At 38.9% G+C, this 60,948-nt stretch overlaps 2 protein-coding genes and 1 long non-coding RNA gene across 4 annotated transcripts; all 3 read right to left on the reverse strand.

Moving 5' to 3' along the window:
* Positions 1 to 11,251: 11,251 nt before the first annotated feature.
* LOC122642721 lies at positions 11,252 to 19,616 on the reverse strand. Of its 2 annotated transcripts, none has more exons than XM_043836289.1 (5): positions 19,290 to 19,616; positions 11,868 to 11,978; positions 11,690 to 11,779; positions 11,474 to 11,581; positions 11,252 to 11,434 (listed from the first exon to the last, which is right to left on the reverse strand). In XM_043836289.1, exons 1-4 carry the CDS (start codon positions 19,563 to 19,565, stop codon positions 11,507 to 11,509), a joined length of 552 nt encoding a protein of 183 aa, XP_043692224.1. In that variant the 5' UTR covers positions 19,566 to 19,616; the 3' UTR covers positions 11,252 to 11,434; positions 11,474 to 11,506. The 2 variants fall into 2 exon arrangements, with proteins under 2 accessions (XP_043692224.1, XP_043692225.1); XM_043836290.1 differs by having other exon boundaries at positions 11,699 to 11,779; positions 19,290 to 19,611.
* A 1,553-nt stretch (positions 19,617 to 21,169) lies between these two features.
* LOC122641519 lies at positions 21,170 to 46,775 on the reverse strand. The gene is made up of 3 exons (XM_043834779.1): positions 46,645 to 46,775; positions 44,059 to 44,172; positions 21,170 to 21,340 (listed from the first exon to the last, which is right to left on the reverse strand). Exons 1-3 carry the CDS (start codon positions 46,660 to 46,662, stop codon positions 21,212 to 21,214), a joined length of 261 nt encoding a protein of 86 aa, XP_043690714.1. The 5' UTR covers positions 46,663 to 46,775; the 3' UTR covers positions 21,170 to 21,211.
* LOC122641520 lies at positions 21,455 to 35,416 on the reverse strand. Its single transcript, XR_006329922.1, has 3 exons — positions 35,286 to 35,416; positions 32,715 to 32,723; positions 21,455 to 21,465 (listed from the first exon to the last, which is right to left on the reverse strand). It is a non-coding gene; the product is annotated as an uncharacterized LOC122641520 (long non-coding RNA).
* Positions 46,776 to 60,948: the final 14,173 nt, after the last annotated feature.

Below are 60,948 nucleotides of genomic sequence, written 5' to 3' on the forward strand. Positions count from 1 at the left end.
AGCGCTCATTGGAGGAAGAACCATTGTCTATTGGAGGAGCAACACTTGAGGCTCACTAGGTTAGCAATTCTTTATTGATTCCTCTTGTTATTAATTATTAAATATTCATGGGATGCGAAAGAGACCCGAATCGATTTATTTCCGCTGCACATTCGGGTATGGGATGGATCCCTCTTGTCATGTGATGGATTAGAGATGATTTTCTCCGTCCCTTTTGCGTTCCATAATTGCATGGGACACATGAGGGAAGGGAAAACCCTAACAGGGATGCACTAGGGTTCCATGGGCAACCATACGAAACCCTAAAATTAAAATGGGGTGCCCATGGGACACCATGGGTTAACCCAAGGCGTGCAATATCCTAATTGGTTTATAATTGGTTTCCCAAGGGAACCATGGTTTTATCACTGGACTGTAGTTTGACCTACACTCATCAATTATCAAAAGAATATATTTTTTGGTAGGTAAAAAAAAAATATTTAACTATGGTAAAGCGACACACATCATAGATTTCTCTATCTAGGATTACAAAATATGATCAATGCTGCTATACAGATATATTAAAGGAACCCACAATCTTCAAATCTATCTCAAAAATTAAACCAACCTTACAATTCAAGTTTTATAGTTAATTACACACTTGTGACACCAACTAATTAATATATATATATATGGGGTCCCTCCTTGTTTGAAGAACTCATTCATTCATCTTGTTGATCAAGAAGGCATTGTTCACAGCTTATATAAGAAATTAAAGAATAAATATATGGAGGGGAACCGTAAGCACAAAGGTTTCATGAGAGGTAAGCTTGTCACATTTTTCTATAGATCACCCAAGCCTGCTTTAAGTAACAAGGTCAAGCCTACCCCCCCCCCAATCTTCTGCATCGTCGCTGGGTTTCCAGAGGGTTGATCATCAAGATCTTTCCATTCCACCTGCACCGAACTAGAAGGTTTCATTCACGAAACCGAACATCACTACTATTCGAGACTCCATTAATGGCCGCATTAGCAGTCTCTACAGTGGTGATGGAGGTGATGAAAATGTTGATATCAAGGCTGCAACCTACATTTCAAGTGTTCAAGAATGTTTTAAGAAAGAACATGATATGGATTAATGGAGGATTAATTATCAAGGCAATCACTCCTGATTACTACTATTTTTCCCATGTTAGTTTTAGCGATCACCTCTATGATCTTCTTTCTCTTCGTTTTTTGTTCTGCTTTGTAAAGAAAGAACTACTGCAAGCGTAGGTTGTATGGAGGCATTCCAATATTTAATCAATAAGAGTATTATCTCATTACATTATATATATATTATAGGTGTTAGGGAAACATACATCCAACTCCATATACACAAAGGTTTAAGGATTACCTGAACCGAATGGAATCGCAGCGGAAGGGACGATCGAAGGTGACTTGCAATTACGAGCACAATGCGATCTTTACAAGCTTCTCCACAGAGAATTCCACACCACAAAATCCTAGGCAGTTGAATGAAAACCCTAGGAAAACACAGAACTTGAAAGAGGGAGAGATCTAATCAATTAATGCACACCTAGGGTTTATGCCTTATATCTATATATAGGTTAAACCCTAGGATAAGCCAATCAGGGGAGGGATCGGTTACTTAAGTGATCGTCCCTCTCTCTCTCTCTCATTTTTGGCTCGACCGGCCTGCCCCATGTGGGCTGACCAGCTGGGCCTCAGGCCCATCACTGATTTACATCTCCCATTCGACCACACAGGGCGCATTTATTATGCATTCAAGTTTCTCTTATTCCGCGTTATCCTCCATACAGGTAATGGAGCGTGCGACCTGTCGAGATGATACAAGGTAGGAGTACTATATCAAACTTCCATCTAGCCAACATAGTACATCACTCTCAAAAGTCTCAAAATACCCCAAACGATCTACTTACACCCGATCTAACACTCTCAACCCCTCATGATGAGCAATGTTAATCCTTGGTATGTAATGTACTCATGACTGCATCGACCACAAATACGACACATCGCCCAGGCAATGAGTCACATAACAAAGGTGTAACATCCAATGGTTTTCTCTAAGCCCCTCATGTCAATCTAAATATCCCCAACAGCTTTCCCAATCGCTTCCCGTTGGACCGCATCATCCATGGTCTTAAGGAGAAGGTCAAAGTAGCGTCATTGGGTGTCTTTTTCACGATATTATCTCAGGTAATAAGGGTACTGTGGGAATAATATAATCCACGTGGCTCACACAGTGACAAAGCAGGGATCCATTCAGTCACTCTCACAATCAGTCATCATGAGCACATGCAGTATGATGTGCATGCTATGGCATAACTCCCACTAGGGTGGGCATGTCACTCGCAATAAATAAACGTCATATAGATCTTAGTCTAGTCGCTTCTCTAAGCGTCTAACCTGAGTTTCTAGCACAGTCACCCTCATGGTTTCTGCCTAGAACCTCACATCTGGCTTCCAACAGACTACTTAGAAGTGTGGTATCTTCCAAGTTGGACCAAGTAAAGGTCTTATCTTAGCTCTAACTAAGGTGCCATAGAGCACACATGCTCATGGGATCATCTCGCTCACTACACCCCAGCGCCAAGGTGAATCACCCGTGTGAGTGGGTCGATTCTATGCCTGGTGACCTCTTTACAAACAATGAATGTATACACACAAGATTACTCAAACAAATATATGCTCATGAATAAATGTAAGAGAAATATAGATAAATGTCCATCACAAACAAAGTGTTCTCAAAGCAAATACATATCAGATCCGCCTGAGTCCCAAGTTCCTAACGTGAACTAGGAAAACATCTCTGGCATTGGGCGTAGTCAATGGATAAGCCAATAGATTTCCAGTGAAGATATACTGCAGAACCACTTCAACTCATGCTACCATGTCTTAAATGTAGTGATACCGTATGTCAATGTGTTTGGCTTTACCATGGAACTTGGGGTCCTTCGCAAATGCAAGCGCTGTCGTTCTATCATAGTGTATAAGCACAGCGTCGTCTAAGTGAGCAAAAATGCTAAGTCTCTGTAAGAACCTCCTGAGCCAAACGGCCTCTTGTACTACTATCGAACATGCGACGTACTCCGACTCCATCGTGGACAGTGCGATGCAGGTCTGGTTCTTGCTACTCCAAGTGACAACCCCGGCTCCCAAGACAAACGTATACCCCAAAGTGGACTTGCACTCATCTCTATCACTAGCCCAATCAGCATCACTGTACCCTCTCAGTCTCAAGTCTGAACCACCAAAGGTGAGCGAGAGGTCTGCAATGCCACATAGGTATCGAAGTATCCTCTTTATTGCCTGCCAATGAACTAGCCCTAGTATACTCTGGTAACGGCTCACCATGCCAACGGCAAAGCAAATATCTGGACACGTGCCCATCATCGCATATATCAGACTGCCTATTGCCACTGCATAGGGTATTTTAGACATTTGGTTTCTCTCTTCATCACTCTTAGGGCATTGGTCTAGGCTCAAAGTGCATGCCTTGTCCATTGGAGTGTCAATGGGTTTCGAGTTACTCATATGGAACCACTCCAGGACTTTCTTTATGTAACTCTCTTGAAACAAACTAAGAAGTCTCCTAGTGCAATCCCTTACAGTCTTCATGCCCAACACAAAGTTGGCTTCACCCATGTCCTTCATCTCAAAAGTGGAGGATAGCCACTCTTTAGTGGCGACAATCATTTCAATGTCATTCCCAACCAACAAGATGTCGTCAACATACAATGATAGGATGAGAAACCCTGCCTTGGACCATTTAACATACACACAGTAGTTCTCTTCAATCATGTCAAAACCCGCAGTGGTAATGGCATGGTGAAATCCAATGTACCACTGCCTGGACGATTGCTTAAGGCCATAGATGGAACGTTTGAGATGGCATACTTTGCGCTCATGTCCCTTCTTTTCAAAGCCCATAGGCTAAGCCATAAAGATCTCCTCGTCCAGTTCTCAATTGAGAAAAGCAGTTTTAACGTTCATTTGGTAGAGTTCCAAATCCAACTTTGCGACAATGGCTAGAATGAGGCGTATTGAGGCCATTCTCACCACAGGGGAGAACGTCTCATTATAGTCTATACCCTCCTTTTGGGTATATCCCTTCGCCACAAGACGTGTCTTATACTTGTCAATTGATCCATCTGTCTTTCGCTTGACCTTCAGAACCCACTTGTTCTCGATGGCCTTGCGCCCAAGTGGAAGATCAACTAACTCCCAGACTTGGTTCTTACTCATAGAACTTAACTCATCTTCCATAGCAGCTTGCCACATTTCCTTAGCTGGAGAAGAGAGTGCCTCACTCATTGAGGCTGGCTCATCCTCATCCCTCGGGGCACAAACGAGGGCAGCGTTCCCTAAATCTCAAAACAACGTCGGAGAACGTGTCCACATGCGCTTTTACGCGCAGAGGAGAAGGATATGGAAATGGTTTGATGAGAAGGCTATACATGATGAGAAGATCAAATATATATATATATATATATGTAAATAATATTATATAGAACATGGAAACCATTGAAGATATGCCTAAAGTGAAGGAAAAGAGACAAGGCAAATGCACATATGAGATCCCTAGTGTTTGTATGTGAAGAATGAGATCAATATAAACAATATATGTGCTTTTGACTATTTTACTTCCCAATCAATACCAAACAAGTAAGAAATTGAGAGAACTACCCCAACAAGAGCCAAGAATTATTATTGAAAGAAAAAGGGGATAAAGGCCAAGGATTGTGCAAATAACCCTATAAATAAGAAATGCGTGTGAGGATACATCAAAGGAAAGATTTATTTGAGGAAAAGAGGATAGATTCTAAGGATTTTATCAACAACCATATAAGCAAGAGAATATGCTTGAGGATATGACAATGGAATAATTTTCTATGAGATTTTATGGCATACAAAGAATTAAACTTGAACTTGAAGAGTTTTCCCAAAGCATAGAAGAATTGAAGAAATTACCCAACCAAAACCTAGAAATAATCCAAGCAAATCAACTAGGCATGGCAAATGAGACAAACAAACTCTAAAATGCTTGTAAAGACTTTTAAAATTTATAAAAGATGCAATAGTCACACAAAGGTATCCCTAACTTAGTGCCATTGATCAAATAGGGTTTGATTTACCCCAAAAACCCTAGTCCCAATCGGTTTTGGCATGGTCTTGGTGTACATGGCCATGGAAACACAATTAAAAATTAAAGCATGATCATAAACTTAGGATGTTCATCCCAAATCCAAGAAAAAGGGAAAGGAAGATGAAGAGACACCATTCCAAACCCTACAAATGGAAAGAAAAGATAATGGAAGGGAGAAATAGGGAGAGAACCATACCTTGAACAAGTGAGAGATGAACTTTAAGGCTTGAAATCACCAAAAACCACCAAAGGAGTGCAAGGGAGGCTTGAACGGAAGTCCCTGTAGAGCCTTTCTCTCCTACGATTATGTTCCTCTTTGGAGCCAAAAGTGAGTTTTAAAACTCGCGGCTCTATTTTGTCCAGATTCTGGGAATAGACAAACGAACGAATCCACTTATCATGACTCCGCTCGTGAATCCGTCCCGCTTAAAACTTGAAATCTTCATTCTTAAAACTATGCGGATCAATGAACGGATTCATTTCCATGAGTCCGCTCGAAGACCCGATCGCCTCGATATTTTTATAAATTTAAATCTTCTAAGAAAGGATGAACGAATGGATTCACGTTCTGCATCCTCCCATTAGTCCGCTCTGCCTATTTTGCGGAGGAGCCACAAACGGACCCAGAGTACTGATACCGCCTGTGAGTCCGCACGATTTATTTTAGGATTTTGAGCCCAGATTTTTTAGACCTTTTGACCACACCTATATGTGATGATTGTGTGCCTTTACACTAGATTGGATGCCCATGTTGCTTGGCCCATGCACAATTATTGCTTGCTTTGAATGTAAACTATGGTGTCTACATTCTTGGGCCTACATCAGCCAGGTCAGCAATAAGAAATGATAGGCATTAGTACCCGCTGTGACTCCCCTCTTACATAAAAGGAGAAGAGTTATCCTTGAGGATGAAAATCCTTAACTTCCGTGAATTTAGTGATGTAAGACCTTAGGGATAGGGAAACCTAAGCCTAGACCTATATGGGTAGAAACCCTTAATGGGGTGTATAGAATCTAAACTTGTGGTTAGATAATAAGAAAGAGGAATTAATAGGCTGGTTTCAAATGATTTAGTTTGAATGATCAATAGAGACTTTGAGTAGAGGTCATTCATGACACCTCACGGACTAACGACAACTCTATTTGAACTTTACTTGGTGTATCCAAACCTTGTGTAGACTCATAGAGAGAGTCCTAAGTCGTGATTTGGCTTTCAAAAAGACCTAGTATACCATATCTAAGAACTCTTTATTCTTATAGATTGACCTAAGTTACAGATATGTCCATAGGGATATGAATGTAATTATTAAATTATACCTATGTATATGTGTGGATTGAAAACAAAATTAGGTAAATATATCCTTTAAACCCTAATGTGTGACTAAACTAATTTCTCTAGCACTACAAATGTGACCTTACCTTGACCTTACTATGTTAAGCTAGGTTGAGCCCCAACCTTGATCAAGTTGATTGTGGGTCAATGGGCAATGAATTTAACAATGACTGGATAGGTTAGTTGTTGGAACCTACTTAAGGAAATTGACTTAAACCTAGACTAGTAGAGGTTGTTTGGTTCTCGAAAGAGGACTAATATGGACTTTCCCATGTGGAATGACCGAGAAGTAGGTTTATAAGATTGTGAAAGCTGAAGCTGAAGGATGTAACAAGACCTTCTCCAACAACAGATATGAATGGAGTAATGGGTCACCAAATGCGTTCCCTCCGTACCGAGAGTGAACAATAGGAGATTCCATCAATATTCCAAATCATTCTAAAGTTGGATTAGGTAATGAGATGACCCAAAGTAAAAGCATTCAGAATTTAAACCCTGTGTTGGGGACTATAAAGGTTAAGTCTTGTAACCCAAGAATGACTAGAGTAGTGAAGGCACAAAATGGTATCACCTGATCTGAAAGATCTAGGGAACCTTCTGTTCCTTGTGGCTTAGTTAAGCGTGTGAGGCCTTATGTTACCTCTAAAGTGCCGTAACCACCGACCCTTAACCCAATGGAACCTAGGGTTATTGTGAACCACACCCCCTGTGGTAATGTGACCCTATAAGGAAAAAAATTGGTGAAACCTTACTTGTCGTGCTATGTAAGCACTGCCCCACCTTGATTGAACCCTTGACTTAGTCTAAGTTGTGGGTGACCAAAGGTGTTGTTATTCAACAGTCCTCACCCGTTGAGACCCTAGTTGCCTCAAATTTCTGGGACAAAATTTTAAATAAGGTTGGGGGGATGTTACACCTGCACCCGAAATATACCCAATTGCCCTGGGGTAATTCAAACCTTTACCAAAGGGTAATGCCATGGTGGCAATGGTCAACATTAATGACCTTGAACCCCATATATTATTATAAGTGTCCCCTTGAAGTCCTGAAAGTACGGGTCAAAGCCCCACAACTTTTCTTGAAGTTTGGGCCCTGACAGTAGCATCGGAGCCATGAACGGACTCACTCGAACTGAATCCACTCGAAGATCCGCCCATGCTATTACCTGCCCTTTTGCATTATTTTCCTATGGGACCCACATCCCCGTGTCTCGGACACCATAATTAGACCCTTGGACCATGTGGACCTCCACCCTTACCATTAATTGGTTGAATGGGCCACGAAAGTGGGCCCACAAGACTGGACTTAAATAAAATAATGAGTTTTACTATTTAACTTAAACCAAACAAGGCCTAAGGGCTAATAGGTTTAATGAGACTTGGACCCAACCCAAACATGACCTAACTAACTAAATGGACCTAATGGTTATGACATAGACCAAACATGCCCTAAGACCCCAACTAAAACCCATTTAAGACCTAAGGGGTTAATTGTGTTTGGGGGATACCTAACCAAACATGACCTAAGGCCCTTTTACCCCTTAAAAGACTAACCTAAACCCTTATTCCCTTATCTCTCCCCCTCCCAAGCAAACCATGAAGGAGAAGAGACAAGAGAAGAAGGAGGAGGAAGGAAGGAAGAAGAAGTAGAAGTAGGAGAGGAATGAGAGGGGAAGTGAAGATGGAGGCCATGCCAAGATGGTTGGCTGCCCCACATCTCCTCCTCTTGCTGTCCGGACAAAGGGAGAAGAAAAAGGTGAAGGAGAAGAGATGGAGAGGATGGTTGGGAGGAAGAGGAGGTGGTTCTTCAAGGCTGGCTAGGGCTGGAATTGGAGCTCCTCCCACCAAGGTAAGACCTCAAGCTTGGTACTTCTCCATTCTCATTTCCATTTTTTGTTGATCCCTTGAGCTTGAGCTAACCTAGGGTTTCATTTGGGACTCAAGGTGATGCTTGGCCCTAATTTGGAGCTCTAATGGTGCTGACCTAGCTCTATAAATGATTCCTAAGTGCTGCATTACAACCATTGTTGGTGAACCTTTGGTTTTGAACCTTGAAACCCAACCCTTGGACCAATTGAGACCAAACCCTTATGTGATCTTGAATCCATGGGGTAAGCCTAGGTCCTAGTGACCCTAGGAAGACTTAGACACCCCTCCCATGTCTCTGAGAGCTGGGTGCACTCCAAGCTTCAAGTTGGAGAAGAAGCCCTTTGAAATCTCAGAAAAAATTACTAGCGGACACACGACCGGATCCACTAATCATGGTACTTTCCGTCAGTCCACCCAGAGTATTCCCTGTGATTTGACCTGAACGGATGATGGAACGGACTCAAGTCTGTTGCATCCACCCGTGGGTTAGTTCACTCTCGAGTATGTCTCAGGGATCGAATGGATGCAGGGGCGAATGAAGATGGCGCAACCGCCTGTGGGTCTGCTCGCTCTCAGGTGTGTCTCAAAAATTGAACGGATGCATGAACGGATCCAAGTAAGATGTTTCGTCTGTGGATTCGCTCCTTGTGTTTTCACCTTTTAGCCTAAACGGAGTCAAGGACGGACTCACCCTGCTGCTTCCGTCCATGAGTCCGCTCATGCTGTCTTGGTTGCAACTTGATTTGAACCTTGGGGGCCATGCATGGGACCCTTCTATACATGCTTTCATGATTGCTTTTGTATGTTTAGGCTATCCAACTTGATGGATAGCTGATGCACCAGTGAGAGATTCATGTCAACCACGCCGGGTGACACCCATGTTCAGTGAGTGGGTTCTGGGTGACTTTATTGGGTTTGAATATATATTATACAACCTTAAGCATGCTATTATATAAATATAAGCATTGTGCGCAAAGCATTATTTATCTCAAATGTGAACTGTTATGAATGTGATAATATTCTCATCATTGTATCGGACTACTGTGTCGGGTGTGCCGGTATCAGAATCCCAATTTATTTAATTATGAAATCTGTTATATGCCATCCTGATCTGTATGTGTCATGTCATGCTGGTACCCGGGTACTAGATGAAATGGGACGTTGATGCACCCGGAATACCTCTCGAGATGATAGGACTTGCATATAGTATATCTGTGGCTAGGATGCTTGCTCTCTTATGCTACGACCTTTGCCAACAGGGGTTTATGTGTTGGATAGTCTGAGCACCTATGGTCTGTGGAGGTGGGAGAGACCAGGACAAGGATAGTGATGGCTATCGGGGTCTGTCACTAGGTGACCGGATGGTTTCTATCAGCGTAGGCTCCCATGTGATAATTGAGGTTTCACTGAGGCGATAAGTTAAGTGACCCTAAGTGTCTCCCGAGTTATCACAGTAGCATACACTTGACCGATAGAATTTGTGTGCTAGGTGAAAAATGAATCTAACATTAGCATGCTTCATTCTGCTTGAAATTATTTGTATGTATGCTTGTGCATTCCCCTTTGCTTCCTCACTAGCTGGTGTAGCTAACCCCGTTGCGCAACCCCTTTTTAGCTGATATGCAAGTAACCTCTTGACGAACACCGTTGGATGCGAATCAGGTGGAGCCAATGGTTGTGGCTTGGATGTAGATGTACACCCAAGAATGGTGCCCTAGTGGCAATTATTTATTATTTAATTTCTGTATTCATCCACAATCATGTATAAATTATATATTTAATTATAGGAGAGATTGAATGGTTACATTTATGGAAATTGTACTATGTGTTATCATTAGAGAACCGATGCTCTATCATGTCACATGTTTGATTTAATTTTGCTTCCGCTAACTTTGTAATTTGGAACGACTTATTCCATTTGGGTACGTTCCTTGTTGTTATCACGATTGATGACAGGGTGGACTGTGGCTCGGGACACTCTATCTGTGATCCTAGTAGGTATTGGGATGATGTGTGTTGTCCCAATCACCCCCTATGTGGCAAAACATCTTACATCGGGATGGGGGCATAACAAAAATGCACTAGATCCAAATTTCGATCTGACCATCCACAGACAATCTCTATCTTGATGTTCCCCAATAGGGCAGTGGTGACCATGTTGAGTAACTCTCTCACTCACAAAATATTTGCGCGTTCCCAGAACACCGGATTTGACTCTCTTGAATCTCAGTCATTGATGATCCAAAGAATGCGATCACATTTCGCAGTGACAATGTCCTTTCAGGTACAGGGTCTTAGTGACACATGTCTATCCCATCCTACAACTGGCAGTAATACATGAGGGAATCGACAAAGTAGATTCTTCGCCAATGCACATCATAATGTGCACTCACATTCCTATCCTAACATCAACATGTCTAGGCATACCTAATGCGACGACCATATGATAAGGGTGCCCAGCCCAAACCCTAGTCGTGACTACCGTTTTAAGTAAAACTTATAGACACATAATGCTCAAAAAGTTTATATCGCATGTGATAATATTAAACTAAAATGTATAAACTATTCAATACAAAGTAAACCAGACCAAACTGGAACAAACCGGGTTTGATGGACACATAAATCCAACACCTCTATATATAACCAAAACCTTAAGCCCCTCCCCCCTCTTATTAGACTCACACGAGGAATCAAACACAAGAGGGGGGGAGGAGAGAGTTAACCCCTTGTGGGCGCGCATGGACCAGGCCCAAGGCCCAAGTCCATTTTACAAGATCAAACCACAAAGTTAAGTGGCATCAATCTGACTAAAGATGCAACCACAGAAACTTAATTAAGACAATTAGAGCATTTGCTCCAGTTCACAAATTAACTCAATGATGCAAATTTTGAATGAAATGAGACTATATAACATCTTATTCTGCAATTAATTACAAGAATAATGAAAAGCAGATTAAATGTTCTTAATTAGTTACAAACCTCTTTAGGGGGTGTTTCTTTCCTAAATGAGTAGAACCCCTCATCAAAAACAAATGGTACATAGAAAGAGAAACATTACAATACATCAAATCAAATTAGAAAACCCATATAAAGAGTGGTAAGGTCATCCAAAATACAGCATGCAAGCCTCTAATTCAGAATAAAGATGATCATTTCTCATTGCAAGGTATCAATATTTTTGCTCAGCTCCTCAAGCTTCTTCATCCTCAGTCTCTCACTTTCACTTACCATCTAGTCACAGGATCATACAAGGAAAATAGAAGAAAAACAAGATGGTTTCAGATACATGTGTGTAGAAATTGTCGAAGAATAATATTATTTATTTATTAGGACAGCTACTATATTCACCTCCATTAGCTTTGTAGTTAGTTGAGCTTTCTCCGCGTTCTTTTCATTGAAAGCCTCAAGTGCCTCTTTGTATTCTTTCTCCTGTAACCAATCAAAAATCACACTTTAATAAATTGAATTATTTTTCAGGCACACACTAAAAAAATGTTGTTGCAAGAATGAAAGTCACCTTCTTTTGGCAGCTCTGTCCCAAGGGTTTCAACTCTCGATTTATTGCATCAATCTTTTTACGTATTGAAGCAACTTCTTTCCTCGTTGGATCCGCCAATGCTTCAAGCTCCTATTGATATTGTTTTTGTTTTGAGCAAAGAAATCCAATGTATTGAATTATCCCAACTTCTAAGTTGATTTGATACAATTTAATTGCAATTAAGTAGGAGTTAGGTATTGGAACTACTCTTATTGTTATGCAATTATTGCAGCAGTGGATACAAAGCAACTATGTAATATGGGCACCTTATTGCACCTTCTTCTGGCTGCATTTGCATGTGTGTCGACCCATATGCTAGTGGCGCTTCTGCTAAGATATATATATATATAGATGGTCGGTACAATAATCTGCCAAGTGGATATCAGATGGGGCTCAAATTGTGGGCCACTATGTACCCTGCTCATATGTCAAGTTTCAGCCAAAAGGACTTGTCAAGTGGAGCAATGGAGCTAGGAAAATCCAGGTCTATGGAGAATGCACAATGTTGGTCAGAATACTGTAGACATGCGTGGACATACATGGGGGATGCATAACACTACTCAAGAGAGTATATGGTTGAATTTGAGTCTGAAATTTGACAAGTGACTTATCCAACTATAGGAATTGCGATAACATTTTTCCATGTAACCAAATTTTATGGACAATCCAAAAAACTTATATATGAGGAAAGGGTTCACTGGACCTACAACATTTTCTATACCTTCTCACAAAATGTCTTTTATTCAATTATTAAGTTAGAAAAATAATACAAAATCCATATGTGAGAGGGCATAGGAAACTTCATAGGCTCAGAGTCACTTTTCCACATATCTATATCTATATCTATAAATAAAACTGTGAGGGGGACAAAATAGAAAGGAGGAAAAGAGTTGCTTACAGAAAAGAGGGAATGGAAAGAAAGAGAAAAATAGGGGCTCCAGTATGAGTATAATTATCTTTTATTTGGTAATCATGTTTTCTTTTTCTCTTTCTCATGGTGATAGAGCTGAAGATAGCCTACGGAGGTACATCAACTACAAGGTTGAGGGCCATGACCTTGAAGTTTGAGATGTTTCGTAAGGACCCCAAGCACCCCATGACTGAACACCTTAGGGTTGTGAAAGACATGATTAGAAAATTGGAAGATACTGGGTGTAAACGTATTGGTGAACAACAGGTTCAAACCGTTATAAGAACACTACCTGATTCATGGGGCCTAATAGAGCTCAATTTTACATATAACAATGGTATCAAAATTTTGTTGATATCTCTCAACATGTGGAGCTGGAAGGGGAACACCAAGAGGTGAACCAAGTAACCGTCGTTGTCACCCAAATGGGACAGTGCAAGACATCTGGGTCTAAATGCAAGAGACAGGGACAAGTCAAGAAATCAGGGTGGGGCTAAGAACCAGGCACCAACTGAAGGCAAAACCGCCAAGCACAAACATGACAAGAATGGCAGAAAGAAACATATATCCAAAGTAAAGTGCTACAACTGCCAGAAGCTTGGACTGCACTGAACTGAAGAAGGTACCATCTCTATCCCATTCTCGTTGTGCCTTAGTGTGTACTCATATTTTGATTGCCCACAAACAGTCTGATTGGATTGTGGATATAGGAGCAACAAAACACATAGCTCGAGATCGAGGGGGATTTGTAGATTATCGAAAAGTCCCAGATGGTGCCCTGAATATCTATGTGGGAAATGGCATGAGTGAAGCAATATGAGGAGTTTGTACCTATCAGCTCTCCTTGTACATGGGGCACACCTTACCTCTTCATGATGTACTATATGCATTAGAAGTTCAACATAATCTACTTTTAGTTTCAACACTTTAGTTTTAGGATATACATTTTATTTTGACAGTAGTTTGATGAAAATACGTTCCAATGGTAGTTTATTTGGACAATGTTTGCTTGAGAATGGTTTTATTAAATTAGATTTAGTAAATCATGATGTTTCTTCTTTATCTCTTGTGATTAATACTGATAATGATTGTGAATCAATCACTTAGCATGCTAGACTATGACACATAGGTCTTGATAGGATGGTCAAGTTAGCTAGAGAAGGCCTTCTTAGCCTACTCGCTAAAGTCAACCTACCTACATGTGAGCCTTGTTTAGTTGGGAAGGCCCATCGGAAGCCTTTTGGAAAGGTAGTCCGAGCAACTCAAATCCTACAATTTGTCCATTTGGACATCTGCAAACCAATGAATGTAAACTCACACCATGGTGTTTTTTATTTCCTTACTTTCAATGACGATTATTCACGAAACGGTATGTCTACTTGATCGTTCATTGCTGTGAAGTACTAGATTGATTCAAGCATTTTGTAGTAGAGGTTGAGAATCAACAAGGCAAGAATTTAAAACTCTGCGAACTAATTGGGGACGCAAATATCTGTTTGATCAGTTTAAATAACTGTGTGAGGAAAAGGGAATCACCAGGCAACTAACCATCCCTTACACTCCGCGACAAAATGGTGTAGGGTAGTGAAGGAATAGAACACTTTTATATATGGTTAGGTCGATGATGAAGCAAGCCAACCTCTTAATTAATATCCTTTTATGGGGACACTCTTCTGACTGCTGCCTACATCCTTAATAGATTTCCATCATAATCAATTCCTTCCACTCTCTATGAATTGTGGAAAGGAGTGATACCTATCTTAGGATGTATGCGACCATGGGGATGTGTTGGTTATGTTCACAGTACATCCCATAAGTTTGGAAAACTTGGCGCTAGAGCTAGAAAACATATCTTTATTAGATACTTTGATAGCTCAAAAGACTACTTTATGTAAAGTAAACACCTTGATGGAGGAATGATAGAGACAAAGTCATGCCATGTGGACTTTCTTAAGACCAATTTCCCTAGCATTAGCAACACTAACAGGAATCTTAACCTCTTTGAGATGGAAGCTGATGAAAGCATTCTCACCTACTCTTGGTGAGGGTGGGGAATTAATAACTCATCCTATAATCGTCAGAGATGGAGAGAGTGATCATCAGCCCAGTGGGACTACACCATTTAGTGACGGTGCACAACCACTCTCAAGACACTCAAGATTCATTTGTGCGAAGAAGCACACGTTGACACGTTCCCCGTCATCATTTTGAGATTGAGGGGAATGCTCTTATATGTGTTCCAAGGGTTGAGAATGAGCTTGCTTTTATGAAAGAAGCACTTTCCTCTCTAGCTAAGGAAATGTGACAAGCTAATATAAAAGACGAATTAAGTTCTATGAGTAAGAAACAAGTCTGGGAGTCAGTTAACCTTCCACTTAGGTGCACAAAGCCATTGGAAACAAGTGAGTCCTAAAAGTCAAACGTAGGGCAGACAGTTCAATTGACAAGTACACTACACGACTTGTGACGAAGGGATATACCAAAAGAAAGGGAGTAGACAATGAAGAGATATTCTCCCCTATGGTGAGGATGTCCTCAATTTGCCTCGTCCTAGCTATTATTGAAAATTAAGATATGGAACTTTGCCAAATAGATGTTAAAACTACTTTTCTTAATAGAGAATTGGACAAGGAGATCTTTATGGCTCAACCAATGGTTTTTTAGGTCAAGGGACAAGGGTGCAAAGTTTCTATTCAAACATTCCATCTATGGCCTTAAACAATCATCTAAGCAATGGTACATTAGATTCCATCATGTCATTACCTATGTTGGTTTTGGCATGATATAAGAAAACCATTGTGTGTATGTGAAACGGTCCAAGGCAGGTTTCTTTATCCTATCATTATATGTTGATGACTACCTATTGGGTGGGAATGACATTAAGATGACTGTCCCACTAAGAAGTGGTTGTTCTCTACTTTTTAGATGAAGGACATGAGTGAGGCCAACTTCTTGTTGAGCGTGAAGATTGTAAGGGATCACAAGGAAATTCATTGGTTTGTCTTAAGAGGCTTAGATAAAGAAACTCCTTGAGTGATTCCATATGAAATACTTGAAAACCCATAGACACTCCAATTGACAAGGTGTGCACATTAAGCCTAGACCAAGGCCCTAAAATTGATGAAGAAAGAAACTAAATGTCCAAAGTACCTTATGCAGCCGCAGTAGGTAGTCTGATGTACGTGATGTTGTATACACGTCTAGACATAAGCTTCATAGTTGCCATGGTTAGACGTTATCAGAGTAACCCATGACTGGGTCATTGGCAAGCTATAAAACGAATCATTCAATACCTATATGGTACTACAAACCTCATGCTCACTTTTAGTGGTTCAGTTTTGAGACTAAGAGGATATAGTCGTAGTAGGCAATCTAATATACACGATGTTATATACCCGTCCAGACATAAGCTTTGTAGTTGCCATGGTCAGCTGTTATCAGAGGAACCTATGGCTGGGTCATTGGCAAGCTATGAAACGGATCCTTCGATACCTACATGGTACTATAGACCTCATGCTCACCTTCAATGATTTCAGATTAGAGACTAAGAGGATATAGTGATGCTGATTGGGCTAGTGACAGAGACGAGCGCAAATTTACCTCAGGGTATGCATTAGTCCTAGGAGGCAGGGTTGTTTCTTGGTTCAGCAAGAAGCAGACTTGTATCGCCCTATCTACAATGGAGTCAGAGTACGTCGCATACTTGACAGCCTTTCAAGAGGTCGTTTAGCTTAGTAGATTCTTGCAATACCTCAACGTTTCCGCTCATTTATGTGATGTTGTATTCATATACTGTGACAACACAACTGCCGTGGCGTTTATAAAGGACCTCAAGTTTCATGGGAAGGCCAAACACATAGACATACATTATCACTACATTCGGGACATGGTAGCACAAGATGAAGTGGTCTTGAAACATATCTCCACTAGAAATATGGTTGCTGATCCTTTGACAAAGCCCATTGCTAGAGATGTTTTCCTAGTTCGTGTAAGGAACTTAGGACTGAGGTGAGTTTGATATGTATTTTCTTACTTTGGACACTTTAGTTGGACATTTATATGTATCTCTCTTCTTTCACATATATATGAGATATATTTGCTTGAGCGATATTGTGTGTACACAGTTGTTAGTTTCCATAAATGTGTCACTGAACATTAATACAATGATTCGCCTTGGCGCTTGGATGTAGCGAGCAAGATGAGCCTATAAACATTTGTGCTTAGTTGCGCCTTAGTTAGAATTGAGATGAGACCTTATTTGGTCGAAAATGGAAGATACCACACTTCTGTGTAGCCTGTGCCGGATGTGAGATTTTAGATAGAAACCATGAGGGTGACTATGTTAGAAACTCAAGTTAGGTGATTGCCTCAGCAACTAGACTTAGATTCGTATGACGTTTATTTTATGAGTGACATGCCCATTCGAGTGAGAGTTGCGCTATAGCACACATATCATATTGTATGTGCTTGTACTGACCGAAAGTTGGAGTGACTGAATGAATCCCTGCTACGTCATTGTATGAGCCACCTAGTTGGTCCTATAATACTCTTATTACTTGAGACCATGTCATGAAGATGACGCTTAATGTCGCTATTTTAGCAGACTCCTTAGGATCATGGATGATGCGGTTTGGAGGGACTTATCTGGGAAGCGGTTGAGAATAATTGGATTGACATGTGAGGGTTAGGAAAAACCATTCAATAATACACTTTTGTTTTGTGACTCATTGCCCAGGCAATTTGTTGCATTTGTGATCGACATAGTCATGAGTACATTACAGCAAGGGGTTATCAGTACTTTTCATGAGTGATCAAGAGTGTTGAATCCGTTGTAATTGGATCGTTTGGGGTATTTCGAGATTATTTGAGTTATATGCTATGTTGGTTAGATGGAAGCTTGATATAGCACTCCTACCTTGTTCTATTTCATTAGGTCGCACGCCACATTTCATATATGAAGAATTACACGTATGAGAGATGATTATATGAATGATTGAGTTAATACGCCCTGTGTGGACAAGTAGGAGCTGTAAATCCAACCTTGATCTAAACCCGGTTTGGGCTGCCCACCAATGGGGTAACCGCATAGGGCGCAACCTACCTGGGGAGGTCAGTCACTTTGAGTGGCTGATTATATTCACCCTTCAATTCTCAAACCTAATTCCATATGTGATGAGATTTATCTCTGCCTCTCACTCTCAATCTTGTCCTCCAAGCTATTGGTGTATTCTCTTGGGATTCCATCAATTCTCAAGGTTTTGTGGTGTGGACTTCTCCATGGAGAAACCTTTCAAGATATCAAGAAGAATACCTACAAATTATGATTCTTGTAACCAAGAAACTAGTTCTAGATCTCTTCCACTGCGTTCCCATCTCCGTTCAAGTAACACTTGAACTGTATCCATGGGATTCATATTTTGTTTACACTAATTATGTCTATTTTTAGGAGTTTGGACCAGTCCCCACTTGGGGACAGGTGGGGACAGATTTCACCCCTCCATGAGGGGTGGGTCCTACATAGTTCAGACTTCGGACCGTAACAACTTAACACAGTTTCTTTTGTGACCTCTAGGGTTTATAGGTAGCAAAGGTTTAGATTTCAAATCTTGACAACTTATGGTACAAAATATCAGTGAATATGTTCCGCGTTCAAAATTGTACATTTAGACCATGCTTTAATTGGATTTCTAATTATGTCTATTTTTCAGGAGTTTGGACCGGGAACATGGGGACGGTGGAGACATGTTTCACCCTTCCATGAGTTGGGGAAAAATTTTTCTGCTACCCAGGTTGTAGGAATGTTTCTGCTACCCAGGCTTGCAGCTAAGAAATAGAATATCTCATTTCCCCTTTGGGTTCACAAATATCCTCCTAAGTTTTAGTATTTTTCAAAAAAATACCCTTTTAGATTATGTTTCTTTGGCTATGAACCGGGTAACAGCCAAAGAAAATAAACCCATCAAATGAGAAATAGGTTAGGTGTTATCCTAGCCGTTGGATTCTAAATGTACAGGTGTCGCATGTTGGGTGCTCATTGGAAGATCCCTAATTTTTTTCGGTAAAAGAAGATCCCTAATTGGAAAGGAGCCGAATCCAAGCAAAAAAGACCGCAAGAAATATTTTTTGGTAAAAGAAAAAAAATATTCTTCGGTGTTTGAGAGGAACTAGTTTAATAATTATTTCTTGAAATAGAATTGTAACATTAAAATGCATGCTAGTAGCTAGTGATCAGATCTTGTTGCTAAAATTCCCATATCATGAGATCCTACGGTTCTTTATCGCCCCCAATATTGGGACGCTGCTGTGCGCATCGTGCGGCGCAGCAGCAGTCATGTGCGCATGATGAGGCCTGCAGTGCACACATGGCCACTGTTGCACCGCACGATGCGCACAGCAGCGCCCTCAATACTGGGGGCGATAAGTTTCCAAGATCCTACATAGTGTATAGCCTTTCATGGTGATGTTATAAGGATGAATTATTTTCAACTTACTTCGTTAATCTCTGCTAATCGTTTGGTCTCTTCTTCCACACGACCCAATTGTGCCTGAACCTTCTCCTTCACCTCCATCTTCTTCCTCTCAATCTCTTCTTCTTTTGTTCTGAACGTTGTGATAGCAGCAGATCTTGACATATCTTCTTCATCATACTTATTGTCTTCCTTTGGTGGACTTTCACTGCCGATGTTTCCTGAGTTCTTCTTAACCTGCGGTTGCATCTGTGCTGCTGCCTGTTGCTGCTCCCAAGTCTGCAGCCTCTGTGTTTGCATCTCCGATTCTAGGGAAACACGCTTTCTCTTTGGAATTCTTTTCTTGGCTTTTGCTTTAGAATGATTAATTGTTCTCTTTCTCCTGTTGCTGCTGGTCCTTATAAACAAAGGATAGCTTCAAAGGGAGGAAAGAGGCTGCTGATTCAATTAGCATTCTTTATGTCAACATATGGTAGAATGACGAAAATGCCCATTACTTTATGTAAACATATATATAAATTCTATATATATTATACGGGAAGCAATTTTTTGTACAGGAATGTGGTCTACGCCAGCACTCCCATCTGTCTAACTCTCTCCTCCTTAAAACAAGGGGACAGAGATGTCTTTTTATATAGGGAGGAAAGAGATAGACTCATGGGAGTGCTAGCATAGGGCATACTCCCGGACAGAGATCTTTCTCCCATATTATATATAGGGAAGTAGTTTTCTGTCTGGGAGTGTGGCCTACGCCAGCATTCCCATGTGTCTATCTCTCTTCTCAAAACAAGTGGGCAGAGGTGTCTTTTCAAATGGGGAGGAGAGAGATAAACTCATGGGAATGCTGACATAGGCCACACTCCCGGGCAGAGAACTTTCTCCCATATATTAGCAAAAATAGCAAATTTTTCACTTTTTTTTTTTTTTTTTTTGTTTTTCATATGTGAACATGGGTTTTTGTTTTTCATTGTGGTGAGACAAAATGTTACACACTCAGAATGAATCCTAGTACATTATCCCCCCAAATAGCATATTTTTCATCAAAATATTATAAAGTGTAGTGTGTTGTGACTAAACCACACATTCAAATTATTTGTTGATAGTATAGCCAACGTGTGAAGTTGTGTTTGGTTATGCCCCTTTAAATTTTTATCCAACAAACATTTCGAAGTGATTGAATAAATTTGTTACTAAGTGTTACATGACAAAAAAAAAAAGGTAAATAAATGCAAAACAATGCAAAACATTGGTACTTTTATAGATTTAAGCAAACATTCCATACAACTTGATACAGGGTATATAATAATGAATGGAGTATATATAATACTTGGTGGTATGTATCTATTATTAAAAAAGTACAAAGAATACATGGATGACGGGAGAAGTAATATTGGTTGAAAGGTCCCCATAAGTGTATTAGTAAATTTTCATTTTCTTGGGAGAGAGGTGCTTAGCGGAGACGTCCAGCTATGGAGTTGATAGTAAGGGCTTACCAAACCGTACACACGTAGGAGAATGAGAGCCGTAGGGGACAAGTCAGTGCGGCGGCTAGCAACGTTTAACAAATATTATTGCCTTTCCAATTTTCCATTTTTTCTTGGAGAGGAGAGAGATAGACTCATGGGAGTACTAGTATAGGCCACACTCCCAGACACGGATCTTTTTCCTAAAATAAAATAATTGTTAGAAATGTAAGGGACTGACTGGGCTACCAAACCAGGCAAGAGGCAAACTGGAAGTTAGATCACTCCCACAGTCCCAATCAAATCTTCAAGTAATTATATTGATGAGGATGTCTAAAGATGAGACTATATATTTGCATATGTTGAATATATTTAAAAAAATAAAAAAAAATAAAAACATAAGAATCTGGCTTAACCATCAAATGTGAGTGAGTGTCTCAGAAAGTGAAAACATAAATTCAGTAGATGATCCCACACAACAAATTATAGTGCGTGCGAGCCGTCTGCCCTATCCCCTCTGGTACCAGAGCTTGATGGCTCACTCATTGCATTCGGTGAAGAAGTTGTTTGTGATGTCTCTCTCTTCAAAGATGTTGGCATGCCTGAAATCTCCTAAGAAAAATTAAAAAGGAAATGAAACAACTTCAGAATCTATTAACCAGCAATCATACAAGAGAGAAAGAGAAGAAGAAGAATAGACTGCAAAGAAGACTAGTAATCGATAGCTAGAGTTCCCCCTTTATTTCTATTTATAACTATGCTGATTACAAGAAGGCTTTCCTACTAGGAATAGAAAAGTACAAAACATAATTAAACTCTCACACTAAGAAATCAGCAAGACATCCACTCAAATTAGGAATACAAGGAAACAATATAAGTAACTAGATAACATCCTAGGAACCATAGGATTCAGGTAGAGTCCACGATAGAGGACTCCTTCTATCGTGGAACATACCTAACCTATCCCATGGTTTAACAGGAAACATTGTCACATCAGTTAAATTAAGCCAAAATTATCCTCTTTCTATTCCTCCTTTTGTGTGTACTTAGGAAATAATGGATATTCAGGTCAGACTGAACTGCCATTCAAAGGAAAAGGTCCTCTTCTTCTCTGTAAAGGAATGACGAGATTTTCTAAAACTCTATCTTAGCTTCCTAAGTGAACCGCTTAGGCTATGTTTAGAAAGAAAGAACATAATAAGACAAATCGTGATGAGGTAATAATTGATTTATCTGTCTATTTTTTTGAATTTTTTTCTCTCTTTTCTTGTCTTTTCTTTTCTTCCAAACATAGCCTTAGGGAACCTTTACCCAAAACAATTAAGAATGGGTTCAGCCTAAGAAGCAAGGCACACCCAGACAGAAGAATCTGATTATAGGACAATGCAATCTTCAATCAAATCAGGCTGGTAAAAAACATGATCCAGCAGCATAAATCCATTTTTGAAATTTCAGACTCAAGATTAAGAAATCTACATCTCAAATGATAGAAACACCCCCCTCCCCCCAAAAAAATAAATAAATAAATAAAAATTTGTGGAACAATGAAAAGAAGATCCAAATAGTTGCCACAGCAAAAATAATTATGTTGATTGATTGCAGATCATAGCCGTCAAGGCGGTGGAGGGTTGCTTAAGCGCTTAGGTGACCAAGGCACCCAAGTGCTATTTTTTATTTTCCCTATTTTCTAACATTATTTAGTATGCTACAATATATACCTTATATCATAAAAAATCAACATTAAGCCACATCAAGTCATCACAAATCAACATTAAGTCACATCAAGTCATCCAAAAATCAATACTAAGCCACATCAAATCATAAAAAATCAACATAAAACTAGAAGACAGCAGAATTGAAGCAAGCTATTGGAAGTCTGAAACAATAAAAACATACATTTGGGTACCATTTGATAATGTTATGTTTCTGGTGTTTCTGTGCTATTTGTGTTCCCAACACACAAATGGCACAGAAAAACCGTTTAATAAACCTGTTTTGTTTCATGTGTTTCTGTTACCATAAATCATAATTTATAACAATTTATGCCAACAAAAACGTTATTGTAGAAACAAGTAAAAGTTGCTTTTATCGTCTTTTACAACCTTGAATGAAACTGTTGCCTGATAAAATCTCTTTATCCCAAGGCTCAAAGGAAGAGAAGAGGACAGAAAGGAGAAGCGTTACCTTCAACTCTCCATCGCCTTCTGCTATCGGCGAGCTACTGCCTGCTACCGCTTGTTCGAACAAAGGGAAAAGAGAAGTGTTACCTTCTTCAACTCTCCATCGTCTTCTATCGCAAGGCTCGGCTGCAAGCAATGCCCTCTACTACCATCTGCATCTCGTTCAACACAGCAGGTCTCTCCATCACCTTCTACTTCGATCCATTTTTTAGAATCCATTCCTTCTAATCCTGTTATGATTCTAAACCTTTTTTTTAGAACCCTTTCCTTCTACTACCATTTGTTTATAGATTTAGGTTTTCTGTGCCCGATTTTGTTTAGGACTCCAACATCTGCGAGCTCTGATTTGTTTAGGGGTAACAAATATTTGTATCTCTTTTAGGGCTTATGCTATTGATGTGTTTATCTTTTGGTTATGTGTTTCTGCATTTCAAAAACCAGATACAAAAAAGAGAAAATGTCCTAAATCTTGCTTCTGTGTGTGAGTGGTTGTTGCAAAAAAGATTTTGTTTTGGGGTGGGAGAAGAAGAGGAGAGGGGGAAAAAAATCTCTTAGTGCGCTTTTTGTAATAACAGCTGGAACCAAATAAATACACATCTTCTTTTGTCTCTCCCTCGGAGCTCAAAACCATCTCACCCAGGGTTCAAATTTGCAAATTCGCATTCAAAATATCAGAATCGTTGTCTGGTTTTTACTGCTTTCTCTGATAGCTTCCTCAATATCTCTGAAATTAATTAGTGCAGATTAAAAACCATGAGGCCCCAAATTTCACGACTTTTCGCGACTGCCATTCTCCTAATCTTTCAAGCAAACTTCAGTTTTGCCCTGAATGTGATTGATCGCTGCTGGCGTAGGGACCCTAATTGGGGAAATAACAGGCAAAAACAGGCTAAATGCTCAGTAGGATTTGCAGGGAAGATGACTAACAACATTGGTGTAGGGGTAACGCATCACAAAGTGACAGACCCAACTGATGATCCCTTGAATCCAAGGGTTGGGACATTGAGGCATAGAGTGACAAAAATTAGATCAGGTATGGTGTGGATTACCTTCCAAAGGGATATGTTAATCAAGTTCCAAAAGCCACTTATTGTTGGTAGTTATACCATCATCGATGGCCGTGGTGTCAATGTTCAAATAGCTCATGGAGCTTGCTTCTTGCTCAATGGGGTAAGCTAGAAATCACCCTTCACTAGTTGTGTACCAATTTGAGTCACTTTGGCCTTTCATATCTCTTTATAACATAATAATCAATCATTCATTCGGGTGAGCAATGTGCGCAGGCTAATCCTAGTACTACTAAGAAAACAGGGCTGCAGATCTAGTACTATTATTCTGGAAATTATCACAGCAAACTAGCCGGAAAACTTGATAGAACAGGGGAGCCGCAGTTGTTTAAATGCTAGAATAAACTGGGTCAAGGTGGTCAGTGATTGAAAAGGTCCTGAAGAGTAAGTATTATTAATGGTTGGTTCACTGGTTCATTGGTTCACCGGTCAAGGTTTCTTGAAGAGTACAAATTAAGCAGATTTGATTTTGATCTAGCTTTGTGGTTGGTTCACTGGTCAAGGTAGTCAGTGATTGAAAAGGTCCTTCTGGTTTGAACTGTTTGGACCTGATGAAATCTGAAATTAGGGAGAATGACTTGTGTCAATGTGACACAGGCCAGCCCTATTTATAATAGATAGAAGAACATTCCAGAATGGAGTACAAGACCAAAATACCCTTATGACAGTTCTACCCTTGTACCCATATTACAACACTCCCCCTCAAGTTGGTGCATATATATCTATCATGCTCAACTTGCTAACAATAGAAACAAATAACCTAGGACTCAATCCTTTGGTAAGAACATCAGCAAGCTGATCATCTGAAGGAACGAATGTAATGCACATCTGACCACTATCAAGTTTCTCCTTGATAAAGTGACAATCTATCTCCACAGGCTTTGTTCGACCATGATGAACAAGATTATGAGCTATGCTGATTGCGGATTTACAATCAGAGTACAACCGCATAGGCTTCTCAACCTCAATTCCAAGATCTTGCAATAAACCTTGGAGCCAAAGGGCCTCACATATACCTTGGGCCATAGCCCTAAACTCGGCCTCAGCACAAGAACGAGCTACAACAGTTTGCTTCTTGCTTCTCCAGGTGACAAGATTCCCCCCAACATAAGTGCAGTAGCCAGAAGTAGAACGCCTGTCATCAGTTGATCCTACCCAATCTGCATCGGTATATGTCTCAATTTTCATGTGACCATAGGGAGAAGTAGCAATTCCTTTTCTTAGAGCAGCTTTCAAATACCTCAAAATTCTGCAGACAACATCCAAGTATGTAGAATAAGGATCATGCATGTACTGGCTAACCAGACTTACAGCACATGCAATGTCTGGACCAGTGTGGGACAGGCAAATCAAACGTCCTACCAGTCGCTGGTACTGCTCCTTATTCACAGGTTCTCCTTCCTTTAACCGAAGGTGACAATTAGGTTCAATAGGGGTGTTTGCTAGCTTGCATCCCAACATACCTGTCTCAGTCAATAGATCCAATGTATACTTTCTTTGAGATAATGAGATTCCTTTGTTAGAGTAGGCAACCTCAATACCCAAGAAGTACCGAAGAATCCCCAGGTCTTTGATTTCAAACTCAGTGCCCAAAAAATTTTTCACAGAATCAATCTCCTCCTGGCTGCTCCCAGTGATGACCATATCATCAACATATACAATCAACATAGTCACATGTTTGGTGGTCCTAATAAATAGCGTGTGATTTGCATTGCTTTGCTTGAACCTAATGGAGACCATTGCTTTATGAAATCTACCAAACCATGCCTGGGGAGACTGCTTCAACCCATAAAGAGCTCAATTGAGCTTACACACCTTTCCTTGAGTCTTTGAAGAATCAAATCCTGGTGGAATATCCATGTAGACCTCCTCAGTCAACTCACCATGTAAGAATGCATTTTTTACATCAAGTTGGAATAAGTTCCATCCTTGATTTACTGCATAAAACAGGAGAACCCTCACAGTATTCATCTTGGCCACTGGAGCAAACGTCTCCTAATAGTCTATCCCATACGTCTAGGTGAAGCCCCTAGTAACCAACCTAACTTTATATCTTTCAATGCTCCCATCAGCCCTATGTTTTACTGCAAACACCCATTTACACCCTACAACTCTCTTTTCCGGTGGAAGCTAAACCAAATCCCACGTGTTATTTTTATCAAGGGCTCTCCTCTTCCTTCATTGCTTCTTTCCGATCTGAGTGTGCCACTGCCTCTTGCCAAGAGTTAGGAAGAGACACAGAAGACAGGGAAGCAAGAAAGGTCTGAAAAATGGGAGATAATGAGTCATAAGAAACAAAATTTGAGATCGGGTGTTGAGTACAACTACATTTACCTTTCCTAGTAGCAATAGGAAGGTCAAGAGTAGGATAATAATTAGGAGGAACAAAAGGAAGCTTACCAAAGGGTTCAAAGATGGTAGAACTTGGAACCTCTGCAGTCAATTTTAGTGGAAAGATGGTAATAGGCTTGTTCTGGTCGAGATTTTCCTTCCTGCCATATGCCAATAGTAACTTATCTCCCTGAACCCTTTTTCCATTACCTGGCTGATTACTTGGCTGAACAATGGATTCAGTGGGCACAGTAGGGGACACAGGAGTCTCCCCCTGAACAGAAATCGCACCTTGCTGTTCCTGACTAGTAACCCCATCCTCAAGAAAATCCTCTTCTTCCTAAGGCAGATCTATGGGAATTTGAAGGACCACTTCCTGGTAAACAGACTCCCCCTGAAGAGGGACAGGGTAAAAGGGAACATTGCCCTAAAAAATAACATCCATGGAAACAAAAATACACCGAAGACTCCTGGGGTCTAATTTCCCATGCACATGATGATTCCGAACAAAAGCAACACAGCCAAAAACCTTAGGGGCAACAGGGAAAGTGACACTACCTAGAAGAGTTTCAATGGGGCTCTTATTATTTAGGACAAGAGATGGCATCCTATTAATAAGAAAGGCTGCCGTGGTGACAACATTCCCCCAAAACTAAACAGGAACATTCATAGCAAAGATCAAAGACCTAGCAACCTCTAGAAGATGACGGTTTTTTCTCTCTGCCACTCCATTTTGAGGTGGGGTATCTACACAGGAAGTTTGGTGAAAAATCCCATGGGCAGAAAAATAAGACTGAAATGCCCCAACCGAATATTCAGTGCCATTATCAGACCTTAGTATTCTGATTTAGCATCAAACTGTGTTGAAACTATGTTATGAAAATGCTGAATTTTGAAAAAACATCACTCTTCTAGAGCATTAAATAAACCCAAGTTGTTCTACTAAAACAATCAATAAAAGTCACACACCAACGAAAACCTGAAGAAGAAACCACATGGGTAGGATCCCACACATCAGAATGAATTAAGCTAAAAGGAATTAAACTTCTATTATCCGACACTGGGTATGTAGATCTGGTTTGCTTTGCAAAAATGCAAGCATCACAATGAAAATTGTTCAAATTGCAATCTTTAGAAAAACTGGGAAATAAGCTAGTAAGAGTTCTTAGCAGTGGGTGTCCTAATCAACGATGCCACGTATGTAAATCAGCCAGTGCTTTAGATCCTGATCCTAGGAGAGAAGCCACGGTAGATAATGCAGTAGGAGGCTGCTCTAACAGGTACAGGCCACCTTCCATCTTACCACATGCAATTGTACTGCCTGTTTCCAAGTCCTGAAATACACAATTAGAAGAAAAGCAAGTCACTTTACAATTGAGCTCAAGTGTAATACTACTAATGGATAACAGGTTAGTAGAAAAATGTGGGACATGAAGAACAAAAGATAAAGAAATGGAAAGTGAACAATATATAACCTCCTTGTCAAAAATAGGAGAAAAAGAGCCATTAGCAACTCGAACCTTACTATTACCAGCTAATGGATAATATTGGGAAAAGTATTTGGGAGAACTGGTCATGTGATCAGTAGCACCAGAGTCAATAATCCAAAAAGGGGGATTTGACAGTGGAGCTATGACCACAAAACCGAATACCTATAGAAGAACTGGCAAAGGAAGCAGTAGTGGCAAAGGCAACACTAGCATGGGCCGAAGGCACTGAAGTAGTAGATTCCAACCATGACATTAAACTCCACAAGTGGGTCATCTCATCGGTAGAGAGAGGTATACTGGTGGAACTGGAAGAATCATCCTCAGAGATGGACTGATGAGCAACACTTCCACCAGATTTGGGCAGGTCACACCCCCGGGAATCAAGTGGACGGCCATGAAGTCTCCAACAACGATCCTTGGTGTGACACTCTTTCCCACAGTAGTCGCACTTAACAGGAGATCGCCCAAATGGGGCAGCAAAACCACGATTCTGAACAGGAGAAGCCGCAGAGGAAGTCAAAGCCCCTATAGAGGGAGCCGTATAAAGGGCAGCACGCTCCACAGGAGGAGGGTGTACCATAGCCTCACGTCGGCATTCTTCAGAAGCAATAATGGCATATGCCTGGGCAAGGGTGGAAGGGGATCCCTATTTAAGACATGTGCACGAATGGGATCATACTCCATGTTCAGTCCGGCCAAAAAATCATACACCCGAAGCTTTTCTTCCCATTGGCAACATGCAATAGTGTCAGCCTGATATGTAGCAGTAAACTTCCCATAGAAATCCAAAGTTTGCCAGATACCTCTCATGGCATTGTAGTACTGGTTAAGAGTAAGATCCTTTTGTTCCACTTTATGTATCTTCCGACGGAGTTCATAGCACTGGGCATCATTACCAACCTTAGAGTAGGTTTCCTTGGCAACACTCTAGACATCGGCAGCAGTCTCTAACAACAAATAACTCTGAGAAATCGCAAGATCAATGAAACTGAGGAGAAAAGACATTACCAGGCATTCATCAAGATCCCATTTATCCTGGATCTTCCTTGCAGCATTGGGACGAACAATGGTACCCATCAAATGACCTTTCAAACCATGGGAACCAACGGCAAGCGAAACAGACCTCGACCACATGAGGTAATTATTGCCATCCAGTTTGACAAAGTCAGTCTGGAAACTAGGGAAATCCTTCTCACGAGGCATAGAGGTCCCCCCTTGCCCAGAAGAGATGGCAGAATTTTCGTCGTTAGACATGGTCACAGAGAAGGGGAAAAAATATCACAAATCTTCACTTAACAGCACATAAAAAAATCTCCAAAATAAGTGGGAGATTTAGGACATAGTGGATGAGAAAAAAAGGGCCCTTGGTGGGATACACTCACCACCAAGGGAGACCGAAAGAGAGAGGCAGGAGAAAAAACCTGCAGTTGTGGCTGTAGAAGCGGAAAAAGGAGAAAAAAAGTGGAGAGGAGGGGGGCTGTAGTCTCGCGAGAGGAGAGAGAGACACGAGAAAGGAGAGAGAAGGGGGAAGGGTTGGTGGTGACGGAAAGGAGGAGGCGGAAGAGGTGGTGGTGCTGCTGCTGTTATGGTGGTGGTGTGGAGGTTGGAAGGAAGGCGGCAGCTGCTGTTTTTTTACTCTCAAACATAACCGAAATCCCTAGATTGATTTCCCTTAGCTTTGGATACCATGATGAAATATGAAATTAGGGAGAATAACTTATGCCAATGTGACATAGGCCAACTTTATTTATATTAGATAGAGGAACATTCCAGAATAGAGTACAAGACCAAAATACCCTTTTGACAGTTCTACCCTTGTACCCATATTACAACAGGACCTGAATGTGTCTTGGGTTCCTAAAGGGAATGACAATTAACTGATTAAAGAATAGGGAACTCTGTCTTTTGTATGGTTCTCCCACAAATCCACAATGCTTCAATTCATGTGGGGCAAAGTATCCTCTGGTCAGTCTGGCTTTTCTATGGCAGAAGAGCTGCACTCCCATCGGGGTTTTTCCCTCCCCACCTCCCTATGTTTTTATTTTGTTCTTTTAGTCCCAGGTATAGTCATCATTTGTTTGGGAAGAAATTTCCCATTCTTTCTCAGGTCGGTTCAGTCCCGATGGAATATATTGGTTTAGGAACCCCATGGATCTCTTTTCAGGCCAAAGCAGGGAGGGTTTCAGGTATACAGTGTATATAATTTTCCTTTTAATCAGCCATACTAGTCAAGTTGCATCAGAACTGGTTAAATTTTTTATGGGAGTGCAGCTCTTCTGCCATAGAAATTTCCCATCCTCTTAATTTCTTTGTTCGTAAATTTCAGGTTTGGGTTTTTTGCAGGGCCTCTCATGTGTGTAGGTCTCTGCTGATGTAAAACAGCAAATTTATTCTTTATATCATCTACACTCATATATTACAAACTCTATAATGTCCAACCTTCCCTTGAATCTTCTATACTGTTTCTCTGAGACTGCTTTTAATCTTTGAGTCCCAAAATTTTCAGTTGGTTATATATTCTTGCCATTATGTGGTGCTTGGCTTCCCAGTTTCCAAGAGTAGAGACTCCTTGGAAACTGTGGAGAGTTTTCTCAATTGGGGATCACATTGACCACTGCAAATACTGAGTTGACTTGGTAGAGTTTGGGCAAGAAAGAAGGTTAAATGTTTACTCCTGTATCATCTTAGAACTTGGTTTCAGACCAACCAGTTCTGATGCAACTTGACTAGTATGGCTGATCTCTTCTTGGAATATATATATTTATGATTTTATTCATGCTGGTGTTGTTCTGGTGTTTTCTATCAGAAAAATCATGTTTCATCACTCATTTTTAGATCCATAAAGGGTCTTGGATAAGTTTCTCTGATTTAGGGCTCTGTGGTATTATTGACCACCTGCACTTGTCTGAAATAATAACTTCCATTAAAACAAAACCCATAAAAGAACAAAAACAAGTTCTACACATAGATATGTTTCTTTTCATCATCAAGAAGACCATGAGATCTTCTCATCATGTACTTAAAAACCTTTCTTCTACCTTTTCTTCCTTTCTCCCATGTTATTATGATACAAAGGTGTGGGGCCTGGATGTGCTACCTTGTGAATGTATGGGTAAATGACTACTCATATATGTGTATAAATGGAACAGACAGCTTGGAGGCATTCTGGATCAAACTTGCAGTGTGGTGCTGTCCATACTCCGCACCATCCCCATAACCCACCATTGGAATATCCCTATAAGCAGCATCACAATAAGGGTTCCTCTGTGAGAAAATTATGAGGTGCTCTCTGCAGCTGCCCTTGTGAATTTGGGAAAACGATGGAGACACCTGAGTGCCTCCTAAGACAAACATATCATATAGCAATACTGGATGAATTTGACAGACACCCCCTCCCCCCCCCCCCCCCCAAAAAAAAAAAGGAAAGCTAGGAACAAGTTCAGAGTAGACAATGTAGTTTTAGCAGAATTTGTATTACATCCAAATGTAAATACATTGAAACTACACAGTGAGACCACGGAGTAAAGACTCTTAGACCCATCCAAAGCCAAAGCTGGTTCCTGAGCTGCAGTACATGTGACATACAGCAGCTGACGATGGTGTCTATCTCACCCTCACTCTCATTGTAACAACTACTAGTTTGATTTCCTCAATACAATATACAAAACCTTTCTCTTTCATAATTCTGATCCTTTTCATTTTCCAAGATTGTTCAAGTTTCAGAAAATGTGGCTGCTGGACGAGTCTTTTCTTGACTGTGTTCGCTCTTCTTGGGCTGCTCCTATGCAAGGCTCTCTTACTGACTTTTTCTGTCGTAAGTGTTGAAGGTTGAAGTGGCACCTTAAAGATTGGAAAAATAATTATTTCGGGAATATTTTCAACAAGGTAAAAGCTGCCGAGGATAATGTGAATAGTGCCGAGTTGTTGTTGCAGTTGGCTTCAACTATTCCTTTCCTTTTCTTGGTCAAATGGAAGAGATTTTTCTTTAAGGCTGTGTTTGGAACGACAGAAAAGAAAAGAAAATTTTGTATTCTGCGTGTTTGGTTGGGCATAGAATAGAAAAGAAAATATGAAACATATAGATAGCGAGAGATAACAGCATCCTTCGCATGCTGATGGTCGTGAGCTTTGTGAACTTCCCTGTATCAACAACAACAACAACAAACCCAGCCTTATCCCAATTTAATGGGGTCGGCTACATGGATCCAATCAAAAATAAATAAATATAGGGAAAACTGAGGTCTAACAAAAAGGGAATGAAGAGATGGGAAAGGAGGGGTGGGGAGTATGATGAGAGAAGGAAAATGGGAAAAGACATAAGGAAATGAGAGGTGAAAGATGAAGGTAAGAGGAAAGAGCAACAGCCCAGCAAGTCAGGAAAATATCAGCTAAATGGGGTCTGCTACATGGATCCTTGCCCTCCAATAAGATCTATCTGAGGTCATACTTGGAACAAGACCTAGACTATGCATGTCCTTCCTCACAACTTCTCTTATGGTCATTTTAGGCCTGCCCCTAGCTCTTTTAGTTCCTTCTATCGGGATCATACCACTCCTTACCAGAGCGTCCCTAGGCCTCCGTTGAACATGACCAAACCACCTCAAATGACTCTCTCGAAGCTTGTCATTGATCAGGGCAAACCCCTCACAACTCAGAACTGCAAAACCAAGCTTATGATGAAAAGGGTCATTCGCTTCGAACCCAAAAGAAATCTATCGCCATGGAAGAGCAGCTTCAGACCCTCTGGGATTGTGAACTGCACTATAATCATAAGCGAAGGTCTATAGGTTATTGTGATTGTAGGCTCGTAGGAAAAGAAAACCTTGTAGGTAAGTTAATGCCTTCCTTCAATCACCTATGGGAAGAGAGAAAAGAAAGAGGTTTCATAGATATAAAAATAAATAAATGCCACCCAAACCCAATCCACCTGCACCACAAGATGACAAAAAAAGGGATGTTCGCTACACATGGAGGCTTCTATGACCCAGACATATCGAAATCTCGACTGGTCTTGATCGAGATAAGGCCCTTTATACCTGATAATGCAGATCTGAGGTTCGAAAACCCAAATCGGATTGCTTAAGGCCCACCCAAGCATTAGTTAACTCAATTCATACTTCATAGGCACAAGTGGCAAAACAGTAAATATTTGGAAGTATATAAGACCAGTGGCAGAATTGTAAATAAACAGAAGTTTATAATAGGATGGCAATATCGTAAATTAATGGAATTCAAGTGAATGGGATGCAACGTATTTGTGAAAAGGGTAAACTAAGAATGGGTAAAATCTTAATGGCAGGATATAATTAATGAGAGGGAGAGGTGGTTATATGGAAAGCAAAAGCAAGAAGAATCGTGGAAGATGGTTTGGGGGTAGTTGTCTTCAACCTCTAGAATAAACCACAGACGGAAAAACCAAACACGATGGGAGTTGGATCTTCCTCCACAACACTCTAAGGCTCTGTATGGTAACGTTCTTTTTTAGTGTTTTTGGTGCTTTTTCACTTTTTTGGAACAGAAACACACTTAAAACTGAATGGTATGTCCGGTTTGGTTTTTTGTTTTTTTGAAACGAACAGGTGATTAGGCACACTTTAGAGCCCCATTTGAGAAACACCAAATTGCTGTTTCCCACTTGATAAAAATACTTCTTTCAAAATTCGGAGAAAAAACACCCGTCTTTAGTTACAAGGGGTATTTGTGGTATTTTCCTTACAAAACATATAACCCATCAAAAATACCCTAAAATTATCGTCTTCTTCTTGGAAGGTACTCTGCGATCGAAGGCAGCGAGGGATTGAAACCACGATCGAACCTTCAAGCTTCTGGTTGCAGCGTCTTCTTCAAGGCAGCGAGGGATTGAAACCACGATTGAACCTTCAAGCTTCTGGTTGTAGCATCTTCTTCAAGGCAGTGAGGGATTGAAACCACGATCGAACCTTCAAGATTCTGGTTGCAGCGTCTTCTTCAGCACTAAAAAACGCTTAAAAAGACAGCTTCTTTTTCCTGAACATCGTCTTCTTCAAGGCAGTGAGGGATTGAAACCACGATCGAACGTTCAAGATTCTGGTTTAAGATTCTGCTGAACATCGTCTTCTCCAACTCAGGTAAGCCCTGTTCTTCTTCTTCCTCTTCTTTTCCTTCATTTTCTTCTTCTTCTGCTGCTGTTTTCCATCATTTCTTCTTCTTCTTCTAACCAGTGTTATAACCTAGATCTACATTCCTTTTGCAGAAACGAATTTCTAGAGTTCCAGAGATTTCTCTAATCTCATAAATCCATCCTACTTCTCTTTTGTAGACATACGAAGGTAAGATTATTCTTCATATCTTTTTATGTTTTCATTTTTTAATTTCCTAATTATAAGTACAGGAAAGATGATGTGTCTAAGGATTAGTTTAGATTCTTTGGTTTCAGTTGTTGGAGAAATTTCGGTTAAATCCTTGTAGTAGTTCTTTGGTTCTAAATACTTTTACTAATTTCTATTGTTCTGTTTCTTTGTATTATTGTGGTTCAATCTTGAACTCCAAGTTTGTGGTTGTTGGTTTATAACTTTAGTTATCTGAATGGGATGCATTGATTCCCCAAACTATGGAATTTCTGCGTTTTTGAGAAGTCTAGATTTGTACTCCCCTAACCCTTCCTTTACATTTCTCTCGTCTCCTTTCATAACAATCATCTGTGAAGAACATTCCAATATTGTTCTTCTCAGAATCCTCTTTTGAGATGGGGGAAGGCAATTCACTAGCTAGCTTTTAATAAGAGGTAAGGAACATGGCCTCTCTCTAACATTCCAATATTGTTCTTCTCAGAATCGTCTTTTGAGATGGGGGAAGGCAATTCACTAGCTAGCTTTTAATCAAAGGTAAGGAACATGACCTCTCTCTCTCTCTCTCTCTCTCTAGTTTCATATAGTTTGATCTTTTCTATGATTTCAACTCTCAGTTCATCTCAATATATGCAAAATCAAACCTCTATTTGTTTTTGCTAGTAATGAGATGATTTGTTTTGTTTGATGGGATTCTTTTGACAATCATTTTCATTGTCTTGTCATCCCTAATAATGCAAAAGGCCATGCTCTCCAATATTTTCAGGCATACATAAATAAAAGATTGATGGTGTTTAGCTTCTCTACCCTTTTGCCTTGGTTTATATCTAAATCAGAATTTCTACTTGTTATGATGAGAGAAAAATGAGTTTAAGAGGACAATGTCCTCTTGAAGAATGGAAGAAATGTACCATATGCCCACATGGGTATGCACTAGGTGTGGTTAGGAAAGGACAAAAATTGAGTTTAAGAGGACAATTAGGTCATTTGGTTTTGCTGGGTGTGTTTAGGTATTTGGGTTCAAGGTGGATAGTAAATTAGGTTCGATCCTTTATAAATCATGCATCTTAGGGACTATTGAAACCTTGAGCTCAAGGAATATATCAATACCTTACTTGTATGCTTGAGTTGGATTAAATCTGGGGAAGAACTCGATAATATACAGAACGAATTTCCTACTGATCATCATGTCATTGGTAGTTCAGCTAATGCTCGAAAGGAAATGCATACGGATCCACCTGTCATTGGGCTTGCTGCTAACTTGAGGCAAGAATTGAACAATGCACCACCTGGTTTTTGTCTCACTTCTGATGTTCAGAAAGGAATGCCTACTGTTCAACCTGTTATTGGTCTTGCAGCTGTAAGTTTATTTCAAATCTATGTTCCTAGCATATCTGCTAATCTTCACGGAGAACATCTCAGAAACAGAGCCTGTGTAGGTTGGTCTGATGCAAGATAATATGGTTTGTTTCTGAGCTAATTGTTGGAAATGGACTCCTATGCAAACTGGTCTTGGGTTATGGTTTTTTGTTTCTACTTGTATGCACACGTATGTCTTGGGGTGTAAACATTATATTAATGCCTATTTAAATTTGTGGTATATGCTAGTATCTCCATGTGGTTGTCAGTGGAAGCCTGCTACATGCATCTATTTAAGTGCATAAACTGTTATTTACCTGTGGTCTTTTATCAAATAATTCATAGTTTCGCATAGTTCATTTTTTATCATGCAGGGCTCCCCTAATGGAGTGGCATCTTTAGATAATTGAATAATTCAGTAACCACATTAGTTGATCAGATATGTGAAGAGAGCATACAATTATTTTTTAGGTAACCAAATACAGTTCTTTCTCTTTTTGGCAATCATAGAGTTAGTTGCAAACCATTTTCAAATCATTATGGGAAGGTGAAAATAATTCTAATTATTCTATGGAGAAAATTCTCATTGATGTCATTTCTGGTTTTGGTTTCTTTTTTGAATAGTTATTGATATCTTCTCAGTGTGGGTGTCTGTTAACTTGTTACCTAATGAAGAAACAATTGATTTTGATCTGCCTCTTCAATTTTTTTTTCTTGTTTTGTTACATGATCTCTTGTTTTGTTCAATACATGTGAGAACATTAGGAAGGGTTGTGGCAAGGTCCCCATTGGGTATTATCATTAGAGTATGGTTTGTGGCATGCTCTGATGGTTACTTGTAAATTTCAAACTTTACTTGTTGGGTCTTTAGCTCAAATTGGTAGAACACTTGGAAGTTGGAACATGAGCATGTCTCAAGCATGTTCCAGGGGATGGTGGTTCGAATCCACCAAGACCTTTTTTATTCAAGTGTTCATAGCATAGTCAGTTAAGAAATCATGAGTATCATACAATGTCTGCTTAGGTGAGCAAAATACTGATCGATTGGGTGAGGCTTGGGATTTGGAGGCCAATGAATCCAAGTGTTCATTTTGTGTTCTTCATTGTGGTAAGCTGAGCAGAATACTGATCTCATGTTTGCATTGCAGGGGGTCAATTAACTCAGGGAGGGGCGATTGTCAATGGAGATATGAGGCAATCATATTCGCTAGCTGCGAGAAAGAAGCCTGTTTTTTTTTTTTTTTTTCCTTAAAAACCCACAATTATAAAAGCCATGGTGTAGGTGGCAATTACATAATTTTTGGTAAACAATAGAAACGATTCTGTTAAGTGCGACCCATACAGATTTCTGTTTCTTCTAAACTTCATAAACGTTTTTTTTTTTTTTTTTTTTCAGGGTTACCATACAGCATTTCAAGACCCAGAAACGCTCAAAAAACACAGAAACACATAAAAGTGTGTCAAATCCAAAAACACTAAAAAAAAAACAGAAGCATTACCATACAAAGCCTTAATGGGCCCAGATTTTGGGAGAATGTCACTCTACTTCAGTCCTTTGAAACCCAAGTAACAATCTGGTGAAACAGTACTCGATGCATCAGATTAGCACACCTGAAGTTGTTCCTTGTGGTAAAGGTGAAAACCAGACCTGCAACTGGTTTACTTGCTCAAGACAGTTGAGGGCTTGGGGAAAGAAACTCCAGGGTTCTGATCGACTATGAAAGACCTACCTTCGATCAAGATATCAGGCCAAACTGAGTTCTGCCGAAGGAGTTCTGACAAACCCTCTGTTAATCACTCTTCTGCTAAAACAGAACCTGAGATCGGAAGATGATAAGAAGAATGGAAGGAGAAAAAATCGCACAGAAAGTGGGGAGGGGGGGGAAAGGCTACATGGCCTCCATTGGCTCCACAAACGTGAAACTCCAACTCAAATACCTAATTCATCAAATCTGAAAACAAATGATTGCAAGAGTATTTAAAGATAAAATAAAGACTCCTGAAACTGAAATTAACCTTAACTCTAAGGGACTCATAACTTACAAAAAAAAAAATCCTAGATAGACACTATCACTAAATAAACTATTAAAACTAAAACAGAAAATTACATATAAACTTAGTAATAAAAACCTTATTAAATAAATAAATTAAATACCCTATAGAACCCAAAGACCCAGTTGGACCCAATTCATCTTCACATGGATACTCAAATGGGTTTGAGTCGGTCCAAGGCAGTGCTCTGCATCACCTGGGTTTGGTCTTGTTTCAGTCAAACTGAGATCCCGTCGAATCGATGCATTTTTTTTATTTCGTATAAGGTCTCGTCTCGGACCTTCAAAAAACCGAAATAAGGTGAGATCACCGAGATCAAGGTGAGATCTCGGTGAGATCTCAGTGAGACCTTGTTCCATGATGCAGCCTTATGCCAGCTTTGCAGAGAGGCGGTTTCCTGACTCGAACCCACAACCATTAGGTCGCAATGGGGCAACCTTACCAAAGCACCAAGGCCCACCCTCAACTCTGAAAAGAGCGTACCCAGTGCACAAGGCTGGGTAAAACCTGCTTACTGTTTTTGACTTCAATTCTCTTTTGTACATGCTGTGGCATATCCTGTTCTGTTATCAAAAATCTGAAAGCAGAGCTCAAATCTGGTCCGATCAGATTCCCTAGGAAGCATGAGAAAATTATCCCGACATAACTGGACAGTACATCAACCCATAAGGTCTATCTGTTCCAAGTTTGGTGCCTACCTGAATTGTGGTTTGAAAGTTATTAAATTTCTCTTGAAAATCCTATATTCCAGGTGGTAGAGTGGTGCTTCTTAGACATGTTATTTCCTCGATGCCTGTTCATGTACTCTCCACTCTGGATATCCCCAAAACGGTTATGGAAAAATTCTATGGTATATGTGCGGATTTTCTTTGGGGTCATTCTGAATGGGGAAAGAGGCATCATTGGGTCAGGTGGGAAAAGGTTTGTCAACCTTTGGAGGAGGATGGTCTGGGAATTCGGCTGCTTGAGGAGCTGGGTATCTCGCTAAGGTTAAAGGAGCTGTGGCGTATCATCTCTGAAGAGTCTCTCTGATCGTCATTTTTTAGAGCCAAGTTTTTTAAAAATGAACATGTTGTGCTGGCAGGGAGGAGGTCTATCAGTTCTATCTCCTGGCGAAAGGCTATGAACCTCAAGGATTTTGTTCTTGAAAAATCCAGGTGGTTGATGTGTGGATGATATTAGCTTCTGGCTCAATAATTGGCTTGGGAGAGGCCCCCTTATCGATTTTGTTGATGGGGCGCATCTGGTGGATCTATCCACCCGGGTGAGGGATGCTCTAAATAATGATGGGGTATGGGCCCAGGAGGTGGTGGATCAGATTGATTTCCCTGGGGTGCAGGAAGAGATTCTTCAATGCAATTTTCATCTCACTAGCAACATGGATAAAGTGGTGTGGATGCCGGCCAGTAATGGGCGGTTCTCGGCTATGTCAGCATGGGGTGTTGTTAGAAGTCATATTCCAACGGTGCCGTATGGGCGCCGGATTTGGAATCAGTCTCTTCCTCCGAAAATTGGCTTTTTTTCTAGGCAGCTATTAAATGGGAAAGTTGCAATGAAGGACTTGCTAATGTCCATTGGAATCCCCCTGGCATCCAAATGTGTGTTGTGGCAGCCCCAAAAGAGACTCGACTTCCCATTGCCTATTGTCGGGTGGAACGGCGGCGAAGGTTTGGGCCTTTTTCTTGAGGATGTTTGATGTGGAGTTGGTTCCCACTCAAGATGTTAGAAGCAGAATGCTGTTTTGGCATGAGCATGCCAGCTCCAAGGGGTTGTGTCAGTATGTAGTGGGCTTGATCCCTTCTATTATTGTGTGGGAACTTTGACGGGAGTGGAATAACAGAAGGCATGGGGATAAGCGCCGTACGGCGGCTTCGATTGTGGATAAGGTGAAATTTTGGGTGAGTGAGCTTCAATTCCCTGTGAAGTTTAAACATACCCCCCCCCCATTAGGGAGCAACTGATTCTTAATGTCTTTGAGCTGGTTGCTCCTGAAATTAGGCGGAAGCAACCCACTCCGATTTATTGGTGCCCACCGTTTAATTCTGTTAAGTTCAATGTTGATGGTACCTGTAAAGGAAACCCGGGCTTGGGGGGAGGGGGTTGAATTATTAGAGCCAGCGATGGGAGTGTGTCAGCAGCTTTTGCTAGCTCTTATGGTGTTTGCACTAATGCGGTGGCAGAGCTAAGAGCCCTTAGGGATGGCTTGAAGTTGTATGCAGAGTTGGGTTTTTCTGAGTTCCATATCAACTCTGATTCCACTACAACTGTCAGTTTCATGACCAGAAAAACTTGTGATATTTGGTCCTGCTGGTATTGGTTTCAGCTTTTCAGGAGGTGCTCAGCCTATGTGGTGCCCTTTGCCCTCTCATCTCTTTCACCTATAGGGAAAGCAACATGGCAGCAGATTGGTTAGCTAATTTTGCTTGTGAGATGACCTCAAACTCTGTATTTCGGGCTGGAGAGGACCTTCTGGTAGCTCTCCGACGTATCATTTGGGAGGATCGAGTTGGGCTGCCAGTGCTGCGTTTTTAGGTTCTTAAGTTTCTGGTTTGTTTGTAATTATGGGTTGGTTGGTGGGTTGGTTTTAGGCTCCTGGCTGTGAGTTAGAGAGCTTTTGATCTTTTGGGTTGGGATAAGGCGGGTATGTCCCCCCCTTGCATTCTTTATTATTCAACTTTTCATTCATAAAAATTTAGGGGCTGCCCCGGGTCCCAGATAATATTCAGGTTAAAACTTTTTTTTTTTTAATTTAAAAATAAAATAAAATAAACCCTATATTCCAGTTTCTAATTTTCCCACAACTTTTCCTGCAATTTTCTGTTGTCAGATTAATACAACCCCACCAGCTTCAATTCTTCCATGTCTTGCACAACAGTTCAGCCCTATTTCTGCTCAATTTCAGCAGATCCTTACAACTTATTTCCTAAGCTATATGAATTGGTGGTTTGCATCAGGTTGTTAGGAAACCAACAACCTGTTGAAAGTTTGACTTCTAAAGCTGCGGTAAAAGGAGGGTAAAATGTTCAACTAAAGGGAAGTTTTCAAATTAAACATTAGTCTATCATGTGGAAGCATAATCACAGTAGAAGGAATTGCAGTTACAGAAATGCTTCAAGTAAACAATAAAATCTTCCTTTCCCTTTTTGGGAAGTCAGTTGTTAGGAATCAGTATCCATCATTTGCTAGATCCAATAAGTTAAGTCATTTATTTAAGAGGGGGAAAAAAAGGAGAAACTGCCACATTGCACACAAATCCATACATGAAAGAAGGAAAAAGGAGAAGAAGCACCTGGATGATACTTAATGTTTGATCTATTGCATGGTGTTCAGTTGTAGATGAGGACCATCCTCAAAAGGTGATCCCATACATGCCTCCACATAAGCGGGCGTTGGTCATTCGCCATACACAGACCCTTGGGGTCTATCCAGCGAAGAAGGGAGAAAGTTTATCAATCTAAGTGTCGCCATTAACTATTAGATCCTATTTTGTTTTAACTTATATCATTAGTATTAAGATATATTGGGATGATCTTATGTTATTGGATCTGTCTAGTAACTGGCTTGATGTAGGTCATTTCTTTGGTGGTCTGGTCTTTAGGCAATACATAGGGGAGGTTTGGGAGTAAGTTCCAATAGTCCTAAGTAGATTAGGAGTTGTTAGTTATGTCTATACAGATCAAGTTGGCTAGGAGAGTATTACTTTGTTAATTATTATTATTAAAGAATCTTCGGATTGTAAAGACAGATTTGGTTTTGATATTGAAGTGTCCATCAAATTGGAGAATTTTGGTTAATCTTCTTCAGAATGCAGCCGGTCTCTTTGCTACTCTGGTAAAACTATTCAGGTGATATTACTGCGATTGTGGCTATAACTGAACATATCCACAAACTCTTTTTTTTTATTGTAGTTTTCTATTACATATGAATGGAGAACATAAAGGATAAGAAGAAAGGAGAACAAGATAAAGAAGAGAAGGGGGCTAAGGGAATGGCTCTCTCAGGTTGGGTCGCTCACCCACAGCTATCCTAGTTGTTGAAACATGGAATATCTCCCATTACCGATGGCAAGCTTGGCCACAAACTCTATTCTCCAATTCTGATCCTTCTTTACAATAAGGGGCATATTAATAGCTTAGGCAAGCTTACTGTTGAAATTATTTTATCCATCCATGTCCCCCTTTGGATAGTCCGCCGTGTTAGAACTCCTGTATAATATACATATTGTTTCCTCACTTTCCTACAAGGTCGGCCTTTTAGAGGAAGCGGTTCAAACATGGTATCAGAGCAGGAAGGGGTCACGATATCAAGTCCCTCTGGGAGCAGGCAGGTGTTGAAATTATTTTATCCACCAGTGTGCCCCTTTGGATAGTCTGTTATGTTAGAGCTCCTGTATGATATACATATTGTTTCCTCACTTTCCTACAAAGTTGACCTTTTAGAGGAAGCAATTCAAACATGTTAAAAAATTATTTATCCACCCGTGTCCCCCTTTGGATAGTCCGCCGTGTTAGAGCTCCTGTATGATATACATATTGTTTTCTCCCTTTCCTACAAGGTCGGCCTTTTAGAGGAAGCGGTTCCAACATAGTATTAGAGCAAGCACGGGCACGGTATCGAGTCCCTCTAGGAGCGGGCAAGTGTTAAAAAAATTATTTATCCACCCAGGTCACCCTTTAGATTGTCCGCCGTGTTAGAGCTCCTATATGATATACATATTGTTTCCTCCCTTTCCTACAAGGTCGGCCTTTTAGAGGATGCGGTTCCAACACTTACAAAATAGAAAGTGGAAAATAGAAACTTCCTACAATAAAAACTAACTGAAAATAGAAAGAAATAGAAACTACTAAACCAAACAACTAGTGACAATGGCACCTTATTGAAAATAGAAACTAAATAGAATTAGAAACTACTAAGGCTTTATATTTCAGCCTTCTAAAACAAAAGGAAGCACACTAAAATAGAAACTAAATAAATTAGAAAGTCTTCCAGAAGTCTTCAAAGTTGCATTCAATCTCCACCAACTTGTCCATATCTGCCCCCAAATCACTGTTCACTTGAACAGTGTCGCATGAATAGTACCTCGTGGTACTGTTCACGTGAACAATATTTTCTGCGCTTTTCTTCATGCTTTGATCTACATCAACTCGTTTTGAAGCAAACGCTCGTCTCTCTAGTAAAACTGGTGATCCAGTGGACAAAGGACAATATCAGCGATTGGTTGGAAAGTTGATCTACCTCTCTCACAATCGATCAGATATGGCCTTTGTTGTTAGCATAGTTAGCCAATACATGCATGACCCATATACTTCCCATTGGGATGCTGTGATCCGTATATTACGGTACTTGAAGGATGCCCCAGGCAAAGGTATTCTTTTCTCCCTTCATGATCACCTGATGATCGACGGTCCACTTCGGGTTACTACACTTTTGTTGGAGGAAACTTGATCACATGGCAAAGCAAGAAACAAACGGTTGTTGCTAGGTCCAATGCTGAAACCGAGTTTCGTGCCATATCCCATGGGATTTGTGAATTAATGTGGCTGCAGGGACTGTTGAAAGACTTGAGTCTTCCTACATCATTATCCATGATGCTTTACTACGACAAGTCTACTATCAACATTGCCCATAATCCGGTCCAACATGACGGAACCAAGCATGTGGAGATTGACCGTCCTTTTATCAAAGAGAAGTTGGAACAAGGACTGATTTGTATTCAATTTTTCAAGTCTAGAGAACGATAAGCTAATGTTTTTATCAATGGTTTGAGTAGTAAATTTTTTGTACCTCTTGTATGCAAGTTGGCATGTATGATATCCATGCACCAACTTGAGGGGGAGTGTTCTAATATGGGTTATAAGGGTAAAATTGTCCTTAGGATTTATGTAATGTTGCCCTAGAGGCTTTATTGTCTTTGTACCTCATATCTCATTATTATAAATAAAATGGACTGGTGTCATGTTGACACAAGTCATAATTCCCCTAACCATCAGTTTGTCTCTTTTTGTAGGCCTGTTGTATCTCAGATCTTATTTTATATTTTGATATAACTTTACTAGTAAAAAAAACCGGCTCCTATTATGGTCTATGATGACCAGCCATAATCAAAAATAAATAAATATATAAAATCTAAAGCTATTAGTGTAAAGAGTAAGGGCATAAAAGTTAAACTGCATGAAATAAAAAAATAAGACAAAAAGAATACTGTGGGAAGCACACTCTTCTAAAATAATAAAAACTTCCTCACTGTTGAGATCGATTATCGAATAAATATGCCAAGGTGTGCATCTATGGTGCAAGAATGATAGTAACATCAGAACAATTATAACTAACAAATATAGTTTTCATTTCCACCAAAAAGAACTATATAATTAACAAATGTACAACAACAATAAATAAATAATTCAGATGTATGCATACAGTATTAAATTACCAGCTAAAATCCGGAAAGAGGAAACTAAGAAACCAAAGATTTTACTATCTTCCTAAAATTGACATGGTTACTAGTTGAACACAATGATTCAGTACCTTCATCAAATGCAGCCTCAAGTCACTGGGACGAACTCCCTCCCCAATACACACCATAACAAATTTCGAATATTGAAACAGAACATCTGCTGCAGCTTGCTTTTTTTCTTCTATCTACAGTTTCCAACTTTTTTTAATCAGAAAAATACAATTAAAATTATAAGAACTAAATTATGACACGACTGTGAACATTCAAAAGGATCACAAAATTATCTAGATATAATCATACAGAGAAGATATTCTACCAGAAGTCCAGCATCTGAGCTATTTCAGTAAACTTAATAAGGGCTCGCTTTTCTGATAGAAGGTAGGTAATAAAGGATTATCACCTTGTATACAAAATGAATGAGCTGTGGCCTTTGGATCATTACCACAGTATGTAAATGCTACACTCATATGCGGCAATCTAAAGGTGGGGAGTAATGCAGGGACATGACAATGTGGTTCAATCTTGCAAATTGAGCCTTAGATTTGTTGTATATTTGTAAATTGGGTGTATTTTAATAATATACGTCAGTAGCGTAGAATAGTTTTAAAATTATTAGTAGTTTGCTACAAGTGCCAATGATTATTAGGATTGTTCTATTTTAATAGTTATGTAGTTCTTTATCTTTCTTAAGTCTTGGGTAGCAGTAGCACAAGTGTCGACGATTATTAGTAAGTTTTTTAGAGAGAGTCCAATTACAGTTTCTTAGTTTTTGTAGTTGATATTTTTATAATATTGAAGTCGTATATAAATACTTGTACTTCCACTTTTTGATTGAGAAGAATAAGAATTTTTGGTGTTGAGTGAGAGCCAAATGAGGGCTGCTGTGTGTCTATCTTCTCTCTCCCCTCCCCCTCCAATCCAATAGATCTTCTCTCCCCCCTGCGCACATATAGTTGGTACATCTAACTTCTTGTTTCTCTGTAGCCTCTGTACTATCATTTAAAAGGTCATGTCTCATGTGTGTCACAGGCAAGAGAAGAACGCCATAGATTACATAAACACTGTACACAATGATCAAACTGACCAATCTAACATTGTATCCATAGGACACCGACACGTGGACAGTGGTGCACTAGATCATCTACAAGAAGTTCTAGGACGTCAGTAGTGAAACTTTGGATAAGGCTAGGGACATCACAAAGCTCATTTATTGACATGGTTGAGTTTCATCACCCAAAAAAAATTTGAGTTTTGAGTCTGATGAAGCTTTTCACAAATTATAGAGAATTTCTATAGCCCCAGCTAAAACAGGCTTTGCCACAGATCTCACTTTGAAAAGCATAAATAACTAAAAAAACATCCTTTACGATCAATTTTTTCACCCAAAGAGTGGAACAATGTTTTCAACCTCGTTGGTTGGGACGGCAACTACTCTCAGCACTTCGGTGAATTTTGCTGGAATTGTTGTTTCGCTCTCTATGTTGAGAAAGAGCTATCAAATAGCCAAAAGTAAGGTTGGTCTGCTCTGTGGAATTCTGGATCTCCATTTACTAATTAATTGCCACCAAAGTCAGATGACAAAAGGAGGAAGACAAAAACCAGCGGTATCTTACACACCAAATGAGAAGATCTTCATTTACTAATGAGAGCTCATGGAAAGCATTGATGTTTGGGTCTTCAATGATTTTCTAGGAGCCAAAATGAAATTGTCTCCACAATATGGAGACAGCAAACAGACATTGCTGGATAATTAAAGTACACTTACCATAACAAACCCGTAAAAGCAAACATGACTCCCAGAATGATATGCTTCTGGTACTTGATTGAATTTCTCCAACCAAAATGATGTTTTTCTTTTCTTATTTTCCTTTTAACATGACAACTGAGATGGAACCAATTGCTCCAAATGTTAATTTACTGTCAAGTCCTAAGCTCACTATAACCATCTGTTTTTTCTATCAAAGTAATTGTTCTTCTATATTATGATGCCAAAACAAGATTCAGTGTCTCCAATAACGAGAAAAAATAACTAAAATAAACATAGATTGGCTGGGTAATCAAACTACGTTTCAATCCAAAGAGCCAAACTGAAAACTTTTACGACATTCAAAACCCAAAACGATATAAAAAGTACTGCATCACCTGAAGGATAATTGACCAGAGGAATCAAATCTAATTCCTACAAAAAATTGTGTCAAGTTCTCGGTAGATACTCTCCAACCCAGGAGACGCTTTTTTTCTTTTCCCTTTAGTATTTCTTCCCAGAACATGACTAGTAACTCCATGGCAATTGCTTCCCAAGTTAACTGAGTTTTCAGTTTTGCTATGGTCACTGTTATGAAAGGGCTTGTTTCCAACAGTCACTGCACAAATTCCCTACTTGAGCTAAAAATTTAAGGGACTTCATTATTTCAGATTCTAAGAGAAACCATAATCAATAGTTTGATGGAGATAAGATTTAATGAAAAAAATAAAACGCCTTCAGAGTGTTCAAGCCATGGTAGGGACTCTTTAATCCTTGTGACAAATTCTGAAAGCTCCGGATATTTCTAACACTGAGAACGAGAGAAACCATTGGAAGGAAATAAAGAAAAAAAATGGAAAATAAAGAAAGATAGAAAACCCAGGTTGCATAAACTCGGATAAAAGAACCTCACCTCGTAATCTTCCATCATTGAAACTTAGAATACCCTTTCTCCTCGCTTTCTTCTCTTGTGTGCCTGCGCGCGTCCTACAAGGATGACCAGCGGTAACTCACCCGATCAATTCAAACGGTCCGAATCCCATACTGATTCGATTGTCTATTATTCGATTCCAATTTCCAAATCTCTGAAATATGTGAAATAGGTGTCCGGGCCCGCTTTAACTTTTTATTTTGCAATGAGATTCGCATCGATATATTTTTCTATGGGAAAAAAGTCGCAGCGCGACGGATAAAGTACCTTATGCGCAACACTAAACGCGATGGGTAAATCTCAGCCGTTGAGATTTACCCTGTGAATCGTAACTGTTCAAACAACTGACAGGTGAACCGGCATTTTACAGTTACCTTAATCGGTTACAATAAAAAAAAAAAAATACCCTTTACCGGAGACACCGGAGGGAATTATATTGAAAAGAAAAAAAAAAAAAAAGAATGTTTGAGGAACGAAGGTCGCGATCTGTGTTTTTGGTCTGGAAAGGGTAGGTTTTTCGGCAATCCATCTTCTGGCGATCCTCAGTCAGTTGATCAGCGATAAAATCTCGGTATATTCTAAAGGTTAGACGTCTATCCCACTCCTGTCGATCTTTCTTCCTCTATTGAAATCATTGTTCATATAACTAGGGTTTCAAGTGTTAGTTCTCTGATTCTTTCTCTCACTTTTTCATTTTATGAATTATAAATCTGAAGTTGAAGAGTTGGATATGTCTAGGAGTTGATGGACTTATGAATTTTTATCTTGATATTGAAAAGGAGAAAAAAAATATCGGAGGAACGAAGGTCGCGATCTGTGTTTTCGGTCTGGAAAGGGTAGGTTTTCCGGCAATCCTTGTTCAGTTGATCACTGGTAAATCTCGGTATCTAAAGGTTAAACGTCTATTGAAATCATTGTTCATATAACTGAAGTTGTTTTTGGTCTGGAAAGGGTAGGTTCTCTGTTTCTTTCTTTCACTTTTTCATTTGATGAATTATAAATCTGAAGTTGAAGAGTTGGATATGTTTAGGAGTTGATCGACTTATGAATTTTTATCTTGATATAAGAGGGAAGAGTATCATGGCTTAGGGATTTATCACCATATGTTGAAGATTTTACCAAAACCCTAGATTTGCATTTCACCAAACTGTGAGCGCACATGATTTATGTAGTGGATTTTTGTTCCTATGCCCAAACCCCCTTTTTCCTGATTTGAACATGGAAGCTTGGTAATGGGAAAGTAACCCATCACCAGAACTGGAGATGCTTATGAATCAGACATCGGGTGATGGTCAGGAGCTGTTCATTTCTGATGGATTACTATACTTAGAAACAGTCAGAGGTTTCAAAGATGGAACTGTCTATGGGCAAACAAATAATGTTTGGAGTCATGTATTGGTAGAACTCCACCATAACCATTGCCATTAGCCCCATCCTCAACTACAATTGAAGGATCGCAGAGGTATGAGGGCACAATTTCTAATCCATAAGAAAGTTGAGTAGAAAAATATGCAGGTGCAATAATGGATTGTGGAAAGATGGAAAATGGGAAAGTATGGTTGTTGAACAAACTACTGTTCAACCAATGCCAATTTTAGGTCCAAGGAAATGTGGGTTGTAATGAATGTAAACAGGTTGAAACCATGGCATATAGTAGATAATAGATCCATTATCAGAACTGTTCAACTTGAGATTGAACTGTCGGTTCAGTTGGAGCAGAACTGTTGACAAATCTGTTTCACTTGGCAAGTAGTTAGGAACAGAATTGTTGGTTCAGTTGGAGCTCTTATAATGCCATGTACAGCTTTAGCTGCTAATCCCACTACAACCCAAACCCAATATAATTAATTTTCAGATATATATCAATAAGAAGAAACAATTGTAACCAAAAAAACTTAAATTAGTCTTGTATTCATCTGCACATAACTTAATCTTATTAATTGAGATTTATGTTTTGATTGTAGAACATAACTGCTCACCTGTTCTATGGTTATGAGACTTCTCCACCTTGGCGCAATCATATGCTTTAACATAGACAGAATCATACAAAACTTTGCTTAACACCGTCATCCCTGGGTGATCATGAAGAGGTAATGCACCTCCCTTACACAGTTCCTTCAGATTCCATTAGCCAAGCCCCCAAACACCTCAGAGGTTCAAACAACATCAGCTTCTTCCTCATCAGTTCCCATGGATAATTCCACCCATTAAGGCTTCATTCAGCCCAGATTTGCACCATGCATTTATTTGTTGTGTAATATTATTGGTATTGAGAAGTTGAAAGTTTTAGGGAAAGTTTATAGCTTAAAAATTCTAATTATGGCATACAAATTCTAATCATGGAATCAATGCATCTTATTTCTATTCTGCTTCTACTTAAAAATTTTTGTTTGGTAATGCTTAAGAAGTTGCATTTGGAAAATTTCTCCATATGACCTGAGCTATGTTGACATTTCGTAGGTCGTATATTTACGGATACAAAGTTCTGTTGATGAAATAAATGCTAATTTTTCAGTATAATGCCGATTGTTCTGTGTCTCCTTTACATAGAGTGATGAATTTCATTTTTCAGTATAATGGTTGTTATGTGTCACCTTTACATAGAATGATGAATTTTATGTAGACCTGAAACTGTGCATATGTAATGTATCAATTTATGCTCAGCAAGTAATTTGATCCTTCATCCATTTTGTATGTGTTATGGGAATATATTAAAGAAAGCATAAAATAGGTAAAGAGGTATTTCTATCTAGAACAACTTGTTTTGATTAAAATTAACTATTGAATCTCATTGATTTTGCTTGAAGTAATTCATCTTTTTTATTTTAATCAATTCATCAGATGGCTTCTACTAATACTATGAATAACGTTGCTACTTGTGAATTATGCGGTAAAAGTTGTAAGATTAAAGTTTGTAGGTCAGAAAAAAATAGAGGTAGAGAATTTTACAAATATACACAAGGATGTCAATTCTTATTGTGGGTAGATCAATTTAAATTATGTGAATATGAAAATGGACAATGTAAGGTTAGAACTTCAAAAATTGAAAGAAACAAAGGTCGGGTGTTCTGGTGTTGCCCCAAATCAAAATCGGTATGAATACCATACCAACTTATACATTTGTATGTCCATTATAACAAATAAAGTTGGTTTTAAGTTATTTTGTGTTTTTTCTAACATTATTTGAATTAAACTATAGGTTGCGGATAATGAGTGTGGAATGTTTGCTTGGATAAAAGATGAAACTTGAAGCTCCTTCTGTCCAACGTAAGTGTAGTTCAGTTGATTGCGCGGAGACATCCACGTCTGAAGGTCCTTCGGCTTCAAATGAGTTTATGAAAGGATATTTTAACGCAGCAATTAATGGCTCAGAAAATCAAACAAGAATATTAAAAGAAGTATTAGATGCCTTCAGTGCGGTTGAGCTGAAGAAAAAGAATCGAGTCATGTTGTAGGGGTAGTAGAGAAGATTGAGAGATGTTGGTGATATATTTGTTGACTCATGTATTGACATTTTAATGGGGTGGTAACACAAAATATTGTATATTATTTGATTTAATGTGTCTGAAACAGTAACTTATATCGTATTTGATGGATTTAAATTGGAACAATTTGATGTCTAAGTTGGGTATTTCATCAAGTGATCTATTGATATATAATGATGTATAATTTAATCTCAATACATGATGTTGGATTTGATGTAGTTATGTTTGGATTTGTTTAAGAGTACGGTTGTCTTATGTACAGGTTTATAATATTGTCTTTTATGTACTGAAATATTGTCCGTTTGGCAGCGGAATGATATTGGATTCGGATCTGAATTTTGAGAATTACAGGGTTTTATGAACAGATCTGCAATATTGATGAATAAAGGATGATCAATAGTCTATTATTTAAAAGTAGTTGTCTAGATCAAGTTGATATGAATTACTTTAACCGATTCAAAAATTGCATTACAACAATCGGATTTATTTGCCTATAATAACCCAATTGACTCGTCAACAATCTAGTCTATCACCCTCACATCATTAATAATGAAATTGATTAAGAAGCTATTTTGTACGAGAAAATTATGTATAGTCTTGTATACCAATGTTGTGAAAATATATTTATTGGGTTTTAGGGTTAATGGCTTATTGGGTTTAAGAGTTTTCTGAGTTTATTAGGTCAATATGTGTTTTCAGGGTTTATGGTTTAATGTGTTTTAGAGTTTATTGGGTTTATCGGGTTTCAAGGATTATGATTTATTGGGTTTCAGGGTTTATGGTTTAATGTGTTTTAGGGTATTTTGGGTTTTAGGATTTATGGTTTATTGGGTTTTAAGGTTTATGATTTATTGGATCAATATGTGTTTCAAGGTTTAAGGTTTATTGGGTTTATTGGATCAATATGTGTTTCAGGGTTTATGTTTTATTGGGTTTTAATGTCTATGATTTATTGGGTTTAAAGGTTTATGGTTTAATGTGTTTTAGGATTTTAGGGTTTATTGAGTTTATTGATTTTATTGGGTTTATTGGGTTTGAGGATTTATGGTTTATTGGGTTGTAGTGTCTATGGTTTTTTGGGTTTAAGGGTTTATGGTTGAATGTGTTTTAAGGTTTTGGGTTTATTAGGTTTAGTGTTTTATAATTTATTAGGTTTTATGGGTTTATTAGGTTTATTGGGTCAATATATGTTGTGTGTGAAAACCTCTATCACCCGATTCGTCCAATGAAGAGCCTGTAAAAAATTGAGTGAGCACAAGAGAGCCGACTCCATCCTCTGGTTCGACATAGTCCACGTGTCACCATTTGATTGGGGGATATTTCTATGACCTATCAATATGTGTATCAGGGTTTATGATTTATCGGGTTTCAGTATCTATGTTTTATTGGGATTTAGAATTTGTGGTTTACTGGGTTTTAGGGTTTATTGGGTTTAGTATTTTTTGGTTTATTAGGTTTCATGGGTTTATTGGCTTTATTGGGTTTATGGTTTAATGTGTTTTAGGGTTTTAAGGTTGATAATTTATTGGATTTTAGGGTTATGGTTTATTGGGTTTTAAGATTTTTTTTAGGGTTTTAGGGTTTATTGGGTTTTAGGTTTTAGGGTTTATTGGGTTTCAGGGTTATAGAGTTTATGGTTTATTGGGTGATTAGGTGTTCAGGGTTTATTGGATTTATGGGTTATTCGGTATTAGGGTTTTGCGGTTTATTGAATTTATGGGTTATTTGATATTATGGTTTATGGGTTATTCGGTTTATTGGGTTTTAGGGTTTTAAGGTTTATTGGGTTTATTGTTTTATTATGTTTGAGGGTTTATGGCTTATTGGGTTATTGGGTTTATTGAGTTGTTGGGTTATTGGGATTATTAATTGGATTATTGGGTTATTGGATTTGAGGGTCTATGGTTTATTGGGTTATTGGATTTATTGAGTTATTGGGTATTAGGTTTATTGGGTTATTGGGTTTATTGGGTGTGATGGTTTATTGGGTTATTGGGTTTATTAGGTGTGATGGTTTATTGGATTTATTGGGTTATTGGGTTATTGAGTTTATTGGGTTATTGGGTTTATTGGGTTATTGGGTTTAAGGGTGTATGGTTGATTGGGTTATTGGGCTTCTTGAGTTATTGGGTTATTGGGTTATTGGGTTATTGGGTTATTAGGTTTTATGGTTTATTAGGTTATTGGGTTTATTGGTTTATTAGGTTATTAGGTTTATTGGGTTTATTGGGTTATTGGGTTATTAGGTTATTGGGTTTATGATTTAGGGTTTATTGGGTCAATATGTGTTGCGTGTGAAAACCTCCGTAGTCCGGTTCACCTAATGATAAGCCTGCATAAAAACTGAGTGAGCACAAGAGAGCTGGTGTGGCTTCGGCCAAGGACTCTCCGATGCTTAAGTAGTTATCGCCTGTCTGGGTACAATGACGTGGCCCCGTGATTTTGGACGAGTCGTAGTTATCGCCTCTGGAGGGGCCTCGGCCTAAGTCAGCCGTGCTCTTAGTGCTCAACTTTGTAGTCGACATAGGTAGGGATGTGTTGCGTCGTAGGGTTTGCCTATGGAGGCCTCAGTGCCTTGCTCGGCTCGGCAGTCCTTGTAGTGCGACAAACCACACGGGTGCTCGACCAGGCATTCATTCTTGGTAGCCCAAGCCGTATGGCCGAACAATGTAGGTCCAGCTCAATGCTCGGCGACCTTAGTGCTCGGTCACGGCGGTGACCTGGGTGGCCCAGGGGACATGTGATCACCGTCTCTTGTAACCACCGGGTGTCGTTGGTTACTGCTCGGCTCGGTCCTCGGGTTCGACATAGTCCATGTGTCGCGATTTGATTGGGGGATATTTCTATGACTCATCAATATGTGTTTCAGAGTATATGGTTTATTGGGTTTCAGTATCTATGTTTTATTGGGATTTAGGGTTTGTGGTGTAATGGGTTATTGGGTTTATTGGGTTTAGTGTTTTTTGGTTTATTAGGTTTCATGGGTTTATTGGCTTTATTGGGTTTATGGTTTAATGTGTTTTAAGGTTTTAGGGTTTACTGAGATTTAGGGTTAATGGTTTATTGGGTTTTAGGATTCTTTTTTGCATTTTAGGGTTTATTGGGTTTTAGGGTTTAGGGTTTATTGGGTTTCAGGGTTATAGGATTTATGGTTTATTGGGTGATTAGGTGTTTAAGATTTATTGGGTTTATGGGTTATTCAGTATTAGGGTTTTACGCTTTATTGGATTTATAGGTTTATTGGGTTTATGGGTTATTTGGTATTAGGGTTTTGCAGTTTATTGGGTTTATGGGTTTATTAGGTTTATTCGATATTAGGATTTATGGGCTATTCGATTTATTGGATTTTATGATTTATTGGGTTTATTGGTTTTATTGGGTTTGAAAGTTTATGATTTATTGGGTTAATGGATTTATTGAGTTATTGGGTTATTAGGATTATTGGGTTTATGGCTTATTGGGTTATTGGGTTTATTGGATTATTGAATTTATTGGGTTTGAGAGTTTATTGGATTTATTGGGTTATTGGGTCATTGGATTATTGGGTTTATTGAGTTATTGAGTTATTGGGTTTATTGGTTTATTGGATTTATTGAATTTATTGGGTTTGAGGGTTTATTGGGTTATTGGGTTTATAAGATACACTATATTATATGGTTTATTAGACCCATTTTGACTATGATAAGGACCAAGTTAAAATGGGTCAAGTGGTTAATTACATTTAACTCTACATTACAAATAATAATCATAAGTTATACACTAACCCACAACACACCGATAGTTAGTTACATTTAACTCTACATCACCGACATATTAAGGAGGGAGGGTAGTTGCTCAGTTAGTATATGAAAAGAAACCCTAAAGATATAGAGATAGAAGCCATTCCAGAGAGAAGTTGGAGTAGGGTTATTGATAGTAGGGTTCATAGGGGATCCGTTCATAGGAGGCGGCTGAAGAAATGGATGTTGAATTTGTAAAGGTGAAATTCGGATGTTCATCATGGATCATGTTAGTGATCCATGCAAATTTTGCTTCAATTAGATGTTGGAATATTGATATGGTGTTGGTCATTTTAGGAAGATGGGCAGACAGAGTATGTAATCCCTGTTTCAAAGAGAGAGAGAGAGAGTGCTAAAAGGGGAAGAGACGGTGAGAGAAAGGGTATGCATGAAGACGACTGAGAAGATGATGGATTGTATGTTATCGATACAAGATGACGGTTAGGGTCCCGGTAAAAAAATCCTAAATCATGATTAATAGATATGACATCTATCACTTATCATGGTTTTAGGGTTCCAGATCGACAGAAATGGTATGAACAGGCAAAAAAATAAAAATTCTCATCTCTCTTCACGCCATCATTTTAATCAGGTTATATATAACCTCATTTGCTCTATTGTATTTCCTTTTTATCTTCAACAGACCAAAGGTAATCCGTTCTCAGAAAACCCTAACTCTATATTGTGCTTTCTTTGCATCTTTATTTCTCCTTACTTCTATGAATCTTCTGCAATTTCATGGCATGTTAAGTTGTTGATGATACTATGTGTCTGCGGTCAACAACTGATGCTCTCTGTTTCTATGTTATTGAAGGCTAATCAATCCAATTTATCTAGGGTTTTCTCCTTCTCAGAAAACCCTAAAACTATATTCTTTTTCTTTGCATCTTTATTTCTCCTTACTAGTATAATTGAATCTTCTACAATTTCATGGCATTTTGAATCTTCTGCAATTTCATGGTATTTTAAGCTCTTGATGTTACTCTGTGTCTGCGGTCAAGTGATGCTCTTTGCTTCTGTGTTATTGAAGGCTAATCAGTCCGATTTATCTAGGATTTTCTCCTTCTCAGGAAACCCTAAAATAGTATTTCTTTTTATTTGCATCTTTATTTCTCCCTACTTGTATGAATGAATCTTCTACAAATTCATGATATGTTAAGCTATTGATGATACTCTGTGTCTGCGGTCAAATGATGCTCTATGTTTCTGTGCCATTGAAGGCTAATCAGTCCTATTTATCTAAGGTTTTCACCTTCTCAGAAAATCCTAAAACCGTAACATATTGCTATGTTTTTATACTCTGTAACATATTGCTCTATTTTATTGTACTCTGTAACATATTACTCTGTTTTTATGTACTCTGTAACATAAAACAGCTCTTTTTATCTAGGATGCAGTTCTTTTTTATTTTTTACAGAACTTTAAAAAAGAAAAAAAAAAAGAGATGATCATATTGGGGACCCTTTACCCTCCATATCTGAGTCTGATAGCATATTGGAGGCTATACAGTTTGGCTTAGCATTATGTTGGGTAAAATTACTTTTATATGATTGAAACTTATTAGTCTCATGTAATTTGCTAATATTTGGATCCAATGTTCTTGACTGAGGGCATTGTTCTTTTGATAGTTTGGCAGGAATGTTGTAACAATTGCTTATATTTATTGGGGCTTTGTAGTTACTGCAAAAGCTATAGGAGGTTTGTAGGCAAGGGCCTAGTTGTAGGGTACGTGTGCCTAGGTTATTGATTGGAATGGTGCTAACAAGTTCTATTGCCTAGTTATGATACCCCAAGTTTTCTGTTCGTGTTTGTTTAACAATATTCATTATAGAACTTCATGTTCTCAAGATTGTCTTAGTTCTGTATTAGGAAATGAGGTTATTAAATTATTAAATTGTTCTTGATCCTTCCTTCTTGTACATGGTTACAAGTACCAAAAGATGAATTTATATGATTGGTGGTGGTCTACTTTTCTGCAATACAAAAGATGCATATATGAAAGCCTGCAGAGAAGAATTTGTGAGCCAAAAGGGATAGTGGAGCAGTACTGCCGTGGCTTTTTAGTTGGATTCCATGGGGTACAACTGCAGCTATGGGTTTCATAAGGTGCAGTACTTATTGAGGGCTAATATCTTGTATTCTGTAGTTTGGGTTGTGGGTGTGAAAGGGGTATTATTGGTATTGTTGGACATTACCTGTGTATTTTATTTTTTCTATTTTTTCTGTTTTTCTCAAGGGCAGTGTGGTCCTTTGGGGTTGTTTAGGGTTTCCTCTTTAATTCTTACTTTCTTGCTTTTAAGTGGTCCAGTTGTCAAAACTTGTTGATTAAGATATGTATTGTGTTGCTCTGCAACTTCTCTTCTTTCTCTTTGTATCTCTGCAACTTTTTCAAAACTTGTTGATTAAGATATATATTGTGCTGCTCTGCAACTTCTCTTCTCTCTCTTGGTATCTCTGTAACTTTTTCTTCTTTCTCTTTTGATCAAACTCTAAAACTACAAAGCATTGCAGAAGCAACAGAGGCTTGGGCTCTTTTATTCATTGCAAACAGTCAATTACAAAGCATTTACTGGTTTCTTCTTTTCCCACTTTCCATTCAAAACATCATCTCCTATTGTCATAAGCAGCTTGGGTTTTTATCTTATTCCTCTGAAACGTATTTTTAGCTTCTTCATTGCTGATCTATTGTTGAAGTTACAGTACTACAGAAATTGCATTTGTGATGAAGATATAGTTTTTGTCTCTTGATAGCTGTCCTATTTCTACATTGCTCTTATTTTTATTGAAATTATGGCTGCTCTGGATGACAAAAATCAGACCATTAGTATTCGGTTGAATGGGAACAACTACTCCTATTGTTCCTCTATAGTGCAAAATTTCATACTTGGTAGATTGGGCTATGTAACGGGTTCTACTGAAAAATCATCTGATTCTAAGAAGGACACCTATGATGTTGAAATAAGTAAATAGGAAATGAAAAATACACAGGTAATGTACAATAATACCAATAATACCCCTTTCACAGTAGGCTGCCTCCAAAGGGTTGAACCACGTCGATCCTTGCATTGTTTGTTTGATTGCTTTGTCCGTTTGTTTCGTTTTGTTTTCTGCATTGTGTATAGGTTTCCATTTCTACAGTAATCTTGTTTCCATTACTTATGCTAGTTGTTTTTATGTTAGTTGTGGATTTTTTCTCCCACCATTTAAAGAGTTTATTAATTTTTGTCTGTCATACTAACACCTATGAATTCTCCCTACTTGAATCACAGTATTATTCCTGTGTTTGCTTACAATGGCAAGTCTGAGGGTACACATTCTGAGGAAAAAAACTTGCCCCACTCGCTTTAGGGTGAGTAAGAGAAAAGCACATAATCTTGTGTTTATTACAGCTTTAAGGAGATGGCGCATTGAAAAGCAGAGAGAGTTGCGTCGTCTTGCTTTGACAGCTCATAGAACTCTACTAGCTCCACCTGCAGCAACAGCTCTACCTACTCCACTTGCACCACTTGGTCCAGCAGCTCCACCTGCCCCACCAGTTCCACCAACAGCTCCACCTTCTCCACCAGCTCCAGCAGCTCCACTGCCCCAGCAGTTCCACCAACAGCTCCACCTGTTCCACCAGCTTCAGCAGCACCACTAGCTCCAGCACCTCCAGCAGTTCCACCTGCCCCACCAGTTCCATCAACATCTCCACCTTCTCTGCCTACTCCACCAGCTCCAACAGCTGCAGCAGGTCCACCACCAGCACCACCTGCCTATGGTGGTGGTACTTTTGATGATCCAATTCTGGTAGACAACGTACCAGACACTTGCATTGTCTTGTCATCAGATGATGATGAAGAAGATGTGGAAGATATTGTTTTTGAAGAAGAGTATGATGAAGAAGAAGATCCAGAGGAAGACCCAGAAGAAGATGCAGAAGAAGATCCTGAAGAAGATCCTAAAGAAGAGTATGATCCAACAGATGATGAGGAAGAGGAAGAGACATACTGAAGAATGTTTCATGGTTTTTTGTGGTTTTTTTTTTGCAATGAATCAGTGTGGATTAAGTATTTTTTTTTTTCCACACTGATTTTTGGATAGTTTTTTTGTCTTTTTTTTTTTTAGGTAAAAGGTTTGTATGTATGGTCATCTTAGATCATTATGATATTGACTCATCATGTATGATGTATCTGAGTCAATCGAATGTTTCATTTTTTTTTTTTTTTGTGTACATAGTTTCTAGCTTAAGTGGACATGAGTTAATATCATTATGTATTGGAGGATGGAAAGTCTGAAATGGAGAGAAAAATGTGTAATTAAGACTGTTTATAAATATGGGGTTTATTGCTATGATTTTCTATGTTTGAATGAATAGTGACAAAACACTTTGAAGTTTGTATTGTTTAAACTTTGAAGGTTTGAAGGCTTGAAGTCCTCTCTCTCTCTCTTTCTTTCTTTCTTCTTTTGTAAGTTCAGGGATAAAATTTGTTGTGAGTTCGGAAAAGACAAAATTTGCAAGTAGTGAGTGTGTTACTACTTTCTACTTGATAAAATTTGTAAGCCTGGGGTATGATCTAAGTCATCAATATTTAACAAAAGTGGGATCTGGTTCTCTATCCTTGGTCTTCCTTTTACCTTAATGGGTAACGGCCAAAAACTCAATAAATCATAAACCCTCAAACCCAATAAACCATAAACCCAAGAACCTAATAACCTAATAACCTAAGAACCCAATAACCCAATAACCCAATAAACCCAATAAACTCAATAACCCAATCAACCATAGACCCTCAAACCCAATAAACCATCAAATCAAATAAATCACAAACCCAATAACCCAATAAACAAATAACCTAATAATTCAATAACCCAATAACCCAATAAATCCAATAAACTCAATAAACCTAATAACCCAATAACCAATCAACCATAGACCCTCAAACCCAATAACTTCATCCCTGGCCTTCCTTTTGTCTTTATGAACTATACAAATGTCTTTGTCAAGAGGACAAAGTAAAACGGTCTTTGATAAGAGCTCTAGCCACGGTTGGAGGAGAGCCAGATCCATATTTCTATGCTGCAAAAAATCTCGAGTTGGGCAAAATACACGATAAGGCACGCCAAGCAAAATGACATTCTATGTTGATTTTGTCGGACACACATGATGATAGACACCGAACTTTGTTTGACATTAAAGTTGCAACCTGATATGAAATCTCATTCCTATGACACTCTTTCGATGTTGAAGTTTTTGCTTTGAATGTCAAACTGAGTCTTTTCAACGTCGAATTTTGAGGTTTTTTGTGCAAACATAAATTTTTTATTTTCTGGATTTATCTCATTATCAAGAAAAAAGGATCACCCTTAGAGGCCTAGAACTCATCTTGGTTCATTCCTTGTTACTGAAACCCCACCCCATGACATGATAAACCATGTATTTAACTTCAATTAATTGGCCAAGGGTTTTTAGCCCATTTAACTGGGCACTCTTTGAATTATGTACTAAGTTTTATTATAATCATACTTTGATATACTTCAAAAATAAAAGTTGAGAAATTAGGGCAGTCGAAAAATAGAAAGACAAGAATCCAATAAGATGGACAAGAAATTTAATAAGAGACCTACCAAAAATTAAAGTGATATAGTAAATAAAGCCAACAAAGACATTTTTACAATTTATACCCTAAAACTGTATTTCTGCCATACTGCTTATACAACCCTCCTATGTCATGACAAGACAACAATCCACCAGTATATATGCTCCTAATTCTCTTGAGGAAAAGAGGGGACTGGTGTATGTTTCTTACATGTTCAACTTCTATCAAAGATAAATATGAATTTATCAAGCAAGCACTACACAGAAAACCTAAAGTATGTCTTTGTAATAGGGGACTGGGGCTTCAAGATGACAAAAAACCAAAAATCCATTACTCCTCGTGGTATCATCAGCTACCTCAAACCAGCTTTTCGAATCCACCTGCCCCAAAAAAACCTGGTGGAGATAAATAGGCACAGTAATTAGTAAGGCACATAAAATTCAATTTCAAGAACAACTCTAAAAACTATCATTTGATCAGGGCCATGGATATCAAAATCTAACTATCTTATGTCAGATAGAAACATGTGCAGGTAAAATTGAAATTCGTGCTTTCCTGATATGACTATATTTTCCTTACTTGTGGAGAATGCAGCAATAAGCTGTCTTGCAAGGAAACAGAAATCGAATTCCAAGAACAACAACAGTATGCACTCAAATGAGGAAGACAACAACAACAACATCCTTGGCCGTGGGTGTAGTTTAAGCCTATAAATGGCAACTCCAGTACTTGTAGTATTCCAGTAACAGTAACAGCACAAGGGTATTACAACAAGGGATTGGGATCTACATCAGCTAGGGTTTGTCCAATTCAATAGCATTTCACAGGCAAAATAGTATTAACAAACATATATAAATGTAGAAATATCACTATATAAAATTTAAAAAATTATAAGAAAAAACCACAACTGCAATGAACCAAAATCAAATATAATTTACAAAATTTGGAGTACGACTTACCCTTATCCTAACCAAAATTGGTTGAATGACAAAACTGTCACAAAAGAGTAGCAGGTTCTGCATGACAAACAAGGGTTTAGTGAATAAAGAGGTGTTATGTTACTAAAATATTAAGAACAGGTCTTAATATAATCTAGATGTTTTACCATTCAAATCTATTTGCTCCAATCGATTTCTGCCTTGTGTATTATCCCGTGCTCTCTCTATTTGGAAGGATAGGTTACTACATTGTGTATTATAAGAGAAGTTGTTGACTTGTATATGATTGCCCGTAATCCCCAATGTGTTAACCTAACAATAAGATTTATAAGAAACTAATGAATATAAATAGAACTTGCAATATAGATATACCAAGACAAGGAAAAGAATTACTATAGGACAATTTTGAATATTGTGGCCTGTACCATCACAAGAAGAATAATGGTAAGCCCTTCGGTTAGTGATTGTTTTAATGCTAGCAAACATACATTGTAAATTCGGTCTT

This window comes from Telopea speciosissima, chromosome 10, assembly GCF_018873765.1.
Source record: "Telopea speciosissima isolate NSW1024214 ecotype Mountain lineage chromosome 10, Tspe_v1, whole genome shotgun sequence".
Taxonomy (NCBI): Eukaryota; Viridiplantae; Streptophyta; class Magnoliopsida; order Proteales; family Proteaceae; genus Telopea; species Telopea speciosissima.

Excerpts from the sequence above, each read along its gene's own strand:
- LOC122642721 (XM_043836289.1), bottom strand. The coding sequence starts at position 19,565 with ATGCAAACACAGAGGCTGCAGACTTGGGAGCAGCAACAGGCAGCAGCA. Across the intron at positions 11,979-19,289 it reads GATTAGCAGAGATTAACGAA|GAGCTTGAAGCATTGGCGGA; the intron begins GTAAGTTGAAAA and ends CAATATCAATAG. Across the intron at positions 11,780-11,867 it reads GACAGAGCTGCCAAAAGAAG|GAGAAAGAATACAAAGAGGC; the intron begins GTGACTTTCATT and ends GATTGGTTACAG.
- LOC122641519 (XM_043834779.1), bottom strand. Across the intron at positions 21,341-44,058 it reads TGAGGCTGCATTTGATGAAG|GAGATTTCAGGCATGCCAAC; the intron begins GTACTGAATCAT and ends AATTTTTCTTAG.